Source organism: Hoplias malabaricus, chromosome 2 (genome assembly GCF_029633855.1).
Source record: "Hoplias malabaricus isolate fHopMal1 chromosome 2, fHopMal1.hap1, whole genome shotgun sequence".
NCBI classification, from domain to species: domain Eukaryota; kingdom Metazoa; phylum Chordata; class Actinopteri; order Characiformes; family Erythrinidae; genus Hoplias; species Hoplias malabaricus.
The window spans coordinates 60,522,544-60,584,327 of NC_089801.1; the positions used below are offsets into that span (position 1 = coordinate 60,522,544).

Below are 61,784 nucleotides of genomic sequence, written 5' to 3' on the forward strand. Positions count from 1 at the left end.
ACAATAATTCTTCTCCCTTTGCAAATGACTTCTTTTACAGTGTGCCTTCTCTCTGTTTTAATGTTCTTTATATCCCACTTTCTGCCTCTACATCCTCTATATTCTTCTCAGTTTCAGCATCCTATATGTAATTCTCTCTGTCTCTCAACCCCTCCAATGTCTTTAAATCTTACAGGATGATCAGATGATGTCACTCAGACTAGCTCCTCCTCTTCCTGTGATCTTTCTACTGATTCATGTGGGTAAGTCAAAAGATCCAGAAAATCATCAGATACAGAAAATTACAGCAGAAACTTTCAGCATTTATATAGCTGCTCAGAATGAGAGGTACATTATACGTGCTGGGTTAGATTACCTATTCATTCATTTATTCATTCATTATCTGTAACCGCTTATCCAATTTAGGGTCGCGGGGGATCATTGGGCGCAAGGCGGGAATACACCCTGGAGGGGGCGCCAGTCCTTCACAGGGCAACACAGACACACACACATTTGCTCACACACTCACACCTACGGACACTTTTGAGTCGCCAATCCACCTGCAACGTGTGTTTTTGGACTGTGGGAGGAAACCGGAGCACCCGGAGGAAACCCACGCGGACACGGGGAGAACAGACCAACTCCTCACAGACAGTCACCCGGAGCGGGAATCGAACCCACAACCTCCAGGTCCCTGGAGCTGTGTGACTGCGACACTACCTGCTGCGCCACCGTGCCGCCCTTAGATTATCTAGTTTACACTAAATAATAACTGGACCTTTGGTTGGTGGATTATTCTCAGTCCTGCCATAACACTGAAGGCTTTATAACTTTAGGTGCCCCATTGTGTCTGACCACTCCTACCCATAAACATAGCACTATCAAAGGTTACCAATATCACCTTAGGTTCCAAAGATGTCTGTCCAGCTCGAACATCACTGTCTGTCAGACTGATGGAGGAAATTGGGTTTGGTGGATTTCAAGAAAATGCTGTGTACTGGAAAACGCAGAGCCAACATTTGTTGGTGCCTGTAACCCCTATGCTCCAGCACAAGATATTTTTGTGTCTATCTCTTTCTCATTTGCACAATCTCAAACATAATAATAATAATAATAATAATAATAGTAATAATAATAATAATTAACAACAATTCCCTCCCCCTGCTGCAGTGTTTTCAGACTCTTCTCTTTTTTGCTTTCTCTCAGAATCAGCTCAGTGTTGTACAGTAGCTGCTGGAGTTGGAGAGAAGTGAAGCTGTAAACTACAGTAACTCTGACTGTCTTATGGGCTCCAGTCTGTAATCAGCTCTTTCATCAATCCTGTGTTTCAGTGGCTTCTGGAGCAGAGTGGAGTGTGAAATACAGCCAACAGGAAATATGTGCTTTAAAAGGGTCCACAGTGTTTATGAACGGCTCTTACACTCACCCAGATGGTCTTACAGTGACAGATACTTTTTGGATTATAGACCCCATTGAGGGTGTGGAGAAACCTGATCTGAGTAAAGAGTCAGATTACTCAGGAAGAGTGGAGTATTTTACTGATGAACAGAAGAAACACTTCTCCCTCAAACTGAGTAATGTAGAGAAGAAGGATGAACATCAGTACTGCTTCAGAATCATAACAAATCAAGACTTTCAGAAATGGCTGGGTAAACCTGGAGTTCATCTGAAAGTTCCAGGTGAGTGATGTCATATTCTCCATCAGTAAAACATAGTTCATCATCTCACAGTGGAGTCAGAAAACTGCACCTGATCAGTTACTAATGAGTTCCTGCTGAAAACAGTTTCTTCATTCCACTCCTGTGCTGGGTGCTGCATGTTTTGATTTCCCCTGTTTGAATAAACCTGATTCTGTTTATCCTGTGATTCCCTTTGTGATCTGATCTGTTTCACAGTGTAGAACATAGGAACCTGAGCAGCTACAGCTTTACACTTTCTCTTTCCTGATTTGATCTTCTCTCGTTGTCTTAGAGCTCCGTGTAGAAACTCCTGGAGTAGTGACAGAGGGAGGAGCAGCAGTTCTGAAATGTGTAACCACCTGCAGTCTGACTGATCCAACATTCATCTGGTACAAAAATGGACGTCCTTTAACCACAAAGACCACCATCAACAACCAGCTCCACCTGCAGCCAGTCAGCAGTGAGGATGCAGGCAGTTATAGCTGTGCTGTAAACGAATATCCTTCCCCTGAACACTATCTCAGAGTGAAATGTCAGTAGAGTTTATGTTCTTTACAATAAATACAATTAATGTAAAAGTGTATCTGAGTTGCAGAACTACAAAACTGTACTGAACGCTGCTTTAAATGGACCCCTGTAAAAATGTCTATTGTCGATTTATTTTCAACAAAAAAAAGGAAGTGAGTGTTTTTAATCAGGCAGTGATGATATGTTTAATAAACAATTGCACTGCTTTCCCATGTGTTAATTTCTTAAAGTTGTAACAAAAGCAAATAAATGTCTCTAGATCCTCCAAAGAATATCTCAGTGTCCTACAGTTCCTGTGGTGAAATAGTGGAGGACAGTTCAGTGACTCTGACCTGCAGCAGTGATGCTTATCCACCTGTGGAGAACTACACCTGGTTTAAAGAAGGTGGAGTCTCACCTGTAGGATCTGGACACAGTTACAGTCCTCTACTGAGTGGATTCTACTACTGCGAGGCTCGTAATGAACATGGAGCTCAGAGATCAGCACCAGTTTCTGTGTTAAATGGAGACTCAACTGGTAACATGCAGTTTCACCTTTGATCCATTATCTACATCACATCATTAACACATTCATCTAGTCACTCATTCATTTACTATAATATACATACAGTCATACATTATACATTCTGAACAGACAAATGGCTTTGATTCCTGTCTCTCTCTCTCTCTCTCTCTGTGTGTGTGTGTGTGTGTGTGTGTGTGTATCAGCAGGTCTCTCTGTAATTCTGTACGTAGTTGTTGGGGTCAGTCTCAGTGTCAATGCATTGCTGCTTACTGTAGTGTTCTGGAGGAGGTGAGGAGGGAATTGTCCAGTTCTTTATGATTCAGATCCAGAGAGTTGTAGTGTGTGTAGTTTACTGTAGAAGAGCAGATGTAGAAAAACATAATGAATCCTGTCTCATTTCACTTGTGGGAAGTAAATTATGTGTTTCTTTCAGAGGCAAGAGGAGAAACAGAACCCCAGACCGAGCTGACAATACGGTGAGTGTTGTTCTGCTGGATGATGTCTGTGATTGCACATCCATTCCTCTAGAGGGCAGTGTAGTGGGATGGAGCTGTGAAAAGGTGATAATGTTGTCCAAGTTGCTGTTTATTGTACATTGTGGGAAGGTTTGAGGGCACTGTAAATGGTCTACTATATATTCAGTCTACATACTACTACATACTACAGTCTACTACATACTAGCAGAACAACACAATACTGCACTCTTGAGTGAATAGGGCACAGTTTTGGACACAGCGTATTTCTCTATTTGTCTACTCATTACACCACCTCTAACTGTCCTCTGTACAGAACACTGCCACTAGTGGTCAGGACAATACATACACAGCTCTCCAGCCCAAAATCAGGTTCTCTGATGATGTTTACCACACAGTGGCAGTAAGTGTCTTTTCATTTGGCCTTCGGGAATACAGCTTAGTGTGTGTGTGTGTGTGTGTGTTTAGTTTGGTTCAATTTATGTCTGTCTGTCTGTGAGGGTACCTTTGTGCAGTGGGTTTTTCTCCTCTGCTACTCTTTGCTCTGATATCTAACCTGGGGTCCTGGTTTTCCCAGTCGCTGCTAGGTATATTTGGCTAAACCAACATTTTCTTCAGATTCAGACACAATAATATCAGCTGTTTGCCATGTCTGGTCCTGGCCGCTGAGTCTGCTGACCAGAGGAGACATTTCCATCTTTGCAAAGTTGGCTGCTTTGTGCACTGGGTCTATGGACCGACTGACTTGAACCGCTGCCTGTGCTTGGTGTCTTGCTGTTGGCTGCTTCTGCTGTCGCTGATGTGGGCAGCCGGAATGTTTGCTAACACTGGAGCTAGCTGTGGTTGACTGGGCTGAGAATGGGCGCTTCCTCATGCCGGTGCTCTGAGGTGAGACAGTTTTCTGGGGCTTCTCCTGGTGATGGCCAGGGAAGAAAAAAATCCAGTTGTGGCTGGTCCAGTTGTGGTGCAGACTCTGCTGCTTGCAATGACTCAACCTTGAGAACCAATTTAACATTGTGGCTTAGTGCTGCTGACTGTCCTCTACCCTTACTTTTCTTTTTGTGTGTGAGCTGTTTTGCTCTGTGTCTGTTTGTCATTTGATGTCATTTTTGTTCAGTGTCTTAATATTGTTTGTGATTTGGGTTCTTGAACTGCACTTTATAATAATAATAATTATTATTATTATTATTATTATTATTATTTAGCACATTTAAGCTATTTTCTTTTTTCAGACACTAAATAAACCACAGTGAGACCATCCCCACATGAGAGAGAGACAGAGAGAAAGAGAGAGAGAGAGAGAGAGAGAATAAATCTTTTCTAGAGGAGACTCATATTTGAGACTCTGAACTCTATAAATCAATGAAACAAACCTGTATGAGTTTCTCACGTGTTTTGTGAAATGTTCTAAATGCAGAAGACACTGTGTAAAATGTCATGGATATTTCACATTTTTCTGTTAGTTTTTGATCTGTTACAGTCCCACGCTGCATGATGTTTCAGGCTTAAGCTCCATTACCTTTCTGTTTTTCTGAATGTATGAGTTTCTGCAGAATAAAAATCTACACAAATCCAGTCTTGTGAAGTGCATTCATGTGTTCACACTGTCAGAAAAGCTGTGATTTATTCTGTAGTTTCAGTTAGGAAACATAATTTTTATTCTATTTAAATTGTACATTGTAACGTTGTGTTTATTTCATAAAGGGCTCATACTATGTTTCTAATTAATGGGTATTTAATCAAAATGTATTTCATTTTGGTTCGTTCATTTTCAAAATGTAATTCTATGAAGATTATGGCGATCTTGTAACATTTAAATTATTTAAATATTTAAATATTTTAAATATTTTTGTCGCTCTTAATACACATCACAACAATGTGCGACACCCGCCAGTGTGCGGTCTCTTGAACTTTTGACAGCTGACTGCACGGCGCCAGTGAAATAATGACGGCACGCAGAGAGAGGACAGCATTTTTTTTTTTTTTTTTTTTTGCTGCCAGTGGATAATATAAGTTCGGCGGTTTTTTTTTTCCATTACTACAAGGACTCAAATAGACATTGAGTATTTTACTTAACCTTCAACCCGACGAGTTAAAAATGTTTTGTTGCATGCAGAAATGTTATTTATTTTTCTCTCCAGTCGAGAAAAATACCCTGTTATGCGCAGTGTAATTACATTTAAAAATTCAAAAGGGTTTTGTGGCTCCTAGTGTTTTCTTTACTGTGTAAAAAGGGTCCAAATGGCTCTTTGAGTGGTAAAGGTTGCCGACCCCTGCACTAGAGAAATTTGCATAGATCCATCCTGGCATTCGTGAAGGTGTTTATGCAGGCAGAGCCGGACTGCCCTATACACTCACTACGCATTTTACGTAGGGTCTTGCAATTTTACAAAGGCTCCCTCATCTCAAATTAGGGATAGTATCATCAGAAGATGAAGAGAAACTATCCTTTAAGGAAATGAAAAGAGGTAAAAAGATTCCACAAGACTGAGTTGCGGAAACAGCAGTGAGGTAAACCTGTGACGGTTATTCTCGAGGTAGGATTGTTAATAAATAATATTCTATGAACATAGCTGCAGGACTATATTTAGAGGTGGCATGCACTGCGTAGCTGCCCTCCATGACCTTAACATTCTCAGTGTCATGAACCAAACTGTACTCGTTTGAACTTCCCCAAACACAACAGTAGTCTAAAAGTTGATTACTATTTCATACCAAATTTAAAAATATGACATAGTTATTTCCAAATGTTAACTTGAGTTGTTTGAAATTTGCTGTTTTGTTTTTATTAAACACCTTAAACAGTGAAGCAGTTACAGGAGCCTGGACATAACTTCTGCATCATTTAAGGTGACACAAAACTGCAAGCTGGAAAAGAAACAGCTACATTTGCTTCTTTTTCTTCTATTCCACCTTAAGGACTGCAGTTGTTACAGAATAAATCAAATGCTGACTTGGATGCTGGAGGGCTGATCATGAAGGCAATTATGTTAAAACTCTTTTTATATTGTTTTTAAATAAATATTGTTGGTTTACATCATGGGCAGCATGGTGGTGCAGCAGGCAGTGTTGCAGTCACACAGCTCCAGGGACCTGGAGGTTGTGGGTTCGATTCCTGCTCCGGGTGACTGTTTGTGAGGAGTTGGTGTGTTCTACCCGTGTCCACGTGGGTTTCCTCCGGGTGCTCCCACAGTCCAAAAACACACGTTGGTAGGTGGATTGGTGACTCAAAAAGTGTCCGTAGGTGTGAGTGAATGTGTGTGTGTGTCTGTGTTGCCCTGTGAAGGACTGGCGCCCCCTCCAGGGTGTATTCCCACCTTGTGCCCAATGATTCCAGGTAGGCTCAGGACCCACCGCGACCCTGAACTGGATAAGCGGTTACAGATAATGAATGAATGAATGGTTTACATCATATTTTGTTCTGTATAGGGCTGGCTGTTTATTCTTACATCACAAAAGTTGGGAGAGTGAAGTGTATTATACATGGAAGTGAGCCATGTATGCACATGTTACTGAGTGTATGTGTCACGTATGAATGGATATGTCCATATATGCCTGTGTCTCTCAATGTCTGAAACTCCATACTGTCCAAAGGTAAAGGACTCATAGAAGATGTCTGTCTCTCTCTCTCTATCTCTCTCTCTCTCTCTCTCTCTCTCTCTCTCAGTCCCAGAGCAGGAGCTCTTCCTCTATCCACAGACTTCAGATTGTCCAGAACTCTGCTGACTGCAGTCTCACTCAAAGTTTTTCTCACCAACACATCAGACATTCAACCTCTTCACTGGCTTCCCATAAAGTGTAGGATTCAGTTCAATGTCTTCTTCACAGCACTGAAAATAACTGACAGAACTACTGGAGGGTCAAAAAATTAGTTTTGAGTTCAATAATTTGCTTAGGGGCCCAGGAAAGTCTGGGCTGGCTCTGTACAGATAGCTCTTCTTCTTGCTCTGGGTCCGATTCAATAGTGTGGTAAATGCTCAGCATAAAACATTGAATGAGTGGGGCGTGGCCAGCAATGGCTTATTTGCATAAAAGTGACAGAGCCCTTAAACAGCTCATTCTGAAAGGGTCTGAAACTGGCAAGAACAGAGCCGGTGAGATCTCTTTATGTGAGAGTGATTTTGTGCAAAAAAATGTGTTTTGTATCACCCATAGACCTATTCTAACTTGATTAAAATGAGGTGTAGTATGTCCCCTTTAAGATCACTTCCTAGGTCTCTGTAGTGATATGTGGCTAATGGTTATAATTAATTCCATGTGATGGATTTCCTAGACACTCTTTAACTCTTTAAAACTGGCTGTTGTTGACTCCACTGTTAAGATCAATACGTAAATGATCTCTACCCAGATTGGCTGCCCACAAAAGTAAACGGTTACTGAATATAAAATGCAAGGAAATATCAAATGTAGGAGATTTGCATCTGTGTGTAAATGTGTGAATCTGAAACATGGCAGTGTTCCTTTTGTAGAAGACGTGTGTTTCATACCAAAGCAGAAATAACCACACACTGATCTGAGATTTGACTGAAGAGCTGAGACCAGTGTCAACAGACACAACAAACTTATAGGAAACGGGTGAATCATTTTTACACAGTCCCTAACAGCACATTTTTCCTGTGCTTCTGTACACATCCACTGGCATAAGTGTTATCCCTATTACTCTTATTTGTGTCTCCTTATATAGCACCTTGTGTGTTGGAAAGATGTTATATAAAAGCAGCTTTTTATTTCTGTTGTTGCTATTAGAATTATTCTAAAATAATGACTATAAGAATAAGGAATAAAATACTTATCAGAGTATTCTGTGTTTAACAACTCACATGTGTTTATAAAGTCACAGTCATTTGTTTACATTGCCTGAGGATTTATTGGAGTTCATCAGGTCAGATCTGAGTGCACTAATGCAGTCTTCACTGAGACAGTTATTAAATGGAGCTCCTGTGTGTGACACATTTCAGAAGCTGCTGTAAGTCTTGGTTTTTATTTTCATCACAAACTGCAGACAGACACAGTCCCAGCGATGATGTCACACGGCACCCATTTAAAGGGACAGTACACACACTAATCAGACTAAGAGAGATAAACAGTATACTAGTGATGGGAAGTTCGGCTCTTTTTGGGGAGCCAGCTCTTTTGGCTCGGCTCTTCATAAAGAGCCGGCTCTTTCGGCTCCTAAATGGCTCTTTGTTTTACCACTTACAAAACAATATTACCTACATTTTACATGACAATATGGACAAAACATTATTGTTCAATATTAAAAATAATAAATAGTGTTGCAATGCCAATTGTTTTTATGGCTGTCTTGTAATAACTCACTGATTGCATTGTATAAATAACTGGATTTTTATTTAAACACCTTTATAAAATATCACTTGTAAACTCTGAAATATAGCCAATGGAACACAAAAGGTAGGTATTACAAAATAGCTTATTAAATTAAATAATCATCCATTTCTGGATAATAAAATAAACAAATACTCTGCAAACTGCAAAACGGCAGCATTCAACGGTAGTGATAAACCAACCACAACTGTCAACAAACATTTAACTGATTTAACATTTTCTTCAACTATCATTTGGAAGGTAGATTGGCATTCAGGAAAACCAAGTGTCTCAGCTTGGAGGGTTGGAGCTTGCTTGTTGTTCTCTGATTGGTTGAATGATAAGCCTTAGAAAAAAATGGCTCGGTCTTAGACGGGAACCGGCTCTCATCGTTCACTTACAAGAGCCGGCTCTTTGAACCGGTTCGTTCACGACCGACACATCACTACAGTATACCATCAGATCAGTAAGATAAAGAATCATGTGCATGTTCCTTTCTGCAGCAGCAGCCACTGATTCCGAATAGGCTCCTGTTTGCGCGATAAGTTCAGGATCATAAACATAACTCAAGGCCACTCCAATGTATTAGATGACGTTACATTACTCCAGAGAACACCAAAGCTGGGCACTGTGCATCTTATTTCATTCCACACTTTCATATTGGGTTCTTTACAGTAACTGAATGTGCTAATACTGTTGTGGTTGAAATCGTTGGACATTGTAGTTTCACTGATTATGATTGTGCAGAAGTTTAAATTTAAGCTTGTAGCTCACTATATCTAAGGTCACATGTTTCCTGTGAGAGAGAGAGGTGTGATTACTGTTCTCAGCAGCTTAGAGATGTGGTAACAATGGGCAGTTTATCAGTTTACACCCTGCATCTTTCTCAGCATTTATCTGGACACTGGTGCTGGGCCTTATTACATAACAGTTAGAAATGGTTATAGTACTAAAGAATTTTATTTTGTTTGTGGATTATATTATACTCCTGAGGTGTGCTTTTACTTTCATGCTTTCTGTAAAACCAAACCTTAAAACTGGACTAAGAGAGGCAGGTCAATAAGTAACATATATATTGTCTTGGATGTATTTTCTCATGAGTAAGATATATATTTTGGTGTATATTCTACTTGATGAATGAATAAAGAAATAAGCAGGTTAAGGCCTTTTACAGATGACAGTCAGCTGACCCTGTGTGTGTGCAGCAGTGATGATAATCCACCTGCGGAGCTCTACACCTGGTTTATAGAAGGTGGAGTCTCACCTGTAGGATCTGGACACAGTTACAGTCCTCTACAGAGTGGATCCTACTACTGCGAGGCTCGTAATGAAGATGGAGCTCAGAGATCAGCTCCAGTTTCTGTGTTAAATGGAGATTCAACTGGTAAGATGTTACTCTCTGCCCTGTGACCCATTATCTACATCACATCATTAACACACTCATCTATTCAATCATTATAATTTTCACAGTCTGAAATGTATTTACTCTCTTTGTGTGCGTGTGTGTGTGTGTGTATCAGCAGGTCTCTCTGTGATTCTGTATGTAGTTGTTGGGGTCAGTCTCTGTGTCAATGCAGCGCTGCTTACTGTAGTGTTCTTGAGGAGGTGAGGAGGGGATTGTCCAGTGTCCAGTTCTTTATGATTCACATCCAGAGAGTTGTAGTGTGTGTAGTTTACTGTAGAAGAGCAGATGTAGTAGATTTGGGATTGTTTGAGTGCATTTAAAATTACCCACTATGTGTATTTTCTTGTATTTTATTTGTAAAATGGAATTGTCTTTAAAACTATTCATTTTTAGTTCCTGATATAACATTTTAAATTTCAATTTTAAACTTTATATGTTTACTTCAAAATAGAATAAAAGCACTGAGAAAGACAGAGACAGAATGAGGTTCTCAGGATGAAAAGCAGCTCAGTGAGATACTTATTAAATGGAGCTCCTGTGTGTGATGCGTGTTTCTGAAGCTACTGAAAGGTGGCCCACCAGAACCAGGACTGAGAATCACTCCTCCAGCTGATACGTGGCATTGAGCACAGTGCCCTTAAATACAAGTGAATCTGTTTCACGGCATCCTGTGAATTCCCTGCTTTTCTCTTGAGATCTTTACTGTACTGAACTCACTGATGTTAAGGGCGTATTCGTCTGGACACTGTAGATTCACAGATGATTATGATTTTGCAGAAGTACAAATTAAGCTCATATTTCACTGTGTCTAAGGTCATGTTTCCTGTGGGAGGGTGGTGTTACTGTTCTCAGCAGCTTAAAGACGTCTAAATCATAGGCAGATTATTAGTTTACTCACTGAAACTGTTCACACCTTTTATCCTTTTAGTGCAGGAGCCTCATCACAGAACGGTAAGAAGAGTCTTTAGTTCTGAAAGTTTTTTAGGAAATTGTTTAAAAGAATACAATCCACAGTGGTATTAAATATAATTATTTAATGTAATAATATGATTGATGAAATGATTGGGAAGTGTTTCTGTTTTCATAGATTGTCTAAAATAAAAATGTACAACTCTCCAAACAGCAGCTTAACTTTTTACTCAGGTTCAAATTATTAACGGAATGTGTAATGGAGCACCTATAGTGTAACAGAAACAGTTTGGAGTACAGGAGAAGAGAGAGAGAGAGAGAGACTTGACTTTCATTTCACTTTATTTAACAAAAAACAAAAAAGATAATCTAACAAACCCTCAGTCCACATAAGAAAACACAACACACACTCCATCACCAAACCATCACAGTAGCTGATCAGCACACCACATGATCAATCATACTGAACAGAAATATATAATGTCCTTCAGATTCAAAAACACTTCAGTCTCTCATCCAGCTCAAAGCCAGAGTCCCCACTCTGTTTCTCCATCAGATGTGAGTCCAGTGCAGATTCCTCAGACAAGTCTCTGTCAAAGTCCATGTAAAAATCCAAATAGGATAGTCAAATGCGAGCAGTCAGTAGAGAGGCAATGGACAGGCTCCAGCTGAGAGCAACACCGCCGGCCTGTCTCCACTTCCTGGACAGTACTCTCACTGGCGGCTGATACAGATGTGCCAGGGAAACCTACTCATCAGAAATAATCAAACTTTTCCGTACAATCGTTAACCACTTTCTCAGTCTAAAACATCTCTTAGGGGAGAGTGACATATAGTTCTCATTTTTAGTGGCGTACTGCACGGATCTAATAAACTTCTGAGAATCAGAGAAGAAACTATTTAAACCCATATCCCTTTTGCCTTTTGTAACAGTCAAAAACCGATTAATCTTTGTGAATAAATAAACATCCTCTGGGGGCTCAGTTATTTCAGTGGAGGTCTCAGACGGACCGGGCCAAGCTGAAAAGCCCGGCCTGCAGGACAAACTGGCAGGTACTTCAGACAGCCCTGAACAATCCGATAAAACACTCTCCTCCTCGGAGTCCAGCACAGCTTCCCCCAAGTCACTGAGACACTCATCACGCACACAGCCTACAATAACGTCATCCTTTTCCATAACTGACCTTCCACCCTCCTCCACAGGTTTATCAGTTTTACACTGGGCCTTTCTGTGGGAGCTAACACTAGGCCCGAGTCAGTGAGGTCACTGGGTGTGTTCACAAATGCGGTGCCAACATGACGTTAACATAACATTACTGTCACCACTGTTAAGGGTAACATTCTGATGGGTTCAGGTCTGCTCTCAGGCCCGAGTCCTCAGCTACCTCCCCACCTCTGTCCCCTACCTGCTGCCTCTCCATTAAATCACTCTGTTTACGCCCATCACCCACCTGCTGCTCTTTTCTGTGTGGGCAGCCGAACTGTTTGTGGCCGATGTCTCTACACTCAAAACAGCGGAGTCTTTCTGTATTCGCGAACACTATGTACGATCCTTCCCCGTGTCTAACCCTAAAACTCACGTCCATAGTCGGATCGCGGTTAGTTAAAAACACGAAAACTTGTCTACGAAAAGACAGAACGGGCGGCACGGTGGCACAGCAGGTAGTGTCGCAGTCACACAGCTCCAGGGGCCTGGAGGTTGTGGGTTCGATTCCCGCTCCGGGTGACTGTCTGTGAGGAGTTGGTGTGTTCTCCCCGTGTTCGCGTGGGTTTCCTCCAGGTGCTCCGGTTTCCTCCCACAGTCCAAAAAAAAGGCACGTTGCAGGTGGATTGGTGACTCAGAATTGTCTGTGTGTGTGTCTGTGTTGCCCTGTGAAGGACTGGCGCCCCCTCCAGGGTGTATTCTCGCCTTGCGCCCAATGATTCCAGGTAGGCTCTGGACCCACTGTGACCCTGAACTGGATAAGGGCTTACAGATAATGAATGAATGTAAAGACAGAACATGTTTAACTGCCGCATTTTTTACAGCCGAGAGGAATCATTTTCATGGCACCGGCGAATTTACCAAACCGAGCCAGTTCTTTCAAAATCGCCTCTTTCTTAATGAACGGCGGAACGTTTGAAACAACAATACGGGGTCGCAGGTGCACGCAGAGGGCTGACCTGCACCAGCACTCCCCTCACCCGGATCCTCGAAACTATCAGCCTGCTCACACAGCTCTCCTTCTCCGAAACACTACCACAGATTTGTTCATGCGAGAAGCCGAGTAAATATTCTCACATCCTACCTTCTCTCCGACCGCTAACAGAACTTCCTCCCCCGTCGCCCCGCTCTCCGGGACACACCTGACGCCATGGCAGAGAGACAGTGTCTCCACGCCGGCCTCAGAGGCCATGACGCAAGCTACAAACCTTTCACCACCGGCCAAAAACAGTTCAGCACCAAACACCTCACTATGCTCTCATAAAGAGAAATGAAATAAAATAGAAAAAAGAAAATCAGAAAAGTTGGGAAAACGCCAGAAAACTCCATGCGCTACCGCGGACAATCCGGAGAGAGAGATGTCTTGACAGAAAAAGAATAAGATTCTAAAACAGAAGAACTGCTCAGGGGCACTTCAGCTATTAATGATCATTTTCTTCTCTGTCCTGGCAACTGAACTGGCAAGCCCATGGTCTCAAGCCCCCTTCTCTAAACTTAAGACCACAACTGCCCCCTGCATGGCACTGCGGTTAAACCAGCCGCCGTTTGACGGTTGAACACGGTTAAACTAGCCGCACGTCAGATTTTTGTGCGCGTATACTAGTGACAGAGCGGTAATACTCAATGCGCCTGAAGACCTGAGCTTATGCCCTTCATTTTAAAGTAACAGCATTTAACCGGTTTATATATTGGTCATTTCTAATAAGTAATTCATGCAACCAACAAATATCAGTTCAGTGTTTACTATACTATGTACCTATGAAATATGAAGTGATTTTACTGTATAGTTTGTAAATGACATTCAAAGTCCCCATAATTGTCCATGTTTTTTTTTTTTAACATGAGTCAGGTTCACTGCTTTATAATATGGTCGTTTCTAATAAGTATTCTGAATATAAAGTGTGAGGAGAAAACATGCAGCACAGTGGCCCACCTTTCAGGAATCATGGATGGCAGACAGATGGAGGCGGACGCACTCGCTAAAACACAGTATTATATTTACAAAACAATAACAAACAAAGAGACTTTAACAGAAAGACAACACACAGGGAGCTAAGCAGGCTAAACTGGACACGGGGGCAAAACAGGGTAAACGGGACAGACTTGAGAGATAACCAGACTATAGAACAAAACAATACTAAGGTGAATGCCAGAAACAGACAGACTGGGTAGCAACATAACCTGGGAAACTAAACGAGAAACAGCAGAGACAGACAGACTAATCCTAAAACAAAGAACTAAAGCAAACGGGAAAGACAGACAGAGTAAAGACCTAAAGAGAAATACTTAACAGAGACCTAGAAAGCTAAACAAACACAGATAGCTAAAGCTAAAGATAAACACATTGCTAAGTCAGAAACTAAACACAGAGGGCTAGAGCAAACACAACAGACAGACTTAATAACATGACCTAAGAAAAGACAGCGACAGACAGACCAGACTTAGTAACACGACACAGCAACACTGGAAGCAATACAAATGACTAGGAGCATGAAACGAATGAACAACAAACAAGAAGTGAGACAAGGGAACTTAAATACATAACACAGACAAGACACACCTGAGACAGATAACGAGGAGGACGGACAAGGTGGCAGAACAAAGGCAGGACAAGGTCGTGACACCACCAGAACCAGGACTGAGAATCACTCCTCCAGCTGATACGTGGCATTTAGCACAGTGCCCTTAAACAGTGCACAGTGCCCTGTTTCCCAGCATCCTGTGAATTCCCTGCTTTTCTCTGGAGATCTTCTCTGGAGATGTTAAGGGCATATTCTTCTGGACACTGTAGATTCACAGATGATTATGATTTTGCAGAAGTATAAATTAAGCTCATATTTCACTGTGTCTAAGGTCACATGTTTCCTGTGGGAGGGTGGTGTTTCTGTTCTCAGCAGCTTAAAGACGTCTAAATCATAGGCAGATTATTAGTTTACTCACTGAAACTGTTCACACCTTTTATGGCGTGATTTTTTTGGAATTTGTTTAAAAAAGAATAAAATCCACATTGACATAACTATGATTATTTAGTTTAATAAGATGTTTGATGAAATAATGTGAAGTGTTTCTGTTTTCATGGATTAAAAAAACTATATGTACTCAAAAAAATAAAAATAAAAACAGCTTAACTTTTTACTCGGGTTCAAATTATTAACAGAATGTGTAGCACAACAGTGTTACAGAAAGAGAGAGAGAGAGAGAGATGAAGAGAGTGGGGGGCAGTGTGTGTGTGTGAGAGAGAGAGAGGGAAATAGAGAGAGAGAGAGAGAGATGAAGAGAATGAGAGAGAAACTTAAGGCACGGCTGTCCCCTGCATGGCGTATGGAGCTGGTTATAAGCATTGAACGGTGAACAGTGGAGATTCTCCGGTGGTAAACGTGGTTAAATGAGATCTGCAAAGTAAAGGAATATTATTACTGTGCCCATTAATCTCTGACACAAACTGGTTACAGCTAAAAACCTGAACATATTAATGTGAATGAAGCTTAAGTTCAGAGTTCAGAGTTATTTCATCATCTTTGTAGAATTTTGGGGGAAAACTCAGCTCTGCTGGTTGGTGTGTGTAATGTTGTGTTCAGCTGTATGTAATGATTTCTGTTTATGAAAGTCTGTGTAGTCCACAGTAAAAAACAGATACTGTAAACCAATCCAAATATAAATTTAGACATGTCCTGATTAAAACATGGTAATAAATTGTGTGTGTGTGTGTGTGTGAGAGAGAGAGAGAGAGAGAGAGAGAGAGAGAGAAAGATGGAGGGAGGAAAGGTGATGTCCTCCTAACTTAAAGGAATAAAGTTCAACAACTTGGTGCTGGTTGTGAGCAGTGAACAGCGGAGCTTCTCTGTATGTAAATGAGGTCAGCTGACCCTTTGAAGTAGTGACAGTGTTCATTAAATATCCAGAATTGAGAACACAAAACACAAAGTTCATATATGAAGCTGGTCTTGGCTTTACATTAATAATAATATTTTTTTAAGCGCAATAACTCAAAGACACTTACATCCATCCATTATCTGTAACCGCTTATCCAATATAGGGTCGCGGGGGGTCCAGAGCCTACCTGGAATCATCGGGCGCAAGGCGGGAATACACCCTGGAGGGGGCAACACACACACACACACACTTTCGAGTCGCCAATCCACCTGCAACGTGTGTTTTTGGACTGTGGGAGGAAACCGGAGCACCCGGAGGAAACCCACGGGGAGAACACACCAACTCCTCACAGACAGTCACCCGGAGCGGGAATCGAACCTACAACCTCCAGGCCCCTGGAGCTGTGTGACACTACCTGCTGCGCCACCGTGCCGCCCAGACACTTACATGTGTTGTTATATTTATTTAACAAAAAAGAACAATACTGAATATAAACTTAGTACCTTGTTGGGCAGTCCATGTTTTGACAGATTGTAAGCACAGGTGAAGAGAGGTGTTGTTAGATCAGATTGGAATAAAGATAGAGAGGGAGGCTGTTTAATTGAAGGCTGTTTAATTGATAGTGAGGAGGGTGTTGTTGATTGTAAGGAGCTTTGTAGTAAGCAGAAGAATATTAAATTGTAAGTGATATTTTATCAACTGGGGGCCTGAATAAGGGTTTCAGCAGCAGCCTGAGAGAGAGAGAGAGAGAGAGAGAGAGAGAGAGAGAGAGAGATTACAAAGATGAAACAATGAGATTTTAATTACATAGTTGGTGTGAGTACTTAAGCAAGAGAGCTGAGATTTCTGATCAGTGGAGAAGGAGAGACAGTGACATCAGTGTTGAGACTTAAAGAAATATGGTTAAGGGTTGATTTTGTCAATGTTTATGAACTGAGGGAAATTTAACAGTGTGATATGTGAAGGAAGATCTCCTGCAATGAAATGAGATCTCATCACTTTGTTCATAAATATTTGACACAAACTGATCACAGCTAAGGACCTAAATATATTCATAGGAATTCACGTCAAAAGCTGTGGTGTTAAACTACGGTAAATCGAGTAAAACTAACACAATGATAGAGTAGACTCAAGAAAACCACAAGAGCAGACTATGTGTGAAAGGAGAAATATGTCAGGAAATATGTCAAAGGTCAAGGTGTGGTAGCTGACATTTATGTGGTTCTAAAAGTTTAACATTTTCTTGGCTCTCAATATTTTAAAATATTTAACAAATCTTTCTCTTAGACTTTACATCCTCTAAATAAGTCTTCTATTGCATTCAGTCTGTCTCTATGTCTTCTGTATCCTTCTCTCTGTCCATACTTTCTCTCTAAAACCCCTACAATGTCATTAAATCTTACAGGTAGTCCTGATGATGTCAATTAGATTTGCTCCTCCTCTATTTGTGATATTTCTGCTGATGACTGTGGGTAAGTCAAAAGGTCCAGAACATCTCAGCTGCTCAAATCTACATGTACAGTATAATTCCTGTGTTTAGAGTGTTATTATATAATACACTATGTGGCCAATATATATATGAAAATAACATGCTATACAAATAAATACTATAATTGTGCATATAATTAATTATTGGGTCCAGGTTTTTCAGCCAAACTTGTTGCAGGTAATGAATCAAGCACATAACCGTGATCTCTAAATGTTCAAACATTGACAGCACTTTCAAAAGATACCAATATTACCTCAAGTCCATAAAAGATCTGCCTTGCTAGATCTGACACAAGCAGCTATAAATTAATTACTGTGATAGACTGTCTTATGGGCTCCAGTCTGTAATCAGCTCTTTCATCAATCATGTGTTTCAGGGGCTTCTGGAGCAGAGTGGAGTGTGAAATACAACCAACAGGAAATATGTGCTTTAAAAGGATCCACAGTGTTTATGAACGGCTCTTACACTCACCCAGATGGTCTTACAGTGACTGAAAAGTTTTGGGTCCATAACTCAGAACTGACTGATCTGAGAAAAGACTCTGATTATTCAGGAAGAGTGGAGTATTTTACTGATAAACAGAAGAACCACTTCTCCCTCAAACTGAGTAATGTAGAGAAGAAAGATGAACATCAGTACTGCTTCAGAATCATAACAAATCAAGACTCCCAGAAATGGCTGGGTAAACCTGGAGTTCCTCTGAAAGTTACAGGTGAGTGATGTCATATTCTCCATCAGTGAAACCTAGTTCATCATCTCACAGTGGAGTCAGAAAACTGCACCTGATCAGTTACTAATGAGCTCCTGCTGAAAACAGTCAGTGTCTTCATTCCACTCCTGTGCTGGGCGCTGCTTGTTTTGATTTCCCGTTTGAATAAACCTGACTCTGTTTATCCTCTGATTCCCTTTGTGATCTGATCTGTTTCACAGTGTAGAACATATGAACCTGAGCAGCTACAGCTTTACACTTTCTCTTTCCTGATTTGATCTTCTCTCATTGTCTTAGAGCTCCGTGTAGAAACTCCTGGAGCAGTGACAGAGGGAGGAGCAGCAGTTCTGACATGTGTAACCACCTGCAGTCTGACTGACCCAACATTCATCTGGTACAAAAATGGACGTCCTTTAACCACAAAGACCACCACCAACAACCAGCTCCACCTGCAGCCAGTCAGCAGTGAGCATGCAGGCAGTTATAGCTGTGCTGTAAATGGATATCAACACCTCCCTTCCCCTGATCACAATCTCACAGTCAGGTGTGAGTAGAGTTTATGTCCTTTACTACACACTATGTCTTTCACCAGAGGAGCAGAGTTCAGTGGCCAACCTTGACACCATGCCACATCAATAAGAATACTTCAACAACTGCAAGCACTGCAATCCCCTACATCGTAATATCATTTGAATTGTAAGTTGCTCTGGATACTCTGCCACTCGAACACATAACAAAATATTGCCAGCCAATTTTTAAAGGCAAACAAAGGGATGCCTAGCCTATTTTAATCAAGTGTTTCGGTTTGCGTTTGCACATCTAATTTGAAACGGTATTAAAAAGGTATGGTGCAGCAGACTCGTTATCTTTCTGATCTGAATATGGAAAATTAAATCACCAGGAAACAAAAACAGGAAAATGTTTCTGCAATAACAGCTATCCTTAAAAAAAAAACTGGTCTTGACCCATTAAATTTAAATAACTTTCTGTCTAAAGTCCTTGGAGAAGTTGTTACTACTCAGGTCAAAACCTACTTACAATAAAGCAATGTGTTTGATTCTTTGCAGTTTGGTCTTCACCCATATCACAGTATTGAAATGTTCTTGGTTAAGGATAGCAATGACCTGCTGGTGGCAGCAGATGCTGGTACCCTTAACATTTTTACTGTGCATGACTTATGTGCTGGATTGGTGACTCAAAAAAGTGTCCGTAGGTGTGAGTGTGTGAGTTTGTGTTGACTTCATTATTCCATAGACATGCTTCTCGCCTATGGAATTCTCTCCCTCCAAAAATTCAGCAGTTAAACTTATTCAAACCTAAGCTTAAACACATCTGTTTTCCTTTTATAAACTTCCCTCTTTGCTGAAACATATTATAACTCATATCATTTACTATTTTTCTCCTTCCTGTACTGTTATATGTTCCTATCATCTATACGACTTATGCAATATTTTGTATTTTACATTTTCATTCCTATTGCAATTAGTATAGTTGAGTAAGAAAAAAAATATGTTTTTCATGATATGCTTAATAATCACAAATGCATTGCCTTCCTATTTTCATTTTATTGCATTAGTAATAAATGCATCTAAATCTGCAGATCCTCCAAAGAATGTCTCAGTGTCCATCAGTTCCTCTGGTGAAATAGTGGAGGACAGTTCAGTGACTCTGACCTGCAGCAGTGATGCTAATCCACCTGTGGAGGTCTACACCTGGTTTATAGAAGGTGGAGTCTCACCTGTAAGATCTGGACACAGTTACAGTCCTGTACAGAGCGGATCCTACTACTGTGAGGCTCGTAATGAACATGGGGCTCAGAGATCAGCAGCTTTCTCAGTTCAAGGTAGTAAAACTGAATTTTTAGTTCAGTTAAACTAGTAGTGCTGCAGTCACACAGCTCCAGGGGCCTGGAGGTTGTGGGTTCGATTCCCGCTCCGGGTGACTGTCTGTGAGGAGTTGGTGTGTTCTCCCGGTGTTCGCGTGGGTTTCCTCCGGGTGCTCCGGTTTCCTCCCACAGTCCAAAAACACACGTTGGTAGGTGGATTGGCGACTCAAAAATTGTCCGTAGGTGTGAGTGAATGTGTGTGTGTGTGTGTCTGTGTTGCCCTGTGAAGGACTATTTTAAATAAATTTGATTTGATTTGATTTGGTTCCCCCTCCAGGGTGTATTCCTGCCTTGCGCCCAATGATTCCAGGTAGGCTCTGGACTCACCGCGACCCTGAACTGGATAAGCAGTTACAGATAATGAATGAATGAATGAATGAATGAATAAATAAAGTTCTACCACCCTGGCACCACCCCTCACCTGCATATATATGGGATGGGGGCATGGCCAGCAACAGCTTATTTGCATATAAGTGACAGAGCCCTTAAACGGCTCTTTCAGAAAGGGACTCAAACTGGCAAGGATAGAGCTGGTAATATCGCTTTATGTGAGAGGGATTTTGTGCAAAGAACTTCATGAATGTGTTTTGTATAGCTGATTATATTCTAACTTGTAACCTATCCTGTTTAAAAAGAGGTATAATATGTCCCCTTTAATGATAAAGGAGAACTGATAGAGGACTGGTTTGTGTAGTTGATTGAAGAAAGTGGAGACTCAATTGTATGATCTGAACACAGTTACAGCTTCAACATTATTCCTGACCATACTGGACTATACCTCTGTGAAGCTCAGAATCAACATGGAGCTCAGGATGGAACTGTGATGATCTCTGTTGAGAGTATGTTGTAAACAGAAACATAAATAATGCTGTGTTCATGTTTAAAATAATGACAGATGTCTTCTGTTCTGCAGGGAGGAGTTGGTCTGTAGGTTGGCTTGCAGTGGGAGGAGGAGGAGGGGGCTTTCTTCTGTTCATTGTTTTAATCTGCATTTACAAGTCAGTGAACTACAATGAAAGATCTTCCTATGGTCAAACAGTGTTGGTTTTATTAATGACAGCATTGCTTTGTGTTTTTCTTACATTGTTTTAATGCATTCACAGGATAAAGAAACAATCCACTAACTCTGACCATGATCAGCCAAAACAGGTAAATTTTGACCCCATCAATTATATCTCTCCTGCAGTAGGTGCTCATTTCCCTGAAATAATATATTTGGTTCTTTTTTGAGAACGTAATGGAATGAGCTCCAAACTTGTGATGTGTCTATATAAAAAATGAGTGTAGATCATTGTTTTTGAGCCACTGTTTCAAGTCATTTTCTCTCTCACTCTCAGGATGATGTAGAGTATGCCACCATTGAAGACAACCAGTCCAGATCTGTACAGTCCACTGCTGAGGCTGCTGGAGCTGAAGATGACGTCCAGTATGCTACAGTCAAGTTTCAACGACATAAAGTGCCCCTGACTGACCACCAGGGGGAGCAGCTCTATGACAATGTTATTGTCCAGAATCCTCCTGCTGCTGCTGAGTGAGTTTACTGGCTTTTAATGTTATTATTAAATGGGACTCAATTACTATGCAACACCATCCAAATATGCCTATCCATGTATGACCTGGTTTTACTCTTGGCTTTACCTGGCTAAATTGAGCTCAACCTGGGTACATTTAAGACAAACAAAGCTTTGACTGAATCTGAAATAGCTGATCCTGCTATAAGAGTTACATCCTGCTCTAACTGAGCTAAATCATTAGGCAATATTTCAGGATACTGACTGTTCAGGATAACACGATAATATCACTCTCAGTTACAATATGACCTTCTGATATTGCAGCACAAAACAAACTTAATGCTTAATACATTTATAACACTGCACATAGAAATATAAATGTCCCATGATGGATCAAATTAAAGACTACCACTAGAGAAGATCTGAAATCCTTTTAAATATTTTAATAATTTCAGCTTTATCCTTAGGGATGTAAAAATATAATATACGAAGCAACTCTGGTTAAGACTATGTCAAGCTCTGATTATATATGCAATAGTCTCCCATGATTTAGCTTGATGTGTAGAAGAAGGCAGGTAGCCAAGCAGAGTGCAACTTGTAGATTCCTGACACTGAGGCCAACTTAACACATTAAAAGTATCAGACTCTCTGTCAACTTGGTGGAGAATTTATACGCTATAACATGACTTTATCAGCATCAACACTACATCTTAATATTAATATGTATTTATACAATAGGACTTTAATGCACATAATCCAATCAAACCCGCAGAGGGGCAGCATGGGGGTGCAGGTTTTCCTTCCAAACAAGAAGAGCACAGTTTAGAAGAGCACCTTTGTTTAATCAGTCAGGCTTTAAACAGTCAGGCTTTAAACAACAGGTCACTTGAGCTCTTGCTATGCTGCAACTAAAAAACTCAACCACCCCTGCTTTAATGATAGAAAAAATTGGATCTTACCTTGTAAGCGTGTGTCACGCCCTCGTCCTGTCATGCCTGTTTTCCCCGCCATGTGCTCTCTCTGCACGTGGCTCTGTCTGTTATTATCTCTCTTCCCATGTTCCGCCTCCTTGTCCTTAACCCTCGTTATCTGTTTCAGGTGTGTCTCGTCTGTTCATGTATTTAACCCTTTGAGGTCGGCTATGCCGCCGGCGGGATAAAATTGAAATTCCACATAAACACGTATATAACTCTGCGAGATTTTATCCTAAAAAAAAAATACAACATACCTCGGAAACCTTGAAGGGTCTACTTTCCAACTATATATAGGATGAAACGATATATATATTTATATTCTTGTGAGAGAAGCGTAAACAACAACCGGCACATTTTTGAGGCACAAGCTTTTTTGTTCCGCCCATAGACGCGTTCTGCCATTCATATGTTAACACTATGGTAATTCGGCAGCTGCTAGTGGAGGATCATTGGCTGATAATTTGCATGAAAACGCCCAAATACAGAGCACATGTCGCGGAATTGTTTACGTGGAGCTTCGTCATGTCGCACTCACGGGAGCTGGAGCCACTGCGGAGGAGAGCTTTGTTCTGGAAAATGAAGAGGATTTCAGCTCATCTGACGAAAGCGGGGAGGACAGTGACGAAGAAAGATTTATTTTGAGATGCGGATTGATCCGAAGGAGGATTTTTGTGATAGGTAAGTGAAATATTTCTTTTCAAATGAAACAAACCCACGCTTCGCGCTCACTGTGTACACTCCGCGAATTCCGGATAAATTAAAATAAAGAATAAATTAAATAAGTATTCCTTTGTATATGAAAGCATAAATTAATGTAAAAAAAACCTGCTGTTGTGTAAACGGGACATTCAAGTGTAGCCTGTTGCTAATCTGAGTGTGCATGCTGAGAGTGCTAACACTACCATGCGAGGCTCCAGTAACATAAGTGTGGCTTATGGCTGTAAATGTTTAGCCTAGTGTGGTAATGTCATGTGTAAATGGCCTGTGTGAATGTAATAGTGTCATCCTATGTAGCTTGTTATGCTATGTACTGCTATACATAGGTCATATACAAGTACTGTATTTGAAATACAAGTAATTATTAGTTGTAGTGACTGTTGGCATGAATAGCTAATCTTTGTAACTGCTCAGAAGCTCACATTTCTTATTATTTTTCTTTCAGAAATGTGGAAAATACTCCACCTCCAAGCAAAGACGACGGCGTCAACCAAGTCTGCAACCACCAACGTGTAAACACATGGTCCTTCCACATCTGCTCTGCAAGTTTAGCATTTTGCAGTACACAACTCAGCACAAAACTTTGAAGTGGTACAGAAAACTGTTTCTTCACTTCTTGGACATTGCTGCTACCAATGCCTACATTCTCCACAACAACTTATGCAACAGGACAGCCTGACCCACAAGGCATTCATGGAAGAGCTTGTTGAACAGCTGTGTGGTATGCAAAAACCCATGGAAATGTGAACAGTGTGATGTCTACCTTTGCATGCAGCCAGACAGAAACTGTTTTAGAGACTGGCATCTTTTGTTGAACTGACTCAAATATATATACACACACAAGGATATACAGTATGACTATCTTTAGTATATTATCACTATGTTTACATGTGAACACATTTTCCATTTATTTTAATTCATGCCAGTTATTTATTTTTTTGTTTTTAGTGCTTGTTTAGTTCTCTTTTTTTGAAATAAACTGTGATAAACTCTGCCTCTGGTCTCTTCTCTTTTGACAGCTGTGGCAGTGACAGCTAATGGGCCATTCATTAGGCAGTGGGGTGGGGACCTCGCACCTCGGTTTTCGCACCTATCTTCATACATATGCAACGTAGGAGCCAGTGACTGAGAAAAACAGAGTGTCACCTCACATTTGTTATGTCCTAAGTATAAAATTACATACAATTTATGAAAAGTAGAATCAGCAGTGTGTTGCCAAGACCCGTGTTCACAAAGTTTTGACCTCAAAGGTCCCGGTGAGAAATGTTTAGAATGTGTTTTTTCACAGTATATCAGCACTTCTGAAAATAGGTTTTTGGAAAGTCTAAGTTTAGAGTAAATTTAATCAAAATGTAGATGTATGACACTCTTACTGATTCAACACTGTTGTTGCAGAGATAGTTCTGAAAAATGCATGTGTAACACTTTGAAATGATTTTTTCTCAGATGCGTACAATTTGTAAAACAATCAAGGCATGTCAGACTACACCAGGGTGTCTGAAAACCCCTCAGACTCGTTCTTTCCCTTGTGTCACTTCCTTTAATCTGTCATTTGTTTTGCTATGTTCCTAGTCATGTTGTCTCGTTTCTTCCCCTCGCCTAGTCAAGTCGTTTTATTTCCAAAGTCATGTTGTGTTGTTTTGTTTCCTAGTCATGTTGTTTTGTGTCATTATCGTTCTCGTTCCTATTCCTAGTCATGTTGTTTTGCTTCCATTGTTATGTTGCTCAGTCCAGTTTCTGTCCCTCACTTCGATTTGTTCTCTGTTTTCTTCCTTGTGCCTCTTTGGTTTGTTTCTCTAGTCTGTTAGTGTTTCCTCTCCTGTGCTTTGTGTACTTTTGTGGTTTCTGTCTGTAGTCTATTAACTCTCTCTGTATAAGCTCCCTTTATCTAGATTTTTCTCTGTCTGTCTAGTTCCCTCGATTTAGGTTTAGTCAGTATCTGTCTCTTTAGTCTAGGTCTCTGTTGAAGTCTTTCTGTCCAAGTGTGCCTTTCTTTGTTTTGTTTTCTTTGGTTTAAAATAAAGTGTCCGCCGCCGTCTGTCCGCCCAACTAATCGTAACACCGTGCAATTGCAGTCATTTGGGCAAAATTTAAACATATTCTGCACCCAGCTGCACAATTCAGATTTTTATGATTTAAGAACTTTTCACAAATAAACACACTTATGCCCTAAACAAAATGGTTGGTAATATCCAAGTAAGAGACTGAGGGACCAATGGAAGTTCGACACTTTAAATCTGTGTGGTCAAATGGAGAACTATTATTAAAAATCTAAAAGTTATCCAAATAAATGTCCCTGATCTCATTGATGTGTTAGTTGAATTAGAACATTAATGTGAAAATATTGCCTCTAGTGTTTTTGTTTTGTGTGTTTATTTTATTTTAATATTTTTCTAAAATTTTTAGCCTGAAGCTGCTAGCTCCAGCTAGGTTAACAATTCCCATAGCAACAGTAGAAAATATGAGGGGAGGATTTACAGTGACCGGTTTTAGGGGATAAGCATGAATCTTTTTATGGATAAATAAAATTTTACTCACATTTTTAGAGTTGAGGGTTTAACCAAAAGCTGAGAAGGGAGAGTCCTGGGCATCAGTGAGGGTCTATTAAACTGACCACAGCTGTAAACACAGACGGTCTCTAGTCTGGAGGACAGGTTTTTGAAAAGATTTTCTTAAGCACAGATTGGTGGTAGGGTCATTTGCTTTATTATTCTGTTGCAATGTTTTTTTTTTTAACAAAAATAAAATCTTGTAGGAAAATGACTGGAAGGATGAAACTGGAGGATCCTGCAGTGATCTACAGTACCGTCAACAAAAACCATGCTAGCTGAGGATGTCCAAACAGATAGAGTTGTATTACTGGGGTTGTCTTGTTATTACAGATATACTTTATGCACAGCAATTTGTATTATTTAGTTTATGCTAAGTGTGCCATAATTAATACCTTTATATTATTGTCTGTAAGCACTTATCCAGTTCAGGTTTGTGGTGGGTTCTGAGCCTACCCATAATCATTGGGCGCATGGCAGGAACACACCCTGGTAGGGCCGCCAGTCCTACAAACACACACATTCACTCACACACTCACACTTACACTTATGGACACTTCTGAGTTGCCAATCTACCGACCAACCTGTGTTATTGGACTGTGGGAGGAAACCAGAGCACTTGGAGGAAACCCACGTGGACACTGGGAGAACACACCAATTCCTCACAGACAGTCACCCGGAGCAGGACTTGAACAGGTCCCTGGAGCTGTGTGAATGCAACACTACCTGCTGCACCACCATGCTGCCCCTACCTTTATATATCCAATATATAAGTTCATTCAATTTATAATTTCAATACAATTTAAATTCAATATTGTTGCAAAAATATTTGATTTTATTTGTTTTAATGTATTTTTAAAAATGTTTTTTATACATTTACAGTCTCTCTCCTTTATATCTTTATAGTTTTTCATGTATATTGACTGTTTATTATTATTATTATTATTATTGTTATTTTGTTTTTCTACAAATATTTCTTTTTTATATAATGGCAATAATTTGACAGTAGAAATGCCAGTATGTCTTACAAATGAAACAAATCTTAAATTTGAATATAATGGAACATATTGAAATGCCTGCAGCATAAAATATAAAATTAAATAAGATTGTATTTCATTTTTCTGTAAATTTTTCTGTTTCAAATTCAGAAAATAAATAATCATTTATTAAAATGGGCTGAAGTGTGTAGTGAATGTCTTTATTTTCACATTTATCTGCCTAATACCATTAATGTACAAATGTTTCTCTTGTGTTTATTTTACATTTTGCTGTTAAATTAGTTCTTGTTCTAAACTCAACATTTCTGGGAAACACCTGACAGAACCACGGTCAGTGTGACCACGTAATATGTTCTGTCATGTCTTCTTCACTTTAATGTAGTGGAATAATAAAAGTATGCACATGTTTTAATAAGTATGCACATGTTGTGGTGGCATAAGCACTACATAGCGTAGACAATGATAATTAATTATTATTTGATTAATAATTAATTATTTAATTTATTTTGCCAAGCTCCATGTTTGGGAGTCATTAAATAATATGTAGCGCCTTTACTTGTCCAATTTTAGCTTGGACAAGTAGGTCATCATGTTAGATGACTTTACATATTATAAAGCAGAATTAGCTAGAATTAATTATTATTAATGAATTATGCTCATTCACCTGCTGTAGGTTCTTGGCTCTGATATTGAACCTGAACTAGAAGGAATAATAAAAGTACACACACAAATAACAAAGGATTGGTTTTATCACACAACTGGTTTATTAATAATAATATCAAATAATGAATATTGATTATACATTCATATAATGAAATGGATTACAGTGATACATGAGGGAACAGGGAGATTAATATATGAGGAAATTTCTCTATGATAATTACTCTAAATTCTAGAAAGGCTATTGTTTATCCCAGCAAGCATTCAGCACCAACCTCCTGATCAATGAAAGAAATGAAACCATGTGACGTTACGTATCCCGGGAGAAGGACTGGGAATATGTCGCTGACGCGCTGTGTTTTCCTGCGTGGCTTCCTGGAGCAATGCAGCCATGGGCCTTGTAGGTTGCAGCCGTGGGCGTTCCTTTTCTCCCCCTTTTTAGAGACACAACGACCCCTCCATTGGAGCTGGTGCCGTTCTGAAGTTCTCTGTTGGGATTCTCCGTCATCGCTGATCTGCCGCCTTATGAGAGACACATCCATTCAGGTCTCTCCTGGTCCTCATCTCAGAACGTGATTCTAAGGGTGCCTGTGGCCGTCTTCTCTGTCACTGGTCCGGAAGCTGTTTTCATCACTTGGAGGGTCTGAGGTCTCCTTCATGCTCTGGGTGGCATTGAATCTTTGCTGGAATTAAACGATAGCTTTTCTTAAACTATAGTTTTCTACAAGAAATAAAATAAAAAAAGAACTTCTGTTCTATCTGGACCACGCTTGAGGGGCCCAAGACTGTTTAAAAAAGCCATGAGAGTCTGACGCCTGCAGAGGAGCCTGCAGAGTCATTTCAAAACCCGAGTCATTTCTCTCTTTAGCCTTGAAAAAGGCTAAAAGAGAAAAAGTGTGAAGTGAAGCAAAGGTGTGGGGAAAAGAGGAGACGAAGTGGGGAACAAAGCCTTTCTCATTTGGAGCCAATTTAGAAAACCCACCTTGAAAACCTGATTGGAGCCTCTCTTGCTCCTGATTGGCTGTTTCCTGTACCTTGGTAGTGACATCACATAAAATGTATGACCCTTGACAAGACAAAAGCCCCAGAATTCTGAATCATACTTTTGCAATATAAAAAAATATATGTTAACACAAAGTAATATCATTCAGACAACAATATTTTACATAATTATTAACCAAATTACACACACAGTATGTGGCTACCTTCTATGTGGTTCCTACATAAGTCCATATAAAAAATGACTTTAAACACATGTAAATTAATCCCACCCATTTTGATTGTCCAAATGGAATTCGTTTCACACAGTGGTCAACATTTGTAACTTCAAACTGTTTTAAACCAATGGGAATTGACTTTTAATTCTATAGTTGTAGAAGTTTTTAATTAAACAGTTTTTACAGAAACTGATCCTTGGGTATCTCTCCCAATTGATTCTTCTCTTGACCATGTGTTGCCTTGGGTCATAAAAAGGGTCCCTGGAGAGTGTTTTTTATGACTCTGCTCAGTGTTATCTTAAATTTCATCTGCTGGTGCAATGAGGGGATGTCTCTAAGAGCCAGCTAAAGTCTGTGTGTTAGAATCAAATCTCAGAAAGTCAAATTTCTTATTAAAAATTAATACACATTCATCATATCACATTACAGTAATAAACATTTGAAAGAGACCAATAAAATTATAACGGTTGAATAATTTGCTGAACATGACAAAATATAAAGTTGTCATTGACAATGGTATTAGCTCTTTAAACTAACTCTGGGTTAACAGATTATTTTGGTGAGTACTAGGATATAGTGGTCTGCTTTCCCCCAGGACTCACGGATCTGGTCACAAAATCCTGCAGTGTGGGACTACATTTCAGTGTCCCGAGTGGGAATGGGTGGTTGACCACAGGAGCAGAAAAAATTAATAATAACAAAAAATGCCTAAAAACCTAAAAATTATGCAGTTTTACCGTGCAAAATAAACATAAGAAAAAATAGATGAATTACCAATATAAAGTAATAAACTCATTCTAAATATTTGCAAAGCATCTAGTAATTTGAACAATACATTAATTGTGCATCCTGAAACACTGGCATCCCTCCACTCCACTGTCAACAAACCTGAGTGATCGTGTGAAGTGGTGGGAGGACACCAGCGTCTCAGTTTACTATAATTCCCTGTGTCTATAGAACTCTATTAAAAATCCAGTACTCTGGGATCTGAGTAATCATGGCAGCTCATAATAGGAAATAGTATTTTGAAGGTATTCAGGAGCGAGTCCATGTAGGGCTTTATATGTTGATAACAGAATTTTGTAATCGACAGAGAATTTAACAGGCAGACAATGAATTGATGATAGAGCAGGACTGATATGTTCAAATGTTCTAGTTTTAGTGAAGACCCTTTGATTGATAAATCGGGGTCAAATATTACACCAAGATTTTTTGCTGCTGAACCAGGTTTAACTGGAAAGGCAGCACGATTTAAGATTAAATCTGATAATTTATTTCTTGCCACTTTGGACCTAAAAGCAGGACTTCTGTTTTGTTACTGTTTAGAAGGAGGAAGTTATGCAACATCCAGCCTTTCAAGCCTTTTATACAGTCCTCAATTTTCTGTAATCTTTCTTTGTCATCGCGCTTGGCTGGTATGTATAATTGCGCGTCGTCTGCGAAACAGTGAAAGTTAATGTCATGGTTTTTCATAACTAGCAGTTATAAGAAACCATTATTATATTATATACAATACCTAGTGGTAACATGTATAATGTAAATAATAATGGTCCTAAAATAGAGCCTTGTGGAATTTCAAATCTTACTTTAGAATAATTGGAAGATAATTGGAAGATTGTTTACTTTTATGAACTGATAACATTCAATTAAGTGCATAAGTTTGAACCATAATAGGGCTGTCCCTGTGATTTCAACCATGTTTCCTAACCTTTCTAAGAGAACATTGTGGTCAATTGTATTGAAAGCTGCACTGGGGTCAAGAAGCAGCAACAAGGATATGTGGCCTAGATCAGAGGCAAGAAAAACATCTTTTATTATCTTAACTAGAGCTGTCTTGGTGCTATGATGTGGCCTGAAGCCAGATTGGAATTTTTAATATATATCCTACTTATGTAGATATCAACTAAGTTGTTGGGCAACAGCTTTTTCTGAGGTCTTGGATAGAAATTGTAGATTAGCAATAGGCCTGTAATTAGAAATAGACCTACTGTAATCCAATGTCTGACAAATATCACATTCTGGTGTCAAAGAGATGTAAAATACCAACATTCAGTTATAAGGTATAATGACCGAAACCCAACATCTGGTAAACGTAAGGTTTTAAGGTCAGGTCTATGTGCCATTCTAACATCAAAAATCATTTATTTGTAAGGTATAGTGGCAAAAATCCATCACTGACATTGTCAAATATAGTAGTATCACTGGTAAAGACACAGCTTTCCTCTCAAACATTCCTGCAGCTACACAGTGCTTTAAACGGTGTGGACGCTGAGCGTCCTCAGAGTTCAATAGTGAAGCAGCGAAGTGCAGCGAAACGAGACGAGTGATTGGATAAATGCTGGGCTTTGTCCTGCCCATCGGACGCTCTGCGTCTCTGGGGGTCTATGGGGCAGTGGGCTGGCCTCGGCTGGCCCGGACACTCAGCTTCTGAATGATGATTGGATGATCTGTCTGAGGCTGAATCACTTTTTGATTGACAGCAAAATGAGCGAATCAGCGATCCTTTGGTGTAAAGATCCGTGGGCGCATTAAATTTTCATTCTGTTCTGAGTTGAACCGGAGACTTTCTTAAACCTTTTAGCGGCATTTTCTTTGTTAAAAACGACTAGTGACAAATCGAGCTTCTATTTCTGGTGGTTTTTTTGTAGCTGCTTGTGTTTGGAGACTGGCTTCTATCACTCTTTCTGACTTCTATCGCAGTTTCTGTCCAGCGGGTGCTGCTGAGCCCCTCCACCGTCACAAAGCACTCACAGGCGGACACACTTCACATGGGCCAAGGCTGTTTAAGCAGCCTAGCTCTGCTGGCCATTGAGAGGACACTAGTCAAGTCCCTGGAAGAGACGCCTTGTTGGTACGACAGGGTCACAGATCATTTCCTTTAAAAGGAACGGAGGGTAGAATTTACGTATAAATAAACCGACACATTTTATGATGTATGCCAAAATTGAGCTTCCCCTCCTTGAAAGACGAGCATCTGCCACTGATATCTATATCTATATCTATATATATATATATAGCAGGGAACAGTGGAGCTTCACTGAAATCTGAAATTAAATTAAATGAGCTGATACTTTGGTCTAGTCAGTTAGTCTAGTTAATAAAATTTCCTGCAATGTGAATAAATTCAAATGTCAAATGATGAAGGTGGTATTTTATCTTGGCTTTATAACTAACTCTTCCTAAGCTCTCATTTATAAAAATAATGTTTAGTCTTTTGACTAAACATCTGGCCTGATGTTAAAGCAATGTCCGTAGAATTGTTACCTGAAAATCACAGCTTTAAAATCATTGTGACTCTCCACTGAGCTGTATTAGCTAGAACAGAGCCTCTTTCAATGCTATTCAGAGACAAGCACAGCAGAAACCACACTAAGTTATTGGCTCTTTTACAGTTTATTTGCATGTGTATTGGTTTTCATCACACTTCCATATCACTCTTAATACACTGTGGGCAATTTACTCATTCATAGACAGGCACTCTAAATCAACACAAACACCTGACAAAAACACATGCTGTGGTCAACTAAACTTAGATTCCTCTGGCACAAAGTATAACTTTGGTGGTGTAATAGCCGACACAACCATTCATCTGTAACAGCTTCTCCAGTTCAGGGTCGCAGAGGGTCCGGAGCCTACCCAGAATCATTGGCCACAAGGCAGGAACACACATTGGAGGGGGCGCCAATCCTTCACAGGGTGACATTCACTCACACACTCACATGTGTTAGTTGCCAAATCACCTACTAACGTGTGTTTTTGGACAGTGGGAGGAAACCGGAGCACCCGGTCGTACACGGACACAGGGAGGACACATCAAACTCCTCACAGACAGTAACCCAGAGTGGGACTCTAGCCCACAACCATCAGGTCCCTGGAGCTGCCGACACAAACAGACAGCTTTAATTACCAGACGTACAGATGTGATGCTAGAAAGTCTGATAACACTATCTTGAGGTTTCTGTCTTACAGTGGCTCCTCTGCGGAAATGGGCTGACTTAGATCATAATCACTCTAACAAAATAAGACATCAAGAAAATACAACCGAATAAGTTATTACTTACTAGTTCAGATCAAAATCTGTCCCATGTCCTTTCATCTCTATTAAATCACATCAACGATTAAAAGTCAGTTGAATATTTACCCTTGTCCAGTCTCTCACTCTGGTACTAGGAACACTGAGCTACTTAGACCCATAGGTGTCAGTGTGTGTGTGTGTGTGCGTGTGTGTGCGTGTGTGTGTGTGTGTGTGTGTGTGACATATTCTGTAAAGTGTTACAGGTGAAAGTTTTCCTGCTTGCCTCCAAAAGTTACAGAGTGCAGTTTCTGCAGTGCTGAGGCTGAGGTAGCACCATTAGAGGCCCTATTCTGTCTATTGCAGATCAGCGGAGCAGCATAATTTTGAAGCTGCAAATTTAAGGTAAAAATTATACCTAGTGTTCCTTTCATTCATTAGAATTCTTCACCCCCTTGCTTTTATAGATATATTTCACTAAATTACTCTACCCTCTGTTTCTACGCCCTCTATATCAGTGATTCTCAAACTGTGGTACCCATACCTCTGGAGGTACATGAAGCAGCAAGAGGTAGTACACCAGATGTCCTTGAAAAATATATTATAATTAAAGGATTAATATAATATATAATATAATTAAGTGAATATCTACATTTTCATGAAAATTACATAATATTTCAAGGGATCCCATTAAAAAAACATAGTGTAGAACATATGAACCTGAGCAGCTACAGCTTTACACTTTCTCTTTCCTGATTTGATCTTCTCTCATTGTCTTAGAGCTCAGTGTAGAAACTCCTGAAGCAGTGACAGAGGGAGGAGCAGCAGTTCTGAAATGTGTAACCACCTGCAGTCTGACTGACCCAACATTCATCTGGTACAAAAATGGACATCCTTTAATCACAAAGACCACCATCAACAACCAGCTCCACCTGCAGCCAGTCAGCAGTGAGGATGCAGGCAGTTATAGCTGTTCTGTAAACGGATATCAACACCTCTTTTCCCCTGATCACACTCTCACAGTCAGATGTGAGTTCACTTTGCTTTTGTACTTGTTGCCAAAGGGCTTTTCTGATACAACACATTACTCAGAGATGCAGGAGAAAAAGAGAAAGACATTACTGCCCTCTAGTATCTCAACAACATTACTATTTTACCATGTTTAACTATTTAATTATTAACAACAGATGTTAATATATTTTTCCTCCAGATCCTCCAAAGAATGTCTCAGTGTCCATCAGTTCCTCTGGTGAAATAGTGGAGGACAGTTCAGTGACTCTGACCTGCAGCAGTGATGGTCATCCACCTGTGGAGATCTACACTTGGTTTAAAGGATCATTGTCTATTGGAACAGAAGAGAGTTTCAGAATTCTCAACATCCGCTCTGAGGACAGTGGAGAATACACATGCCAGAGTCAGAATCAACTCGGAGAGAGAAGATCTCCTGCTGTGGATTTAAATGTTCAGTGTGAGTTAATCTTGATTTATTAGGGCTTCATTGAGTAAATATTCAGTGAATCTAACTCAATGAATATTAACTCAATTACACCATTAATCAATCAACCAATTAAAACCAAAACCGCCCTCTGCACAAAAAGAGAAACAGAAAACATTAACTCTCATCGTATAGAACCATAATATAAATAGAATGAATCTCCAAATCCCTCTCAATCACCCACTTGTTTCTGTTTGAACCCTCATCTGCATCAAATCAAAACAGTCCCCAAAACGTAAAAAAATAAATATTCATCCCACATAATAATAAAATCCACCAAATATATAATCTGAATAATTGTAGTAGTGCTTACCTATTTTTATAAATGGGAAACCAGCACAATATAGGGATTCCTACCCCAACATGCACAGGTTTTCCATTTGATGAATGAGGAGCTGATTTACTATAGGATTCCTCATCCAATATACATGGGCCTTGCACATTATTACTCACTTTCACTTTATGACACATTGGTGAATGAGCTTAAAACATAAACATCTGTTTTAGATCCTCCAAAGAGCGTCTCAGTGTCCATCAGTCCCTCTGGTGAAAGAGTGGAGGACAGTTCAGTGACTCTGAACTGCAGCAGTGATGCTAATCCACCTGTGGAGATCTACACCTTGTTTATAGAAGGTGGAGTCTCACCTGTAGGATCTGGCCACAGTTACAGTCCTCTACAGAGTGGATCCTACTACTGCGAGGCTCGTAATGAACATGGGGCTCAGAGATCAGCTCCAGTTCCTGTGTTAAATGGAAACTCAACTGGTAACATGTTACTGTTCCACCTGTGATCCATTATCTACATCACATCATTCACACATTCATTTTTTCACACATTCATTCATTATAATCTTCACAGTCTGAAATATATTTACTCTGTGTGTGTGTGCGTGTATTTCAGCAGGTGTCTCTGTGATTCTGTACATAATCGTTGGGGTCAGTCTCTGTGTCAATGCAGCGCTGCTTACTGTAGTGTTCTGGAAGAGGTGAGGAGGGGATTGTCCAGTGTCCAGTTCTTTATGATTCAGATCTAGAGAGTTGTAGTGTGTGAAGTTTACTGTAGAAGAGCAGATGTAGAAAGACATTTTGGACCGTATTCATTAAACCTTTATAAAACATGAATCATTTAAAATCGTAAGTAAAATTGATCTTCCCAAAAGCTTAAAGAAAGCTATATAAACTTTGGATTGTTTAGTAGATGTATGTTGCCAAATACAGAACACCAAATGTTTGCAAATTGGAAGGGTGTCCAAATTTCCTTAGAATTAACACATTACCATAATCCACACCCATGAATTTCAAATAAGCACCATATAAGGAATCACTTATCATAGCAAAAAGCCTTCTACACCTCTACAAAAATGTAAAATTTTGTTGTAGAGTTGTAAAATGACCATAAATCACATCATGCCACTTTAAAACTTGAAAAAGATATATATATATATATATATATATATATATATATACACAAACCAGATTGTTGTTGAAGTTGGGACACTAAACAAATTAAGAATAAAAACTGAATGCAATGATGTGGAGGTGCCAACATCTAATATTATATTCAGAATAGAACACAAATCACAGATCAATAGTTTAAACTGAGAGAACGTATCATTTTAAGGGAAAAATATGTTGTTTCAAAATTTCATGGCATCAACAAATCCCAAAAAAGTTGGGACAAGACCATTTTTTACCACTGTGTGGCATCCCCCCTTCTTCTTACAACACTCAACAGATGTCTGGGGACAGAGGAGACCAGTTTGTCAAGTTTAGAAATAGGAATGCTCTCCCATTCATGTCTAATACAGGCCTCTAACTGTTCAATCGTCTTGGGCCTTCTTTGTCGCACCTTCCTATTTATGATGCGCCAAATATTCTCTATAGGTGAAAGATCTGGACTGCAGGCTGGCCATTTCAGTACCTGGATCCTTCTCCTACGTAGCCATGATGTTGTGATTGCTGCAGAATGTGGTCTGGCATTGTCTTGTTGAAAAATGCAGGGTTTTCCCTGAAAGAGATGACATCTAGATGGGAGCATTGCTTAGAAATGGCTTCATCTTTGAACTGTAGAGTTTCAGCTGGCAACGGCGGATGGCATGGTGGATTGTGTTCACTGACAATGCTTTCTGGAAGTATTCCTGAGCCCATTCTGTTATTTCCTTGACAGTGGCATTCCTGTTTGAGGTGCAGTGACGTTTAAGGGCCCGGAGATCACCAGCATCCAGTAGAGTTTTACGGCCTTGACTCTTACGCACAGCAATTGTTCCAGATTCTCTGAATCTTTTGATGATGTTATGCACGGTTGATGATGATAACTTAAAAGTCTTTGCTAATTTACACTGGGTAACACCATTCTGGTATTGCTGCACTATCTTTCTGCACAATTATGGTGGAATTGTTGATCCTCTTACCATCTTGGCTTCAGAGAGACACTGACTCTGAGAAGCTCTTTTTATACACAATCATGTTGTCAATTGACCTAATTAGTGTTAATTGGTCTTCCAGCTGTTCGTTATATGCTCAATTTCCTTTTTCCAGCCACTTATTGCTACTTGTCCCAACTTTTTGGGGATTTGCTGACACTGTGAAATTTTGAATCAACAAATTTTTCCTTTAAAATGTTACATTTACTCAGATTAAACTTTTGATCTGTCATCTTTGTTCTGTTACGAATAAAATATCGACATTTGCCATCTCCACATCATTGCATTAAGTTTTTTTTATTCACAATTTGTTTAGTGTCCCAACTTTTTTGGAATCTGGTTTGTATTCACGCTATTTATGTTGTTGTGTTTAACGTTATTGTATATAATTTATGCAAGCACCACAATTATTGAGAAGATACACGACTTTAATAATAATTTTAGGGCCTAAGACATTTGTGCAATGCTGCATGCTAACTGCACTTTGTCCCACATGATTCCTGCACAGTAGCAGCTAAAGCCATATATTCTTGACACAAAATTTGTCAAGGTTTTGAGCCATTGAATGTGTTTGTGGTCTCTCACAGAGGTGTTAATGCCTGTGCACTTGTTCCTGCTCTGCCAGACCTCATTCAAATGTTTAGTTTTTTACTGCAACTGCCTCATTTTGTTGCACATGCTCTGATGCAAGTTGTGCATCAAGTACAAACTAGTTTACAACTCCTGGGATGATGTTTGGGGGATAGAAAATCCTGTCTATAGCATTCCACTGTCCACTGAGCCAAGCTCAATGATCTGTAAATCACGAGATCGGTTGGATTCCCTTCTCAAAACTAGCTCTAAAATGTTGCTCAAATACAGAAGAATAGATCTCAGTAGTCAAATAACTCAACTATGTTCAGGAGCAGGTATACATTTTGTTTGTACCTTTGAACATTCTGAGACTACGAACACCTTGATGAATGCAGATATTTACCAAAAAAAAAATACTTTGTGAATTATTTCATGAATGAATCCAGTCTCATTTCACTTGTGGGAAGTAAATGATGGCAAGAGGAGAAACAGAACCCCAGACCAAGCTGAGAACAAGGTGAGTGTTGTTCTGCTGGATGATGTCTATAATTGCACATCTCTTCCTCTAGAAGGCTCTTCCTCTCTAGTGGGATTGAGTTGTGTAAAGGGGAGAGTGCTGTCCAAGGTGCGGTCAATGCTTTGTACTGTACACTACCTTTTGCAGTGCATTTTCAGTATGTTTGAGCACACTGAAAACTGTCCACTGTCATTTTCAGTCACTAATAGAAACTGGCAGAATCCCAAAATTCTGCTCTATTAAATAAATAGCGTTTTGGACACAGCATATTTTTTTCATTAGTCTACTCATTATACATCCTCTAACAGTCCTTTGTACAGAACACTGCCCCTAGTGGTCAGGGGGATATGTACACAGCTCTCCAGCCCATAGGCAGGTCCTCTGATGGTGTTTACAACACAGTGACAGTAAGTGTCTCTTCATCTGGCCTTCAGCAATACAGCGCAATGTGTGCGTGAATTTGTGTTTAACACAATTAATCTTTTTTGTTTTTTTCACATGATGAAGATCCCACAGTGAGACCATCACCATGGGAGAAGGAGCAAGAGAAAGGGAAAGAGAGAGGGGGACAGAAACAGAGTCTAAATCTTTTCTAGTACTCATATTTGAAAAGACTCTGAACTGAAGTAAATCAAAAACATTTCCTCATTTTAAAACTGAAAAAAGCTGTATGAATTTCTCCAGTGTTTTGTGTTGATCTAGATGAATTGTACTCAATATTAAACACTGAAGACATTGTGGTAGAAATCTTGTGGAGATCTCACACTCTACTGTTTGTTATTGAGCTGTTGCTGATCTGTTACAGTCCCACGCTGAGTAAAGTTTCAGACTAAAGCTCCATCTTTGCATTTCTGTATGTTTCTGAATGTATGAGCTTCTGCAGAATAAAGATCTACACAAATAACTTCTTGAACAGTACCTTCCATATGTACATTATCAGAAAAGCTGTGATTGGATATTTATTCTATGGAGCATATTTGCATTTTTTTACATATTTATTGTACATTTCATACATCTCTGTTTCAATCATTCATTTGTACCTTTAAGATCACTTCCTAATTACATGTAGTGATATGTGGCAAAAGATTATTAATATATAATTAATGTGTATTCCCCAGACACTATCTCTGTGAATAAATCTGGACTTATTTATTGTTGTTGACTGCATTGTTAAGACTAATATGTAAATGATCTCTCTCCAGGTTGACTGCCTACAAAGTAAACAGTTATTGAGTGAAAAATGCAAGGCAATATAAGATTTGAGATTCACATCTGTGTGTAACTGTATCTGAAATATGCCAGTGTTGTAGGAGGTGTGTGTTTAAGAACAACGCAGAAATAACCATAATTTGCACTCGGTCATCAACTAAATATACTCAGACCTAAAGTTGTAAAACAAGAAACTGAGTGTGTCAGAGTCCACACAATGATCTGAGATCTGAACTGTGTCCACCGCCAGAAACTTACAAGAAGCTGGTAAATAATTTTTACACAGTCCCTAAGAGAAAGATATTTCCATGAACTCAGCCCACAAGGTGTGGTCAAAGAGGTATAGGTTACTGATAACCTGTTAGTAACAAGGTGAAGTTATCATTTCACATCCGTCAGACTGATAACAAGAGAATGCACTGTAAGCTGGAATAAACCACTGCAATACTCAGCAGAGAACAGTTCAGTGATAGGGGTATATATAGGGAAACAAACAGGTGTGTGTAATTAGAATTCAGGCGAGGGAGACCGGTGGGTAGTCATGTGACTGACGGGTGCATTCTGGGAATTGGAGTCCTGGGATGTAGGCGTGACAGCATGGTAGCCACGCAGATGCAGCAATATCTGATAGACATCAATCTTTCAGTCTGGCTTCCACACAAGTCACAGTACTGAGAGTACTCAATACTGACCTACTCCTTTTAGTGCAACATTTGACACTGATTATCACAAAATTCTTATTTCCTATCTCTCAGCCACTGGTAATACTGACACTGCATCTTCCTGGATTATTACTTACGTTATCAATCTCACTTTGTAGTTATTGGTAAACATAAATCTACCCCTAGTGCTGTTAAATAAAAGGACCCCCAAGGCTCAGTTCAGGGCCCTCTGCTATTAATCATCTACATGCTGCCACTTGGTCAGATCATCTACAGCCATGGTCTTAATTTACAATCTTATGTTGACAATACACTACACTATACTAACTTCTAACTAAACTCAAAACAAATTAAAAAAAAACTGCTCAGTTTTGCTCATTGGCCCTAAGTCCACTTTATTAAAACGGTCTGTTCTTATACTCAACTTTGATGGCATATGGGTGTAAAACAAAAACAATCTTGATTCAGCTTGATTCCTCCGTTTACTTTAAACCTCATATTATGGCCCTGGTGTAAGCAGCTTTTTAACACCTTCCTGATACTGCTGGCCTTTGACCAATGTTCTCAGTAAAAGATGCTGAAACTTTGGTTTATACCTTCATGTCTTCCCATTTAGACTACTGCAACTCCCTCTTCATTGGCCTTGCTAATAAATCCATTCACTTCCTTCAGTCAGATCAGAACAGTTTTCTCTTATTCTAAAAAAATGAGCTCATATCACCTCTGTTCTTCATCAGCTGCCCTAGTGACCCCCCTGCTCCTTGTTTAAAGTTCTCCTGCACACATACAAATCTCTACATGATTTGGCATCAGCTGACCTTTCTGAACTTTTAGAGTCCTACTGTCCTCTGATAGTGGTCTCTTGTCAGTACATAAATTCAAATTATTTACTGCTGGTGGTGGATCTTTCAGTGTTATGGGACGCAAGCTCTGGAAGATCTTTACCACAAAATCTTAACCTCTGCACTTTATTTTCCTCTTTTAATCTCAAATAAAAAACCTTACTTTTCTCCACTGATTCTGCACCACTCCACTGGCATAAGAGTTATCCCTATCACTCTTTTTTGTGTCTTTTGTATGAAGCACCTTGTGTGTTAGAAATGTGTTATATAAATGCAGCTTATTATTGCTGTTGTTGCTATTAATATTCTTCTATAAAAAATGACAGATATATTCTGTTCTGCACGGTCTGTAAGTTGGATTGCAATAGGAGGAGGCGGAAGGGGCTTTCTTCTACTCAATGTCTTAATCTGCTTTTAACAAGTCTGTGACCTTTAATGAAAGAACTTCCCAAAGTTGCCCCCTGCAGGATGGGTTCCTGCCTTGCGCCCTGTGATTCTGGAAAGGCTCCAGACCCACCATGACCCTGAACTGGATAAGCGGTTACAGACAATGAATGAATGAATAAATTAATGTAATCTAAGTGAGGTGGCACAGTGTCGCAGCAGGTAATGTCGCTGTCACACAGCTCCACGGACTATGAGGTTGTGAGTTCAAGTCCCGCTCCAGGTGAATGTCTCTGAGGAGTTTGGTGTGTTCTCCCAATGTCCGTGTGGGTTTCCTGGGTTTCCAAAGAGTCTGAGTTCTGGAACTGTGAGTAGTGTCCTCATTCTTTTGGATGTGTTGTGTATTTTCCTGCTAAACTTTTAATAAGTCAGATCTGGGTTTATGGACACAGATGTTTGATTTTTAGCAGAAGTATTAGCCTTTATTTCACAGCTGGGCCCCAGTCCAAAAACATAGAGGGTAGGTGAATTGGCTTCTGTAATACCTGTCCGGGTTTGTGAGTTAATGAGTGTGTATGTGTGAGTGAATGTGTGTGTGCCCAGATATGGATTGTCGCTCTGTCCTGGGTGAAATCCTAGTGCCCGATGCAGTCCTCCAGGTGGACGGTCGTTTCTGGTTGAGAGTATGCTGTGTGCCTTTGGCTGCCGCTTCTCGCCAGTGTGTGTGTGAGTGAATTGAGTGTTCTGAGCAGTGTAGATTGTAAAGCGTCCTTGGGTATCTAGAAAGGCGCTATATAAGTGTAATGATAACTAACTAACTAAAGTTAAAATGACGTTTTTTGATTCTCTGAGTGAAAATAAGTTACATCACCTTCTTCCTTTAATTGTTTAATTTGATGTATCTGGCATTTTAAACATTATAGCCACAAACCACTCATTTCTATGTGAAGATATAGGAGATTAAAGATGTCCTGTTCAGAAAATTAAGCCTGTGTGTGTTGTTCTCTGCTCTTTGCCTTACGGCTGTCGCTCTCTGGCGGCGGATATTTTTTTTTCTTACGTTCACTAATCAACATAATATCTCATTTGACAGACATATTTTACATAGTTAGATGCTTAGTTTATGCAATCTGTTGTATTTTAAATTGTAACGCACCTATTGTATGAGAGAAATTAATCATAATTATTATTGGTAATTACAATATAATAATAATAATAATAATAATAATAATAATAATACAATTATATATTACTGTGGTGAAGCAGGTAGTGTCTCTGTCACACAGCACCTGGGGACCTGGTGTCCGTGTGGGTTTCCTCAAGGTGCTCAGGTTTCCTCCCCTGGTCCAACACCAAAGGTCTGTAGGTGGATTGGCAACTCAAAATTGTCCATATGAAATAAACATCATTTACAAACAAAGCAGCTCAGTGACACACTGTTTTTAAATGGCTCTCTTGTGTATTACACATTTCAGAAGTTGTTGAAAGGTTTTGTTCTGTATCTATCTACTAAACATGGCTTTCACCAAAGAATAAAACAGCACCCTCTTCCTGTCAATTCACAAACTGTAGATAGACACAGGCCTAGCAAGGATGTTTCGCAGAAATAATTTAAAGGGAAAAAAACAACCCCTGGCAAAAATTATGGAATCACCAGTCTCTGAGGATGTTCCTTCAGTGGTTTAATTTTGTAGAAAAAAAGCAGATCACAAATATGACAAAAAACTAAAGGCATTTCAAATGGCAACTTTCTGGCTTTAAGAAACACTAAAAGACATCAAGAAAAATAATTGTGGTAGCTAGTAACAGTTAGATTTTTAGAACAAGCACAGGGAATAAATTATGGAATCACTCAATTCTGAGGAAAAAAATTATGGAATCACCCTGCAAATTTACATTTCAAACACTAACACCTGCATCAGATTAAAGCTGCTCGTTAGTATGCAGGTAAAAAGGAGTGATCACACCTTGGAGAGCTGTTGCAACAAGTGGACTGACATGAATCATGGCTCCAACACCAGAGATGTCGATTGACACAAAGAAGAGTTTTATCAAACTCCTTTAGGAGGGTAAATCATCACGCAGTGTTGCACAAGATGTTGGTTGTTCACAGTCAGTTGTGTCTAAAACCTGGACCCAGTACCAACAACATGGGAATGTGGTTAAAGGAGGCAAGCATATGGATAGACCAAGGAAGACATCAAAGCGTCAAGACAGGAAACTTAAAGCAATATGGCTTGAAAACAAAATGAAACAAAACAAATGAGGAACAAATGGGAGGAAACTGGAGTCAACGCCTGTGACCGAACTGTAAGAAACCACCTAAAGGAAATGGGATTTACAAACAGAAAAGCTAAAAGAAAGCCATCACTAACTCCTAAACAGAAAAAAACAAGGTTACAATGGGCTAAGGAAAGGCAATCATGGACTGTGGATGACTGGATGAAAGTCATATTCAGTGATGAATCTTGAATCTTGAATCTGCATTGGGCAAGGTGATGATGCTGGAACTTTTGTTTGGTGCCGTTCCAATGAGATTTATGCAGTCGACTGTCTGAAGAAAACATGCAAATTTCCACAGTCATTGATGATATGGGGCTGCATGTCAGGTAAAGGCACTGGGGAGATGGCTGTCATTACATCTTCAATAAATGCACAGGTTTACATTGACATTTTGGACAATTTTCTTATCCCATCTATCGAAAGGATGTTTGGGGATGATGAAATCATTTTACAAGATGATAATGTATCTTGCCATAGAGCAAAATCTGTGAAAACATTCCTTGAAGAAAGACACATAAGGTCAATGCCATGGCCTGCAAACAGTCCGGATCTCAATCCAATTGAAAATCTGTGGTGGAAGTTAAAGAAAATGGTCCATGACAAGGCTCCAACCTGCAAAGCTGATCTGGCAACAGCAATCAGAGAAAGCTGGAGCCAGATTGATGAAGAGTACTGTTTGTCACTCATTAAATCAATGCCTCAGAGACTGCAAGCAGTTATGAAAGCCAGAGGTGGTGCAACAAAGTACTAGTGATGTGTTGGAGTGCTATTTTGTTTGTCATTTTTCCATAATTTTTTCCTCAGAATTGAGTGATTCCATAATTTATTCCCTGTGCTTGTTCTAAAAATCTAACTGTTACTAGCTACCACAATTATTTTTCTTGATGTCTTTTAGTGTTTCTTAAAGCCAGAAAGTTGCCATTTGAAATGCCTTTAGTTTTTTGTCATGTCTGAGATCTGCTTTTTTTCTACAAAATTAAACAACTGAAGGAACATCCTCAGATACTAATCAGATTCCTGAAAGAGAAGTGGGGTTAAAGCTGTATCATCAGATCAGTGAAAAAAATGATCACCAATTGTGTGTCTCCCCTTTTTCACGAACAGCCTCTGCTCTTCTGGGGATTGAAAGATTGTTGTGAGAATATAACTGCAGCCACATAAACATTAGTGAGGTCAGATACTGATGATTAATGATTAGTTCTGCCTCACAGACAGTGCTCCATAACTCCAGAGAACACAGTTCCACTGCTCCACTGCCCAGTGCTGGAGGCTTTGTACCTCTCTAGCTCAATGACCTCAGTCCTGGTCCTGGTGCTCCACTGCCCTGCACATCTCAGAGATTATTCTGCTCCTAACACACCAGATACACTAATGAACTACACTCCTGATACACATCGAACCGTGTCCTTAAAAAGAAACTAATCTAGTTTCCTGTAAAATTCCCTAAGTTTCTCTGGAGTTCTGTACAGAAACTGAATTTGTAAATGCTAATGAGCTTAACCTTCTGAACCATATGTATTCACAGATGATTATGAGTTTGCAGAAGTATAAAGTTAAACTCTTACATAGCTGTATATAAGGTCACATGTTTCCTGTGGTGGTGTCACTGCTCTTGGCAGTTTAAAGACACGTAAGTCATAGGCAGATTATTAGTTCACATACTGAAGCCTCATCACAGAACGGTAAGAACAGTCTTTACTTCTCAAGATTATAGGATATTGTTTAGAAAGACTTCACACTGACATTAATAATAAATATATGGCTTAATATTTGTGGATGTATGATTAAGCTGATATAAAGTGTTTTAGGGGTTGATATTTTAAGAAACTGAAATAAGGAACGTGGGGCCAGGGGTTGGGGGCATTGATGTTTTGACGCCCAAGATAGGAACTATATATATATGTCAGATGACCCTGTGTGTCAGGGTGGTGTGAAGAGTAGATTCACGGAGGGCGGACACACTCGCTATAACACGGACAGTTTAATGAAGAAAGATAACACAACGCGAACTTGACGATAAACATGAAATGACACTACATAGCAATAGACAAGCATGAGACCGAAGACGAAAGGAGAAACGATAATGAGAAACGCAGACTACAATAACACAACACAAACGAACTATAAGGTAAACACGAAATGGGGCAAGAGAGACAAGCAAGTGAAACACAATACAACCAAAATGACCGATGCCAGGAAGTGAGGGAAGAGGGCTTAAATAAACGAACTTAACTAGACACACCTGACACGGATAACGAGGGGAAAAGAAGGCGGAACATAGGCGGGACAAAGGCGGAGAAAGTGAACATAAACAAAGCCATGTGAGGAGAAGGAAAACAACAAACAGAGCCACATGGAAGGAGGAAAACAAGCAGAAAGTGTCAAGGTGTGACAGACGCCCCCCCCAAGACGCGCAACTCCCGGAGCGCGAAAAACGAGACTCTCCAGGAGCTGGCGCAGGAGGGGGCCAGAAGAAACAAGACAAACTAGAAAAGACTCAGGATGGAAAAAGGGAACAAGGAACTAGACTTTAAACGGACATCGGACAGGACTAGAGAGAAGAGACGGAGAATAGGCAGGAGAAAACACACGTGACTGGACCTTGGGCTGAGACAAAACAGGAGCAGATACACGTGACTGGACAGAGGACTGAAGAAGACTAACAGGGAATTTGACATGAGACTGGACAAAGGGTTTAACTGGGAACTGGACATGAGGCAAGGGAACAGGGACCATGACATTAACAGGAACTGGAACAAACACGGTGACAGGGACCGGAATAGAAACAAAAACAGACAAAGGCACAGGGACAAGGACAGAGACAGGAACCAGAACAGGAACAGAAACAGGAACAAAAACAACTGGGTGGTACCCAGAACTGGCATGTGTCTGTGGGACTGTCCAAGGTGCCAGCCTGGGTACAGTTCTGGGGATTGGCCTCGAAGTCCTTGGGGCCGGAGCCACAGTCACTGGCTTAGAAACGGCCGGAGCCACAGTCACTGGCTTAGAAACGGCCGGGGCCACAGTCACTGGCTTAGAAACGGCCGGGGCCACCGTCATTGGCCTAGAAACGGCCGGGGCCACAGTCTCATGGGCAAAAACGGCCTTAGCCAAAGTCACTGGAGTAGAAACGGCCGTGGCCAAAGTCTCAGGGGCAGAAACGGCCGTAGCCACAGTCTCGGAGATAGGATCAGTTGATGGAGCCATACTCACGGAGACTGGAGACCCTGCGACGACGTCCAAGGAGGCAGGCGGAACTGCGACGACGTCCAAGGAGGCAGGCGGAACTGCGACGACGTCATCCACGGAGGCAGACGGAACTGCGACGACGTCATCCACGGAGGCAGACGGAACTGCGACGACGTCATCCACGGAGGCAGACGGAACTGCGACGACGTCATCCACGGAGGCAGACGGAACTGCGACGACGTCATCCACGGAGGCAGACGGAACTGCGACGACGTCATCCACGGAGGCAGGAGGATGTGCGACGACGTCCATGGAGGCAGAGGAATCTGCGACGTCGTCCACGGAAACAGAGGAGGCGGGCGTCGCCTTCAAGGAGAGCTCCAGGCGTGCCATGAGGCCTGTAAGTTTCTCCTGAATGTCAGGAGTGGGCGCAGAGCGGTGATTAGGAACTGGCGTCCTAGCGACGACGTCCACGGAGGCAGAAGAATCTGCGACGTCGTCCATGGAGACAGGCGCGGCTGGAGGCATTGCTCTCATGGAGACAGGCGCGGCCGTAGGCACCGCGCTCAGGGAGACAGGTGCGGCCGGAGGTGCCGCGGGCACCGGAAGTGCCGCTCTTACAGGAACCGGAGTTGACACGCCCAGCAATGCAGGTGCTCGTGCTGCTCGCCGAGCACGCGTTTTGGATTTAACGGGTCTGGGCGCACTCTCGAGGGACTTTAAACTTAGGTCCTCCGAAGATGCGCCCCTGTTAGCCTCATTTCCCATGTCCTGTGATCTGAGGCTAACAGCCCTAGTATATAACGCCCCCCCAAAAATCTCCCCGGACCTGAGGGGGTAATTATCTGGAGCTGGGTTTACAGCCTGTTCTCTCCTCCGGCTCCGTCGATTCCCGCTGGAGGAATCACTCGATTCATGAATCGAGTCTTCTGTTTGTGGGAAATGAACCGCACCGGAGATGAGCTGCAGCCGTTGACTCCACTCCGAAGCCGCCCTTAACGCCTCCTCCACGGGATCTTTTCGGAACGGAGTCCGGCGAATTACACCTCTCCTAAAGGGGTAGTCCGTGTTAGCTGTGTCCTTATTAAGATCGGTCATTCTGTCAGGGTGGTGTGAAGAGTAGATTCACGGAGGGCGGACACACTCGCTATAACACGGACAGTTTAATGAAGAAAGATAACACAACGCGAACTTGACGATAAACATGAAATGACACTACATAGCAATAGACAAGCATGAGACCGAAGACGAAAGGAGAAACGATAATGAGAAACGCAGACTACAATAACACAACACAAACGAACTATAAGGTAAACACGAAATGGGGCAAGAGAGACAAGCAAGTGAAACACAATACAACCAAAATGACCGATGCCAGGAAGTGAGGGAAGAGGGCTTAAATAAACGAACTTAACTAGACACACCTGACACGGATAACGAGGGGAAAAGAAGGCGGAACATAGGCGGGACAAAGGCGGAGAAAGTGAACATAAACAAAGCCATGTGAGGAGAAGGAAAACAACAAACAGAGCCACATGGAAGGAGGAAAACAAGCAGAAAGTGTCAAGGTGTGACACTGTGCAGTGACTGTAATTGGCTAGAATATGTGCGTGAGAGAGAGAGAGAGAGAATAATGTACAAACAGAAAAAAAAGTAATTAAAATATATATAAGGCCATGCACACATGTCATATGACCATGTGCAGTGACTGTAATTGGCTACCTCAGAATGTGTGTGTGTGTGTGTGTGTGTGTGTGTGAGAGAGAGAGAGAGAGAGAGAGAGAGAGAGAGAGAGAGGGGGGGGGGGAGAGAAGGTAATTAAATAGAAGTACCAAAAACTACTTAAAATAAGGAAGTACTTAAAATAAAATAGAAATATATATACTGTGCAGTGACTGTAATTGGCTACCTCAGAATATGTGTGTGTGTGTCTGTCTGTGTGTGTGTGAATGAGAGAGACAGAGAGAGAGAGAATAATGATGTACAAACAGAAAAGGAAGTTCTTAAAATAAAATAGAAAAAACACTGACGTCATCATCCCACCTCAACACGCGCTCCTGTTTGGAATCAAAGCTCAAGAAACGAACCGAGTCATCGTTCAGCGTTATAAAAAAGTCACTGATATTTGGTGAATTATGCACTTTATGTGGTGTTTGGATGCTTTGAGAAACATATACGATGGGTTGAGTGTAGAGTCGACTCATTTAGTGTATCTGTACACTAATCGAATGCAAATTCAAATCAATGATTCAAAACAGTGTACACAGTCACGGGGAAACTCAGAGACGACACACAGCTTGATTAAACGCTGGATTATACTTCAGAATGCGTGTTTGTGACTGAAAACTGAGGATCAATGCATTAAACACAGAAAGTACTTTGGGACTTTGAAGGATCTGTAATTATTGAGTCTTTACAACAGGGGTGGGGGGTGGACGACATTGTCAAGGCGGCCTCCCCAACTGTGAAGCACTGCGCGAAACCATGTACAGGATGGGCCATTTATATGGATACACCTTAATAAAATGGGAATGGGAATGGTTGGTGATATTAACTTCCTGTTTGTGGCACATTAGTATATGGGAGTGGGGAAACTTTCCAAGATAGGTGGTGGCCATGACGGCCATTTTGAAGTGTGCCATTTTGGATCCAATTTTCAGATCAAACTTATTGGGAATTTCATAAGAAAACAATGGTATGCTTGGTTTTAATGTAACTTTATTCTTTCATGAGTTATTTACAAGTTTCTGACCACTTACAAAATGTGTGCTGCCCATTGTGTTATCTTCTCCCACTCTTTACACACTGATAGCAACACAGCAGGAGAAATGCTAGCACATAATTCCAGTATCTGTAGTTTCAGGTGCTGCACATCTCATATCTTCACAGCATAGACAATTGCCTTCAGATGACCCCAAAGATAAAAGTCTAAGGTGGTCAGATCGGGAGACCTTGGGGGCCATTCAACTGGCCCACGACGACCAATCCACTTTCCAGGAAACTGTTCATCTAGGAATCTTCGGACCTGACACCCATAATATAGTGGTGCACCATCTTGCTGGAAAAACTCAGGGAACGTGCCAGCTTCAGTACAGATAGATAGATAGAAATAAGTTTGATGTTTCACATGACCCTCCTCCCATTGAAACAACAAAAGTTGGATCCAAAATGGCCACCATGGCCACCACCCATCTTGAAAAGTTCCCCCCCTCCCATATACTAATGTGCCACAAACAGGAAGTTAATATCGCCAACCATTCCCATTTTATTAAGGTGTATCCATATAAATTGCCCACCCTGTACTGTCTGAGAATGGATGGAGAATTGATGGAGTCTATAGTTGAAGCTTGTTTGGCTTGGCTTTAAAAATAATATAATATAATTTATAAACATGAACTGCGGGAAGGTTATCTGTGTGATGTATGAGTGAAGTGAGATCTGCAAAATAAAGGAATCTCATTACTGTGCTGATTAATCTCAGGTCGGTAAAGTTAGGTTTATTTTGTATATTCAGCAGATATTCGGGTTTCGCCCCTCCCCCTGCTTACAAGCAATGTCCTAAAATCTCTGAAACTTCATTTTCTTAATTTTCGAGGATAAGAGGACGAACTACAATTATATTTTGCCAAAACACCACATCTTTCCATATAGCGGAGTATATTTACTGAAAATTGCCAGAATGGTTGCAGCGGGCGCCCAAGTTGTTAAGGAGCAGCGAGCAAGTGATACTTATAAAGACTCAAAACATAACGTACAACAAACGGGAGGTACACACCAATGGCCAACCCTCTCAATTTTATTTATTTATACATATGAAAATTTAGTTTTAAGCAATGTATACATTGTAAACATTTACATGTAGTGTATTTATATCAAATAAACTGTTGCTGTGAAGCATCCATATTACTTACAAAAAAAAAAACAAAAACAATAAAAAATGTGGTTCACAGAGATATACCTTAACAAAATAACTAATTTTATTTTGTAAAATGTGCCTCTGTTCAATTTTAAATATTTATTCTTCATAAAATTAACTGATATTCTCAGACATTCATATGGCATACAGATCTAAAATCATTTGTAGTCTAGCGAGACTTTAAATATGTCTTTGTTAAATTTTGATAAACTTGTTAAAGTTACAAATTGCTACTGTGAGACATCTGTATGATATATGGTTCTAAAATCAGTTGTAGACTGACTGAGACACATCTGAGCAACATACTGCAACCTTAAGTTTTTAAAAAATCTTTGTTAAATTTTTATTAATTTTTTAATATTACAAATCACTTCTGTCGCAGTCACACAGCTCCATGAACCTGGAGGTTGTGGGTTCGATTCCCGCTCCGGGTGACTGTCTGTGAGGAGTTGGTGTGTTCTCCCCGTGTCCGCGTGGGTTTCCTCCGGGTGCTCCGGTTTCCTCCCACAGTCCAAAAACACACGTTGCAGGTGGATTGACGACTCGAAAGTGTCCGTAGGTGTGAGTGAATGTGTGTGTGTCTGTGTTGCCCTGTGAAGGACTGGCGTCCCCTCCAGGGTGTATTCCCGCCTTGCGCCCGATGATTCCAGGTAGGCTCTGGACCCCTCCGCGACCCTAAGTTGGATAAGCGGTTACAGATAATGGATGGATGGATGGACAAATCACTTCTGTGAGGCATCCATATGATATACAGATCTAAAATCAATTGTAGTCTACAGAAATGCATCTGACCAACATAATACAACCTTTACTAAAAAATGTTTCTGTTGTATTTTAATTATTTTTCAGGTAAACAAAGCATCCATATGATATGTAGATCTGAAATCACTTGTAAAGTACAGAGGCACTACAACAAGAAACAGTACAACCTTTCAGTTTGTTAAAATACTGAAATGTGTTTTAATGAAGTTCTTAATGTAAGAAATTGCTATTGTGAGGCATTAGTATAGCATACAGATCCTAAATCAGTTGTAGTGTACAGCAACATATCTGGCAAACAGACTACAACTTTTGGTTTGGTAAAAAAAATATTTCAGAATTTTAATAAATTATTAGATAATTTAGATCTCTCAATTTCAGCACTTAATGATTTACTCAACTCAGATGGGGTGAACATCTTTTTGTTCAACCTCCATTTGTCATGTCCTCTCCTCCTTTGGGGGTCCCACTGTCCTGCTCAGCCTCTGCCACTTGCCAGCCCTTTATCAGTATGGATAGGTTTGAAGGGCTGGCAAGTGACTCTCATAAGGACCCTAGCAGCACTGTCCAGAATGTACAAACCGGATTCCAAAAAAGTTGGGACACTAAACAAATTGTGAATAAAAACTGAATGCAATGATGTGGAGGTGCCAACATCTAATATTATATTCAGAATAGAACACATATCACAGATCAAAAGTTGAAACTGAGAGAATGTATTTTAAGGGAAAAATATGTTGATTCAAAATTTCATGTCATATACAAATTCCAAAAAAGTTGGGACACGGCCATTTTTTTACCACTGTGTGGCATCCCCCCTTTTTCTTACAACACTCAACAGACGTCTCTTCGGACAAAGGAGACCAGTTTCTCAAGTTTAGAAATAGGAATGCTCTCCCACTCATGTCTAATACAGGCCTCTAGCTGTTCAGTCGTCTTGGGCCTTCTTTGTTGCACCTTCCTCTTTATGATGCGCCAAATATTCTCTATAGGTGAAAGATCTGGACTGCAGGCTGGCCATTTCAGTACCTGGATCCTTCTCCTACGTAGCCATGATGTTGTGATTGCTGCAGAATGTGGTCTGGCATTATCTTTTTGAAAAATGCAGGGTCTTCCCTGAAAGAGATGACGTCTAGATGGGAGCAAATGTTGTTCTAGAACCTGAACAGAGTTCTCTGCATTAATGGTGCCTTTCCAGACATGCAAGCCGCCCATGCCACAAGCACTCATGCAACCCCATACCATCAGTGATGCAGGCTTCTGAACGGAGCGTTGATAACAACTTGAGTTATGCTTGTACTCTCTGGTCCGGATGACATGATGTTCCAGTGTTTCATAAAGAACTTTGAATCGTGACTCATCTGACCACAGAACAGTCACACTTTTCACACTTTTGCCACACTTCATTCTAAAAGACCCCTGGCCCAGTGCAAACCAGTGCAAGCTTGTGGAGCCTGTTTAGAAATGGCTTCCTCTTTGCACTGTAGAGTTTCAGCTGGCAACGGCCGATGGCACGGTGGATTGTGTTCACTGACAATGCTTTCTGGAAATATTCCTGAGCCCATTCTGTTATTTCCTTGACAGTGGCATTCCTGTTTGAGGTGCAGTGACGTTTAAGGGCCCGGAGATCACCAGCATTCAGTAGAGTTTTACGGCCTTGACTCTTACGCACAGCAATTGTTCCAGATTCTCTGAATCTTTTGATGATGTTATGCACGGTTGATGATGATAACTTAAAAGTCTTTGCTATTTTACACTGGGTAACACCATTCTGGTATTACTGCACTATCTTTCTGCGCAACAATGGTGGAATTGTTGATCCTCTTACCATCTTGGCTTCAGAGAGACACTGACACTCTGAGAAGCTCTTTTTATACCCAATCATGTTGTCAATTGACCTAATTAATGTTAATTGGTCTTCCAGCTGTTCGTTATATGCTCAATTTCCTTTTTCCAGCCACTTATTGCCAACTTTTTTGGGATTTGTTGACTCTGTGAAATTTTGAATCAACATATTTTTCCTTTAACATGTTACATTGACTCAGATTAAACTTTTGATCTGTCATCTATGTTCTATTACGAATAAAATATTGACATTTGCCATCTCCACATCATTGCATTCAGTTTTTATTCACAATTTGTTTAGTGTCCCAACTTTTTGGGAATCCGGTTTGTACTGTAATCTCTGAAGACCTTTCATAGTAATCCCTATGAGAAGTGCATTGCAATAGTCCAGTCTGGAGGAGACAAAAGCATGGACCAGCTTTTCAGCATCTGATGAGGTGAGAGTGGGACGTGTTTTGGCTATATTTCTGAGATTATAAAGTGCTACCAAAAATTCTAATCTCACTGTCCATATTGATGCATATGCACAAAATAGGTGTACTTTAAAAGATGCCTTGTATGATTCCATTTTTTTAACATATGTGATACTGCCTCCTGTTAGCTATTCTCAACTCTCTCTATATATACAATTTAGTAGCATTAGAGCTCATTTTTCTGAACTCTGCAACTACTTATTCCATGTCTTTAAACACAAATGAACTAAAATCAATTACTCCTTTACTACTTCCTCAACATATACCATCTCTCCTTCTTATTACAGTCTTTAGCCTCCTGAGTTTCCATTATTTACTCTGCTTTTGAGGCAGTGAGTGATTCTCTCATACTTAACGTTATTTCTAAACACGCTACCTTGCACTCTCTACACTCATAGCCAAAGCCTGTATGCCTACCTTGGTCCCCTACATCATGTCCATTATCAAACAGTCGTTAATCCATGGCCATATCTCCTCAATTTACAAAATTACAATATTAACACTAATACTCAAAACACCTGATCTAAATCAGACAAACCTAAACAACTACTGCCCACTATAATCTCCCATTCCTTTTAAAAGTTATTGATTGCCATTCAACTCAAATCATATCTTGAATCAAATAACATGTTTGATCCAGTCTAGTATTCATCCATTCCATAGCACTGAAACTGCCTTATTTAACATTATCAGTGACTTGCTTATAACAGCAGATGCTTGAGGATTATGGCAAACTGTTTTAACATTAAATCGACTGCATTTACATATTATTATACATATACATATACATATAGATACATTACATATATCTGCAAATAATTTATGACTAGACACAGTTCTAAATTAAGATATCTCTAATTATATTTTGACTAGGCGAAATAACAATATATTGAGATGTATTTAATTCAATATATGAGATATATTTAATTACATTTTGATTAGAGTAAGTAATGTCAAATTTACCACTGAGTTCAATGGAAGCTCCAATTTAAGGTATCTAAATTACTGAATATCTTAAACTTTCATTTCAGATATCTGCATTTAAATTATGGCTAGTTAAAACTAAATTAGAGATATCTTGCCTAGTTTTCTGACTAGACATAATTCCAATTAAAGATATCTTAAATTCCCTCCTTATTAAAAATATCTTAATTATAATTTAAGATAAACTAAATTGTAGATATCTGAAATTAAATGAAAGTATGAATGAAAGTAATGACTAGTCAGAGTTAGAGATATCCAAAATTTTGACTAGTCAGAATACCTATTAAGATATCTTCAAATACAGATATCTTGAACTTATTCGCCTTTTGTATTTCTGATATCTTTTAATGATAATTCTGACTAGTCAAAATGTCTGTATATTATAGAAGACTTTAGATTTATATTTTCAGTAAAGTCACTTACAAATAGTTGTGTTGCTTTTTTTTAGCTTGTTTTTAATTTTTTTTATTTTTTTTTTTTTGCATCATATATAGACATAACGTCTAAGAAAATAAGCCAAACCTGTATTATGTCCTGGGTATGGAAGTCATGTTCATATGTTGCCTATTGGTGACATAATGCAATTACTGCACCATTTAAGGTGGAACAGAAAATCAGATTAAGAAGCTGTTGAATAAGAAGTCAACTTCAGCACTATAGATTTTTCTGTATTTCCTGTTTTTCTGTATTCCCTCTGTATTTCCCCCAATCCCTGACATGTAAATAAACTTATGAACATTTCTCATTGATGGAGCATTGGCTGGTGTTATTATGACTAGTTTTGATGTATGTGGGGAAGGGTAGGAGGGAAAACACAACCTGCAAATAATATTTCTAAGCGACTTTACAGAAAAATAAGCCCAAAATCGGTCAAACTTAACACACCTGCAACCGCGGTGGCACAGGGGGTGGCTAATGCACACAGACTATAATTCAGATAACTGAAAATGTCATTTTGACTAGTCAAATTTGAATTTGAGATATCTTTAATACTAATTCAGGATGTATGACTCATCAGATGATGAATTCGCGGACATTGTTAGACATATCTTAAAGACATATTGACTAGTCAAAATCTAATTGTAGATATCTTAATTTACTGTTCTTACTTGTCAGACTGTAAATGCAGATATCTTAAATTGACATTCTGAATAGTCAAAATATAATTGTTACTAGTTAAAACTCTGTTGTAGATAGTCAGTATTTAATTAAAGATAGTCAGACGAAAGTGATTTAATGTTAAAACCTCGTGCCATATGAGGGGAACCTCAAGGCTTTGTGCCGAGACCCTAGCCGTTTATAATCTACATTCACCCACTTATCCAGTTTGTATGTCTGTCTGTATGTGTGTGGATGTAACTGATCGTGATTCTCAGAAATTAAATGTTGGATAAATAATAATTAAACAGTGATAAAAAATATTTTTATTTCTTCAAAGGCTTTTCTCAATAGAATCAGTTCATTTTTTGTCATTAACAGCATTTTTCTTTCCCAGAAAGAAGAAGATCTGAAACCATTCAGTTTAATAATATAATTTAATGTCAAGTCCTACAAGTTCTCCTGATGATGTCACACAGAATGGCTCCTCCTCTTTCTGTGATATTTTTGCTGATGACTGTGGGTATGCCAGCAGATCCAGAACATCATCACTAAAAAAAGCAACACACATGCGTGCACAAACACTCAGAAATACACACATATATATATATATATATATGTATATATAAAATAGTTATTTATCTTCATTTACAATTGCAATTGCATATAACTACAATAATTACAAATAAATACAGTAAATGTGGTAGATGTGTTGTCAGTGAGTGTGAAAAACAAAGTTCCAGATATTCTCTGTGATTTATTGGATTTGTTAAATCAACAACACACTTGATTTAACATAATTAAATATTTATTACCCAGTACCAGACAGTTGCTAGTTTGATCCCCCCAGTGGCAGGAACATCCACAGCTGGAGTGCCCTTGAGCAAATAACCTAACTCCCAAAATGCTTCCTGTGCACTGAGGATGGCTGCCCACTGATCTGGGTGTGCTGTCCCTAATCACCAGTGTGAGTGTGTTCACTGCCATGGATGGGTTAAATGAAGAGTTCAAATTTTGTTGAGTGCTTGTATGGAGAGCATAAAGCATGCCACACTGAGATATTTGGAAAGGGTTAAACCTACACACACACACCCACAGAATATCACTACTTACTCCAATGTTATTTCATTCTTATTTATTTTTTCACAAATAACCTAAAAGCAAATCAAGTAAAAAAAAAAAAAGAAGTGAAGCTGTACAGTAACTACAGTAACTCTGACTCGCTCCAGTCTGTAATCAGCTCTTTCATCAATCATGTGTTTCAGGGGCTTCTGGAGCAAAGTGGAGTGTTACTTACAACCAACAGGAAATATGTGCTTTAAAAGGGTCTACAGTGTTTATGAACGGCTCTTACACTCACCCAGATGGTCTTACAGTGACAAAGGCTTTTTGGATCATAGACCCCATTGCAGGTGGTAAGAGATCTGATCTGAGTAAAGAGTCAGATTACTCAGGAAGAGTGGAGTATTTTACTGATGAACAGAAGCAATACATCTCCCTCAAACTGTGTAATGTAGAGAAGAAGGATGAACATCAGTACTGCTTCATGTTAGAAACAAATGACATATCTCAAAAATGGCTGGGTTTTCCTGGAGTTCCTCTGACAGTTACAGGTGAGTGATGTCATATTCTCCATCAGTGAAACATAGTTCATCACCTCACAGTGGAGTCAGAAAACTGCACCTGATCAGTTACTAATGAGTTCCTGCTGAAAACAGTCAGTGTCTTCATTCCACTCCTGTGCTGGGCGCTGCATGTTTTGATTTCCCCTGTTTGAATAAACCTGACTCTGTTTATCCTGTGATTCCCTTTGTGATCTGATCTGTTTCACAGTGTAGAACATAGGAACCTGAGCAGCTACAGCTTTAGACTTTCTCTTTCCTGATTTGATCTTCTCTCATTGTCTTAGAGCTCCATGTAGAAACTCCTGGAGCAGTGACAGAGGGAGGAGCAGCAGTTCTGAAATGTGTAACCACCTGCAGTCTGACTGACCCAACATTCATCTGGTACAAAAATGGACGTCCTTTAACCACAAAGACCACCATCAACAACCAGCTCCACCTGCAGCCAGTCAGCAGTGAGGATGCAGGCAGTTATAGCTGTGCTGTAAACGGATATCAACACCTCCCTTCCCCTGATCACACTCTCACAGTCAGATGTGAGTAGAGTTTATGTTCTTTACTACATACACATATGTCCTTCACCAGAGGTGCACAGTCGGTTACAGAGTCCAGTGACCAGGCTGGCTAAACACAACATGCTAGAGCAATAAAAAAAAAACTTGGACAATAATATTAACCTTTCAAATCCCTACATCCGTAATATGTTTTGAAATCTGAGTTGCTCTGAAAAAAAATTCTGCCAAATGCCATAAATGTAAAAATGTGCCTGAGCTGCAGAACTACCAAACTGTGCTGGACATTGGCTTTATTGGACCCTTGTAAATTTTAGCGCTGTCTAAAAACCTACATCCAAAATTCCAGTAATTAAAAATGCTCATTCTAAGATCATAAGTGTGCAGTTTTGTATTTAACATTTAATTTACCTGTAAATATAAATTTATTTTTTAATGGCAAATATGTACAATTTGAATTGTGAATTTCAATAGGCTATAACTGATAAAGTTGAATTCTTTTCTGTTTCTGGTCCCTTGAACTTTGACAAAACATGGACAATACAATTTGTTTTAGAGGGTGTTGTGATTGAGTCCAACATGTGACTGATGTAGACTAGTGCTGATGTAGTTATTTAGCAATCACCTCAGGTTGCCCGACAAGAACAGGAAGATGTCAATTTCCAAACTGTTGGTTTATTAACACACTCTCATATACATGCCACTCCTATATTAGCTTGACCGCTTTGCGATTAAATCTAAACCCATGGTTTCTATGAAGATTAATAAACAGGATATACACAAGTATCATATCAGTGCAATAAACAATTATGTGGAAATAATATTGAGCACTTCACATACTAAAGTAATCCTGAATTAGAATCTAATTTTGATATGCAAGGAATGAAACTGTCTGACATTAACAAGTAGAGTTTTAACCACTCTCTACAATAGCTTAACTGCTGCCGATATCGATTATCCATATTAGTAAATTATTTACATTAAAAGTACCGAGGTAACTATTACCAATTTCTAGAGTGAATTTAATTCTAGAGTAATTTAACATTGCAGAGCTAGGCTGAAATAGCATACTGTCCATTTAAGACTACACAGAAGCTACCTCTCTAAAAGCACACAAAGCAACATACAGCCGCATGATAGATTCACAGAGTGGGTAACAGAACTGAACTTGACTGTCTTTCGCTTCCCAGTATCTAAAGCAGTGATTATTAATGCTAAACTGAGTAAACAACTTTAACTTAACACTTACAGTGTCATGGTCACACGGTACAAATAATGATAAAGAAATTGTCCGTCATAAAATTTTGCAGTAACCACACAACAAGGGTTACGCAGCTGGGCATGGCAAGTTAGGGTGACAACATTCTGATCACAAATGTTATCAAAAATGCTGCTGAATGTTTTTCCATCAGACACTGACCTTATGTTTATCACACAAATACACTGCATTTAGTTTTTTTTAGCATAGTAACAAAGACATCTAAATCTGTCTCCAGATTCTCCAAAGAATATCTCAGTGTCTATAAGTCCCTCTGGTGAAATAGTGGAGGGCAGTTCAATGACTCTGACTTGCAGCAGTGATGCTTATCCACCTGTGGAGAACTACACCTGGTTTAAAAACAATGAAGAAGTATCAGGAGAAAAAGGAGAGAACTACACTATCATCAAGATCAGTTCTAAACACAGCGGTGGATATCAGTGTAGAGCGACAAATGAATATGGGAACAACAATTCTACAACTCTCCATGTGAACGTGCTGTGTAAGCCGATATAACACAATAGCTTCTGACATTCTGCTGTTATTTAAAACTGTAGATGATTTTGAAAACTAGTTTATTGTGCCTTTTGTAGATCCTCCAAGGTACATCTTAGTGTTCTTGGTGAGGAACATCAGTTACTCTGGAGAAATAGTGGAAGACAGTTCAGTGACTCTGACCTGCAGCAGTGATGCTAATCCACCTGTGGAGAACTACACCTGGTTAATAGAAGGTGGAGTCTCACCTGTAGGATCTGGACACAGTTACAGGCCTCTACAGAGTGGATCCTACTACTGCGAGGCCCATAATAAACATGGAGCACAGAGATCAGCTTCAATTCCTGTGTTTAATGGAGATTCGACTGGTAACATATTACTGATCCATTATCTACATCACATCATTAACACAGTGATGTATTTATTGATTAATTCATTATAATCTTCATCGCCTGAAATGTATTTGCTCTCTTTGTGTGTGTGTGTGTGTGTGTGTCAGCAGGACTTTCTGTGATTCTGTACATAGGTTTTGGGGTCAGTCTCTGTGTCAATGCAGCGCTGCTTACTGTAGTGTTCTTGAGGAGGTGAGGAGGGGATTGTCCAGTGTCCAGTTCTTTATGATTCACATCCAGAGAGTTGTAGTGTGTGTAGTTTATTGTAGAAGAGCAGATGTAGAAAAACATAATGAATCCTGTCTCATTTCACTTGTGGGACATAAATGGTGTGTTTCTTTCAGAGGCAAGAGGAGAAACAGGACCCCAGACCGAGCTGAGAATACGGTGAGTGTTGTTCTGCAGGATGATGTCTGTGATTGCACATCTCTTCCTCTAGAGCATGGGTCAATAATCTTATCCACAAAGGGCCGGTGTGGCTGCAGGTTTTTATTCCAGTTAAGCAGAGCACACCGGATCCTACTTGTTAAATCAAATAATCTACTCTCTGAATAGTTAAACAGTGTGTGATTCTGTTTGGTTGGAACGAAAACCTGTGGCCACACCGGCCCTTTCTGGATAAGATTGGTAACCCCTGCTCTAAAGGGCATTGTAGTGGGATGGAGCTGTGAGAAGGTGAGAGTGTTGTCCAATGTGCTGTTCTCAGAGCTGTACTGAAGAGGTACTAGTTACAGTCAGTAAATAATCATCAGTGTGGTTTGGTTTTAATAACTCCTTTATTAAACCTATTCCACTGGTTTCAGTTAGTCAATGTAGGTGTGTGTGACTTGTTTAGTTATGTTTTGGGAGACTGCCCATTGTTGACTCTGAAGTTGTTCAGAGACACTGCATCATGGCTGTGCATTTGGACTTGACCCTGAGTCTGGTCAGTTTACACAGGTATAGCTGTGTGTATGTGGTGTCTCTGGACCAGGGTTGACTGTGCCATGATTTTGTGAAATAGTACTATGACAATGAAATTTATCTGGACCCTGATCTGGGACTTCACCCTGCCGTGGAAGAATGTGACCTGGCACCTGGAGAGGTGTTCTTCCTGACAACTTAGGAACTGTGTGTGTTGTGTTTACTGTTGGTGTGTAGTGTTGTTGTGATTGTAAAGCGTGAGTTTCTGAATTATAAATGAGTCCTTATTCCTTCAGTCTACTCACAACACCCCTATTACAACCTTAACTGTCCTCTGTACAGAACACCGCCTCTAGTGGTCAGGGCGATACGTACACAGCTCTCCAGCCCAAAGCCAGGTCCTCTGATGATGTTTACCACACACTGGCAGTAAGTGTATCTTCATCTGCCCATCAGGAATAAATATCTGTGTGTGTAAATATGTGTTTAGCTCATTTGAGCCATTTTCTTTTTTTAGACATGATCAACACACACTAAGACCACCTCCATGCAAAGGTGAGTGAGGGACAGAGAGCGTGAAGTTTAAATCTGTTCTAGAAGAGCCTCATATTTGAACAGACTCTCATCTGAAGTAAATCAAATATCTTTCCTCATTTTGAAACAGAAGTAAAACTATATGGATTTCTAAACTATTTTTGTTTTGATCTTGATGAATTGTACTAAATGTTAATCTTTCACTGACCTGTTCCATTCCCATGCTGCGTGATATTTCAAACTAAAGCTCTATCTCTGCATTTCTGTATGCTTCTGAATATATGAGTTTCTGCAGAATAAATATCTACACGTAACCAGACTTGTGAAGTGCCGGATGTAGAAGACTTAGGTTCTCCAGCAGCTGTTTCCTTCAGCAGGGATATTTGTTGTCAATATCGGGGAACTTGAGTGTTTTTTTTTTCTTTAACAATTGGTGTGTATTACTTTTTTGTCAATCCCCTGTATGCCCTGTATGCCCTGTACATGTTGCAGTATTCACAATAAATCTGGCTGACTTTAATTTTGACTAAGTACTACAGGCTCACAACAACCGCACAAACAAACAAAACTGAAATATCTGTGTTCATTTCCAAACCCATTCCTCTCCTCTAACCCTCCATTAGGGGGCATCACTCCATTTAAATTCCCACACTTATGCAGAGGTGACTAATGTACTAAGTTTTTAAACATAAAATTTTACCCAGAAACCAACAACACCATCTTCTTGTCAATTCACAGTGACTGTTTCTCAATACCAATGACACAATAAATGGAATATATAAGTGACCAGGTATGAGGAAATTCATATTGCTCTA

General features: G+C 39.9%; 4 protein-coding genes across 4 annotated transcripts in view; all 4 read left to right on the forward strand.

The window, feature by feature from the left end:
• The window catches only part of LOC136677495 (junctional adhesion molecule A-like), a 5,905-nt gene extending 1,261 nt beyond the window's left edge, over positions 1–4,644 (forward strand). Inside the window, exons 3-10 of the mRNA XM_066655060.1 lie at positions 176–242; positions 1,311–1,658; positions 1,951–2,190; positions 2,446–2,703; positions 2,898–2,979; positions 3,125–3,167; positions 3,481–3,567; positions 4,397–4,644. Coding sequence (XP_066511157.1) covers positions 176–242; positions 1,311–1,658; positions 1,951–2,190; positions 2,446–2,703; positions 2,898–2,979; positions 3,125–3,167; positions 3,481–3,567; positions 4,397–4,417 — 1,146 coding nt within the window. The 3' untranslated portion in view covers positions 4,418–4,644. The remainder of the gene's footprint in view (positions 1–175; positions 243–1,310; positions 1,659–1,950; positions 2,191–2,445; positions 2,704–2,897; positions 2,980–3,124; positions 3,168–3,480; positions 3,568–4,396) is intronic.
• Positions 4,645–9,626: 4,982 nt separating this feature from the next.
• LOC136677503 (B-cell receptor CD22-like) lies at positions 9,627–20,657 on the forward strand. The gene is made up of 6 exons (XM_066655069.1): positions 9,627–9,873; positions 11,788–11,856; positions 17,746–18,081; positions 18,376–18,624; positions 19,679–19,921; positions 20,629–20,657. Exons 1-6 carry the CDS (start codon positions 9,627–9,629, stop codon positions 20,655–20,657), a joined length of 1,173 nt encoding a protein of 390 aa, XP_066511166.1.
• Positions 20,658–29,074: 8,417 nt separating this feature from the next.
• LOC136677512 (B-cell receptor CD22) lies at positions 29,075–38,205 on the forward strand. Its single transcript, XM_066655081.1, has 7 exons — positions 29,075–29,105; positions 33,382–33,630; positions 33,812–34,069; positions 34,604–34,861; positions 34,998–35,082; positions 37,662–37,717; positions 38,117–38,205. The coding sequence occupies exons 1-7, from the start codon at positions 29,075–29,077 to the stop codon at positions 38,203–38,205; spliced, it is 1,026 nt and encodes a 341-aa protein (XP_066511178.1).
• An 11,652-nt stretch (positions 38,206–49,857) lies between these two features.
• Positions 49,858–60,637, forward strand: LOC136677520 (B-cell receptor CD22-like). The gene is made up of 8 exons (XM_066655093.1): positions 49,858–49,945; positions 56,519–56,866; positions 57,163–57,411; positions 58,884–59,147; positions 59,239–59,508; positions 59,643–59,724; positions 59,877–59,919; positions 60,536–60,637. The coding sequence occupies exons 1-8, from the start codon at positions 49,858–49,860 to the stop codon at positions 60,635–60,637; spliced, it is 1,446 nt and encodes a 481-aa protein (XP_066511190.1).
• The last annotated feature ends 1,147 nt before the right edge of the window (positions 60,638–61,784 follow it).

Excerpts from the sequence above, each read along its gene's own strand:
- LOC136677503 (XM_066655069.1), top strand. The coding sequence starts at position 9,627 with ATGAATAAAGAAATAAGCAGGTTAAGGCCTTTTACAGATGACAGTCAG. Across the intron at positions 18,082-18,375 it reads AGTTCCTCTGAAAGTTACAG|AGCTCCGTGTAGAAACTCCT; the intron begins GTGAGTGATGTC and ends TCATTGTCTTAG. Across the intron at positions 19,922-20,628 it reads AGCAGCTTTCTCAGTTCAAG|GAGAACTGATAGAGGACTGG; the intron begins GTAGTAAAACTG and ends TTAATGATAAAG.
- LOC136677520 (XM_066655093.1), top strand. The coding sequence starts at position 49,858 with ATGGTTGCAGCGGGCGCCCAAGTTGTTAAGGAGCAGCGAGCAAGTGAT. Across the intron at positions 59,148-59,238 it reads TCTCCATGTGAACGTGCTGT|ATCCTCCAAGGTACATCTTA; the intron begins GTAAGCCGATAT and ends TGCCTTTTGTAG. Across the intron at positions 59,725-59,876 it reads ACTGTAGTGTTCTTGAGGAG|AGGCAAGAGGAGAAACAGGA; the intron begins GTGAGGAGGGGA and ends TGTTTCTTTCAG.
- LOC136677512 (XM_066655081.1), top strand. The coding sequence starts at position 29,075 with ATGACAAAATATAAAGTTGTCATTGACAATG. Across the intron at positions 29,106-33,381 it reads TAAAGTTGTCATTGACAATG|AGCTCAGTGTAGAAACTCCT; the intron begins GTATTAGCTCTT and ends TCATTGTCTTAG. Across the intron at positions 35,083-37,661 it reads ACTGTAGTGTTCTGGAAGAG|AAGGCTCTTCCTCTCTAGTG; the intron begins GTGAGGAGGGGA and ends CTCTTCCTCTAG.